The sequence below is a fragment of the Ornithorhynchus anatinus genome, chromosome 4, assembly GCF_004115215.2.
Source record: "Ornithorhynchus anatinus isolate Pmale09 chromosome 4, mOrnAna1.pri.v4, whole genome shotgun sequence".
Lineage (NCBI taxonomy): Eukaryota > Metazoa > Chordata > Mammalia > Monotremata > Ornithorhynchidae > Ornithorhynchus > Ornithorhynchus anatinus.
Genome location: NC_041731.1, coordinates 51,333,884 through 51,394,831, shown reverse-complemented (window position 1 = coordinate 51,394,831; position 60,948 = coordinate 51,333,884). Strand labels below are relative to the sequence as shown.

Genomic DNA, 60,948 nt, shown 5'->3' with positions numbered 1-60,948 from the left:
AATTTTGAAGTACCTCAATCACTGAGACAGGGAAACATGAACTTTTAGGTTCCATTAGCTACAGATAATCTATGATTCACTTTTAAGGTTCTATAATATGAGGTTTTGCTGGAGTGAAATGCAGTGGAATAGTGAAATAGTGAAACAGTGAGATAAATGATGTCAATTCTAGACACTTCCAGGACTATTACTCTAAATGGCGAGTGGCCAAACAGGACATCAGTCCCATCAGGTCCTGGCTGGAAAAGACATTTATTGAAGAGACTCTATTCTCAGGTTCTTGATCAAAATGTTGTTTTTTTTTTTTTAAATTATGATGCTTTACCCAGTAGAATGAAAGCCTCACCACAGGTTGCATCCTTGATTTTCTGTGCTAACGTGTATTCATAGTATCTGGTACCTAGTGTCCTTAACAGATCTGAAATTTCCTCCCTAGAAGCAGGGCACAGGGGAGAGAATTCCTCTAGATTGTAAGCTTGTTGTGGGCATGGAATGTGTCTACCAACTCTATTATATTGTTATATTGTACTCTCCCAAGCTCTTAGTACAGTGAGCACACTCAACACAATTGTTTAATTGATGTGTTATAGATCACAAGAATGTAGGATACTAGTTATAATAACTGTGGAATTTGTTAACCTCTTACTATGCGTCAAGCACTGTTCTAAGCTCTGAGGTAAATTCAAGCTAATCAAGTCTGACACAGTCCCTGCTCACAGTGGGTTCACAGTCTAAGTAAGAGGGAGAACAGGGATTGAGTTTCTATTTTGCAGATGAAGAAACTGAGGCCCAGAGAAGATGTGGCTTACCCAAGATCACACAGCAGACAAGTGGCAGACCCAGGATTAGAACCTGAGACTTCTGTTTCTCAGGTCCTTGCTCTATCTGCTAGGCTGTGCTGCCCCTCCCTCTGTGGGGAATATGAACCAGGTTCCTCCCCTTCCCCTTGATTCTGCCTTTTCCATGCTAACTCCCTGAGTCTTCTCACCTTTTTGCCCTCAAAGGAAGTGTTTAAACTTGGTCTAAGAAGGAACGTGAGCAAGATGAATGGCATTCATTTACCATCACCACTCCATTCCCCTGAGAGGCAAGAAGAAAAATATGCTCAGAGTGAAGTGTGGATAAAGAGTGTGGGCTCAAATGGATGGGACTGCACTTTGTGAATGATTAATGAAATGAAAGACCCTGGGAAGAAAATGTACCATACTTCAAGCTTTCACTGCTGAGCCTACACAGAGTCACAGCGCTCGCCAAGCTGGAACAGGCCCACCATAAATTTATATGCCACCCTCCCCATGGGAAGATAGCATTACTTAAATGCAAACAGGCTTTGTTTTCCATCACCTGTACCCTACAGTCATCTAGCAGGATGAAATTTGATGTTTTTTGAGGTCTGAATTTGCCACCAGCCATTTTGCCTGGCACAAAACCAAAAATGGCCACCCTTTGAGGAAGGCATAAAGCTAGTGAATCAAGTTACAGGAGGAAAAGGTTGTGGTACAAAGATTAACATCAGTACAGAAAGTGACTCTTTATCAAGTCTTTTTATTTTTCAAATGAACAAGTTCAAGCATAACTCCCAACTCACAAAAACTAAAATAACAATTATAATAAAAATAATAATGCCATTTGTTAAGTTATTACTATGTGCCAAGCACTATACTAAGCACTGGGTTAGCTACAACAAAATTATATTGGATACTTCTCTGTCCCCCATCTGGCTCACAGTCTAAGTAGGAAGTACTGAATCCCATTTTACAGATGAGGAGATTGAAATTTTGGGCTAGTCACTTAATTTTTCTGTGACTCAATCTTGGATCTGCTGGAATCCTTCTGTTATGTGATCCAATTAGTTCACCATTCTCTGTAGCTTTTTCTTCCTCCCCTGAAGCCAGAAAAAAAAGCCCCTTGGGGAATGGGGAGGGTAGAGGGACTATCCCAGGAATTAGCTTTCAGATCTTCTATCCTGGTGCCCTGCTCTCAGAGGTGATAGCTTTTTGGTAACACACTACTTCATTCTAGTAAAAGGCTACGCTATTGGGTTAAATGTTGACTTTGCTGTTGACAGTGCAAACAATTTACCCTGAAATGTCTGCTACTAGCAATTTTATGACCCCACATGATTTTCTTATCTTCTTTCTTTCTTCACTATCCCTACTATTCACTATTTGACTATGACAGCTTTTGGGGCAAGTAACTACAGTAAACTAAGGAAGAGATTTGGGACTCCAATCTGTGTACTGGGAGTTTTTCTTTATATAATTGCTCCAGGCTTAGACTAAACTGCCTTCTCAGAAAACTCCTCAACAAATTCTATCTTCAGTTCAAATACTACATTTAATCGGTAGATTTTGGAAAGGTGGAATGACAAAGATGGGCTGTGAATCTCAGGAGCAGACACTGGGCTGGGATCAATCAAATCTTCCTTTTGTCTGATCTTTGGTGCATTTTAAATAAACTTTTGATTTCTATAAATGTCGCCCTGATTTTTAAGCTCACTGTGGGCAGCGAATGTGTTGGTTGTACTCTCTCAAGTGCTTAGTTCAGGGCTCTGCACACAGTAAGTGCTCAATAAATATGATTTATTGATCAATTGATATGATTGATTCATTTGCAATTGCTAGTCAGCTGTTTTCACCTTTAATTCATTATCCTCCACAAGATATATTGGACACAAGGTATAAAGATGTTTCCATTCCACATCCCTATTTCCAATGTCATTTAATTCTCTCTGCACAAGATTTATGTAGCCAAGGTGTGTGGCTTTACCAGAGTGTGATTGCAATGCCTCATGCCTGACATCAAATAAGAAAGAAATGAAAATTTGCTCTTGTGTTTCAGTGTACAGGCTTTCACCAAAAGATGTAGGCTACTCTATTCACTGGGTGATCAACATGGGAATATCAAACACCCAGAGGTTGAAATGAACTCTAACTCATATTGAAAGGAGATGACTGGAGGGGATAAAGGTCTTGATTTCCCACATATGTGCTCTAACAGACAGGTCGAAGTTTAGCTAGAAACGTTTTGTTAAGAACTAGAATGTTTCCAGAGTAGCTAAACTAATCTCAGAGTGGTCAGGATTAATGATTGTGGTTTTTGTTAATGCTTATTATTTGTAAAGCTCTCTGCTAAGCACTGGAGTAGATGCAGGATAATCATTAGACCATGTGCCCCATAGGAGACAGGGATCGTATCCAACCTGGTTAACTTATACCTACCCCAGCATTTAGAATAGTGCTTGACACATAGTAAGCACTTAACAAATGCCATTATTATTATTAGTAGTAGTATTTTTATTGTTCACAATCTCTCACATCCTGTCTGAATTTGCTTTTGACTAGTTCAGTCGGCCAAGCAGAAGTAAAGAAGAAAGTATAGTGAGTAATCAGGAGGGAGTTCTTCAGGAGGGAGTTCTTCAGGAGTGAGAAGAGCAAGAAGAGAGTATAGTGCTTTTCAAACAGTAAGCGCTCAATAAATACAAATAATAATAATAATAACAATAATAATCTATTCCAAATCATGACTGAGTTATATAACCTGGATTCTGGAGACTGTATTAGCCACAGGTGTAAATGGGTATCTGTGGGTAAGGATCAGGGCTGCAGTAACAACTGCATAAATTGGGAGCAGCTACACTGAACCACGGACACTGGAGAGGCCTCCCTCAATCAATCCAGAGTATTTATTGAGTGCCCACTCTATGGAGAGCATTGTACTAGGTGCTTGGGAGAGTACCATATAGTAGATTTTGTAGACACAAGGAGCTTACAGTCTAAAAGCATAGTTATTGGTCAAAGGGTTCCCATGGCTCATCAACAGAATCCCTTCCTTCCTTCCTTCCTTCCTTCCTTCCTTCCTTCCTTCCTTCCTTCCTTCCTTCCTTCCTTCCTTCCTTCCTTCCTTCCTTCCTTCCTTCCTTCCTTCCTTCCTTCCTTCCTTCCTTCCTTCCTTCCTTCCTTCCTTCCTTCCTTCCTTCCTTCCTTCCTTCCTTCCTTCCTTCCTTCCTTCCTTCCTTCCTTCCTTCCTTTCCTTCTTTCTCTTATTCTCTCTCATTCTTAGCTCAGCTGCAGCCATGACTAGGCTAAAAATTGCCCCAACAGTTTGAATAGCTAGGACTGAGGGGGCTGGGGGTAGGACCAGGGGTAGGAGGCATGCATGTGTGGGGACAAAGAAACATGTGCTCCCACAGAGGGGCTATATAAACAGAGGTAGGATATTTAGACATGTGGAGGCCAGGGGTAAGTGTTTGGTCCAAGCGTAATGCCTTTTCCAGGCCTAACTCAGTGCAATACAGCCCAGAAAAATTTGAAATCCAGTCTGCCGCAAACTTGAATTTCTTAAAAATTTTCTGAAACAGCAGGGCTAACCCCTGAACAGAGGCTTGCACTCTCTCCCCCTCTCTCTCTCTCTTTCTTTCTGAATGACTGCAGGCAGCTAATTCCAGGTTGGGTACTTTTATATTACAGTATTCCTGAAGGGAGATAAATGTGAATAAAAAGGAACATTAAAATATTCCTTTACAACCTATCCCTCCCATTAGCCCCCTTCTCCACTTTCCCCTTACTGCTCTGTTGAGCAGGGATAGAGAGCCAGTGGTCGGGGTGGGGAGGAGTTCTCCAAGTTCAGGATGAACTTGAGCTCACTGACCTTGGGCCTGGCAGGGCTAGACCCACAGGCAAGTCCTGACCTGGGCAGAATCCATAAAGCCCACTGGAGCTTTACTGTGGCTCTGGGAAAAATACTGGTTAAATCAACAACAGATCACGAGACTATGCTCAACCGGAATTCTCTCTTTCACCCCACAGAGGATAATCAATCAATCGTAATTATTAAGCAGTGTGTGCAGAACACTGTACTAAGTGCTTGAGGAGTACAATACAACAATATAACTGACACATTCCCTGACCAAAATGAGTTTATGGGGTTTTCATATCTGTTTGCTTTCTTAGCTCCTTTTTCATTCCTGACATCCAGCCTAATTCTCAAGCTAGGAAATGCTAATGATCGGACATCTTAGAAGGAAAATCTTATATTGTAATGGATAACAAGAAACCTTTATAATGACACATTAGGGGGAAAATCACTTAAGCGAGTGAAATGTACATTTTGTTTTGTTTATTTAATTATAGAGATTTACTGCTGCTGAAGTGCACAGCAATAAGGATGAACCTGGGGAAAAGTTTTTCCAACCAAGCATCATTTCCCCACGATCTTGTTAAACTAGCTTGTTGAAGCCTGTCTTGGGAGCAGTCTTCCAAGAAGACTGATTACACACCTACTCAAGCCAACAAGCTAGACTCATTATTAATCTAATGTTAGGTGTGTGGAATACTGAGAATAACTCACTTGTAAATAAAATCTAATGCATCAGCATTTTTTATTGCTCCCTGTTGTAGATTCATCTGGTGGAAGAAGAAAGAATATTCCACTAAAAATTATAAATTCTCTGCATATTTCATTCAGAACAAATCAGTTCTCTATAGTAAAGATTCATGCTGATATTGGAAAGAGTATGAATGCCGTGAAAAGACAAAGTTCAAAATGTGGCCTAGGAATAAGCCTTAGGGAAGCAGCATGGCCTAGTGAAAATAGCATGGGCCTAGGAGTCAGAGGACCTGGGTTCTAATCCTGGCTCTGCCAACTGCTTGCTGTTTGACCTTGGGCAAGCCAATTAACTTCTCTGGGCCTTAGTTCCCTCAACTGTAAAATGAGGATTTAAAATCTGCTCTCCTTCTACTTAGACTGTGAGCCCCATGGACTGTGTCCATCCTAATTAACTTGTACCTACCCCAGAACTTAGAACAGTGTTTGATGCAGTGTTTAATACAATAAAAACTAAAATAAAAGTAAGAACATAAGAAATGCCCAAAGTCAGTACCAGGGTCTGTGCAGCCTGCAGGGCTTTGTGCAATTGAGGAATGGTTAGGGAAGGAAGTTCTTACATCTTTACCTTTTCTCTCTACTAGTGACTTTTTTAAATAGCATGGCTTAGTAGAAAGAACCCAGATCTGGGAGTCAGAGGACCTGGGTTCTAATTCCGACTCTGCCACTTTGTTGTGTGACCATGGGCAAGTCACTTAACTCCTCTATGTCTCAATATCCTCATCTGTAAAAGGGAAGTGTTCTCCCTGTTTTCCTTCCCCCTTAGACTCTGAGTGCCATGTGGGACAGGAACTGTGTCTGACTGGATTATTCTGTATCTAACCAAACAGTGCAGTACCTGGCACAAAATAAGAGTTTAAATTCCACATTTGTTACTATAATTATATCATCTTATTATCTATTTAACATGAACCTGTCTAAACTGTTTTTGAGCCTTCCAATATCTTTAATACATCTTTTATATCCCATGCATTAATTTATCTAAACTTTTCTTGATCCTGTAATTGATCAAGAAATTATATTTATTGAGGTCCTACTGTGTGCAGAGCATTGTTCTAAGTGCTTGGGAAAAAATACTATATATAGAGAGAAATAGATATTATATCTATTGATTTATAATTGTGGTATTTGTTAACCACTTACAATGTGTCAGGGTCTGTACTAAGTGCTGGGGTGGGTAAAATCAAATCGGGTTGGACAGAGTCTCTGTCCCTTATGGGGCTCACAGTTTTAATTATATATATAATGATATACTGTATACAGTATACAGTATATATAATTATATACTGTATACAGTATACAGATCTCTCCTTTGAATATACCAAGAGAAAAATAGATGATCTCTGTCCTCAGAGAGCTACCACTCTAATAAACTATTTAATTTCTTGCAGTAATGAACTCCACATGCTTACCACTCAATGTGGAAATTCCTTTATTTTTTAATAGTATTTGTTAAGTGCTTTCAGTGTGCCAAACACAAGCTCTAAGTGCTAAGCAGACAGGTATGAAAACCCTGTAAACTCACTGTAAGCAGAGAATGTGTCTGTTATATTGTTATTTTGCACTCTCCCAAGCACTTAGTACAGTGTCCTGCACACAGTAAGTGCTTAATAATTACAACTGACTGACTGATTGATTAATTATCTTCTGTGGGGTGAAAGAGAGAACTGTATGTACTAAGCGTAGATACAAGGTAAACAGGTTGGGCACAGTCCTAATAATAATAATAATGATGTCATTTGTTAAGCGCTTACTATGTGCCAAGCACTGATCTAAGCGCTGGGGTAGATACAAGGTAATCAGATTGTCCCACATGTGGCTCACAGTCTCAATCCCCATTAAACAGATGAGGTAACTGAGGCCCAGAGAAGGTAAGTGACTTGTCCAAGGTCAAACAGCAAACAAGTGGCTGAGTTGGGATTAGAACCCAGGTCCTTCTGTGGCCTGTGCTCTATCTGCTAGGCAAAGCTACTTCTCAATACTTCTTCTGTTTGCTCCTTCTGAGAAGGGAACTTGTCTAACAACTCCATTATATTATACTCTCCCCAGAGCTTAGTACAGTACTATGAACACCACAATCACTCAATAAATACAACTGATTGATTTGCTTTGAATCTAACACCTTTGAACTTCAGTAAGTGCTCCCTCATCCTGGGTCTGTGCATGGGATGGGTGAGTGGGTCGATGGGTGGGATTTGTTGATTATCAACTCTGTGTTTGCACTGTTGGCCCACTCCACACCCTTCATAACTTTGTAGACAACAATTATGTTCACTCTCAGCCCTTGTCTTTTCAGAATGGAGAGTACTAATCCTTTAAACCTACCCTCACATTGGAAGCTTCTCCATCCCCTTGAATACCTTGCATGGTAGGAAGGCTCTAATAGAGCCGGCAAAGGGGGTGAGAAGAGGAAGCAAGAGCAGTGACCAGGCCAAGTGAGCGCTCACTCAATGCTATTACTTCTGCTAGGCGGTAGCCAAAACTGCATGCAGGGTTCTAGATATGGGCATACTGTGGTTTCATGGAGTGGCTAAACTATGCCTTTTGCTTTGTTTCCTTGGGCCTCTTTGATAATATCCAGCATTTTGTTGGCTTTTTGTGCTGCCTCCATATATTAGGCCAAGTTGAGAGCACAGATGATTCGATACTGACTCCATGACTTCTTTCCCCAGTCGTGAATGACAATTCAAAACCTATCACTGTATAGTTATACACCTTGTAATGTACAGTTAACACCTTATAAAAACATTTGAAAATAAAACCAATGTTTTACTCTCCTAGCCAGGGGAGGGGAGGGCAGGTTGAGCCAGTAAGGAAGGAGGGAGAGGGAGACAAAATGGGAGAGGGAGAGAGAAAGGGAGAAAGAAAGGAAGAGAGAGAGGGAGAGGGGTAGAGTGGGGATGTGGGACTCCCAGTGCAGGAAGACTGGGACAGTGCTCCCATAATTATGAGAGGTAGAGATGGGAAGCCCTTTTCCTTTTCAGAAAGAGCTTTTGGCTAGCCACTGACACCACAGAAACAACCCAATGTCTGTCAACAGTGCATAGGTACCACAGCTATGGGAAGGGGTGGATATTTCAAGGTTGGAGATTTAAGATTTCTTTGGCCTAATAGCAGCAAGTGACCATGTGAACAACAGCCTGAGAAATGCCCACTTATGAAGACAGTAGCTTTTAAAGAAGGAAGAGTTACTTCCAGAAGCAGCCAGTAAGATTTTTGGGGATCAAATTCCTTTCTTGACAGTTTGAGAAAGGAACTTACTCATAGTGAAGCATCAGAATTTAACCCAATGGACAGATGATAGCATCCCCTAAGGAAAATACACTGCAAATTTTGATATTATCTTGAAATTTTATGAAGAGGTGGAATAGTGCATAATTATAATAATAATAATTATGCACTTGTTAAACACTATGTGCCAAGCACTGTTTTAAGCCCTGGGGTTGATACAAGTTAATCAGGTTGGACACAGACTCTGTCCTATATGGGACTCAAATTTGTAATCCCCATTTTACAGATAAGGGAACTGAGGGGAAGTTAAGTGACTTGTCCAAGGTCATACAGCAGACATGTGGTGGAGCCAGGATCAGAACCCAAGTCCTCTGACTCCCAGGCGCATGCTCTATCCACTAAGCCATGCTGCTTCCCAGGTTGAGCATGCTGAGTCTGTATTATTTGCCCCCAAAAAGGAAGAGAGCAGAGATTTCAAGTCTTTATATTTACAGAGAAAGTTACCCAAGATAATTTATATTGATTTATACTACTAAATTTGATGAATGTTTTATCAGAAATTCAAGTCAAGAAACAACATGTACTTACGAGCATGTTAAAGAGCCAGATCATTTCTGAGGACTGTTAAAGGCAAGTGTGCTGGAGTAGGAAATTCAAAATTCGATAACAAAAAAAGGACAGAAGAGAAAGATTTTCTCCCTAGCCAATGACTGTGTGCTGATTCAGGTGGGCTGGGGCCAGCTCCCTCTTTTTTGCAACATCAGAGTTATTCCACTGAACACCTTCAGGAAACTTTAGAGGATCAACTCCACCATGACATGACAGAGAAACAACTGACTGCTTCCTTCTCTGAAGTCTAAATGCTTATCCAGCATATATTATAAATGGTTGGCTATGGGACTCCTTGAAATCTTCCTTTCTCACTACTTGGAGCTCTGGGTAGATTCTAGGAGAGAGTGTAAGATCTAGAGACGCTTTAGTCACTAGCCCCAAGGGATTTTATAAACCAAAGAAAAGGAATCATAAAAATAATAATGGTATTTGTTAAGCACTTACTATGTGCCAAGTAGTGTACTAAGTGCTGGGGTGCATTAGTACACATGAGCCTCACCGTCTAAAAGGAGGGTGTAGGATCAAATCCCCATTTTACAAATGAGGAAACTGAGGCACAGAGAAGTGAAGTGACTTGCCCAAGGTCACACAGGAGACAAGTGATGGAGCTACAATTAGTGCCCAAATCCTCTGACTCCCAGGCCTGGGCTCTTTCCATTAGGCCTTGCTACTTCCCTACCAAAATCTACCATATAATACATGAATACATATGTGTTGTACTCAAGTGTATACTTGTAGGCTCTTTTCCACAGATGAGTCATTTTTATATGACTGGGGAAGCTTTCATCAAAATGGGTTTTGGGCTGAGTTTTAAATGACAAAAGGATGTGATTTGGCAGAGAAGGAGAAGGAGGCTTTACAGATTTGTTCACCGCAGTTTGCCCAGCTAAGCATAAAAATCCTGCATCTCTACAGAGACTCTCACAGTGCTAAATGTAATATGAATCAAGTCCAATTTCAAATTCTCAGCTCATCCTTTTCAGGAGCATAATTCTGTTAAGGGGAAATACATTTGGATATTTTAGATTGTTGCCCATCAGCCACTTTAGATCCCTCATTCACTTCAAAATGCTTACTATTAGATGGATATATTTTGCTTTGTTTCTGTGGTTATATGATTAGCTCTTCAGAATCCTAATATTTTGCATTGTATACAGTTTCTGAAGGAAAAGTTTACAGGTATAAAAATCTAACAGTTGAAGGCCTAGTTCAATAATATGAAGCTGTGATACTGCCAATACAATCTTAAATGTTTCAAGGCGGAATATCTCTTTCGCTAGAAATAGTTGAGATTTTGAGAGCTTTCGGTCAGAATGAAGCCAAGAAAAAGTCAATCTTCAAGCCTTGAAAAAAACTTGAAAAAGGTAGCTCGGCTTCAGTGATAGAAGAATAGCTATCCACAGTCAGTCTCTACTGAAATTGTATTTTAAATCTTGAAGACTCCCCCACTCATTTTTCCCTTAAAATTCTTAATTATAGCAAATTTTAATCAAGAAAAAAGCTTGCAACCACCTTAAAATGCTGATCATATAACAATTGATGCCCTACAAATTGTCCATCAAACTCTAGTGAAGATAGTGTGGCTCAGTGGAAAGAGCCCGAGCTTGGGAGTCAGAGGCTATGGGTTCAAATCCCGGTTTTGCCATTTGTCAGCTGTGTGACTGTGGGCAAGTCACTTCACTTCTCTGTGCCTAAATTACCTCATCTGTAAAATGGGGATTAACTGTGAGCCTCACGTGGGACAACCTGATTCCCCTGTATCTACCCCAGTGCTTAGAACAGTGCTCTGCACATAGTAAGTGCTTAACAAATACCAACATTATTATTATTATAGTCCCTCTAGGCTATAAGCTGCTTGTGGGCAGAGAACATGTCTAGCAATGCTGATACTTTTCCAAAGGTTTAGTATAGTACTCTGCATACAGTAATTGCTCAATAAACACCATTGATGATGATGATGATGATATAGTCCATTAAATAGGGACCTTGTAGCCCTTCTTGACTTCTGACTTCATGGCTACGGATGGAACTTTCTCTGTAACTTCTCTTTATCAGTCTTTTGTGAGAAGCAGCACGGGCCTGGGCGTCAGAAGGTCATGGGTTCTAATCACAACTCCACCACTTGTCTGCTGTGTGACTTTGGGCAAGTCACTTCACTTCTCTGGCCTTCAGTTACCTCATCTGTAAAATGGGGATTGAGACTGAGAGCCCCACATGTGATAGGGACTGTGTCCAAACCAATTTACTTGTATCCATCCCAGTACTAGTACTTAGTGCTTAATAGTAAGCATTTAACATACTATCGTTATTATTATTGTCCATGAATTTATCCAAATCCCTCTTGACTCTGCTTGATATTTTCAACCTGCACCACCTACTGTGGTGATGAATTCTGTATATTTACACCCTGTGTGTGAAGAAGTATTTGCTAGTTTGGACCCTACCACCTTACCATTCTAGTTTGAACTTTGAAATTACCTGTTCTACACCTTTCATCAATCAATGACATTTACTGAGTGCTTACTGTGTGCAGAGTTGGTTGATGCGATCCCTGCCTGAATGGAGTTTATAGTCTTCAATCATGTCATGCCTCAGCTTTTGTTTTTCTAGATTGGAGTCTTTACCTTTTTAAGCTGAGTTGGGAAGCAGCGTGGCTTAGTGGAAAGAGCCCAGGCTTGGGAGTCAGAGGTCGTGGGTTCTAATCCCGGATCTGCCACTTGTCAGCTGTGTGACCTTGGGCAAGTCACTTAACTTCTCTGGGCCTCAGTTACCTCATCTGTAAAATGGGTTTGAAGACTGTGAGCCCCATGTGGGACAACCTAATTCCCTTGTGCCTAGAACACTGCTTGACACATAGTAAGCGCTTAACAAATAATGCCCCCCCCCTCCAAAAGTCCAATCCTCTGATGAAATCTTCTCCTTTCCTTATTTATCTTGATTTTCCTTCCCCGTACCTTTTTTTACTTTCTAGGTCTTTCCTAAAATGGATCACCTGAACTGAATCTTTAGTTCATCATCATTATGCAGGGACTTTATTGTCCTGCTGAACTTTGAACATTGTACATAGCATTGAACTAACCACAGTAATGAACTTTAAACATTTACTCTAGCTTAAAACAGTGAAGTCTGTGGGATTTTTCTTTCCTCTTCAGCATTTGAATTAAGTATGTTATACACTTATACTATATCTAAGGTTATATGTTATGCTTATACTGAGATAACTAAAAGTGATTTCAGCATATAATAATTGTTGTATTTGTTAAGTGCTTACTCTGTGCCAGGCACTATACTAAGTGCTGGGGTGGGTAAAAGCAAATCAGTTTGGACACAGTCGCTGTTCCTTGTGGGGCTCACAGTCTCGATCCCTGTTTTACAAATGAAGTAACTGAGACACAGAGAAGTGAAGTGACTTGTCCAAGGTCACGCAGCAGACAACTTGTGGAGTTGGAATTAGAACCCATGACCTGACTCCCAGGCCTGTGCTCTATCCAGTAGGTCATGGTGCTTCTCAAATGAAAATGCATGAACTGAAAATGATTTTCATACACTGTATGTCCCTGTATTATTGCATTTATAAATGTTCCCTGCAGGTATAGACGTATATTTTTGATTATCATTCACCTGCTCAAATTTTACCCAAAGCTGTGGTACCATCAATCCTATTAAGTCCCTTGGATTTTTGGTCTTTTTAACCCCAGTTTTGCCATCCATGGGCTTCCAGGAACCTGATCTCAAGGGCTTGACCAGGGTAAACTGTTTTTATTTTCAGGTCGAGGCCATCCATATAAGTGGAAATGTCCCAGAATCAGCAGGAAATATTGAACTAGTAAGCAGGGATTGAGGGAGTCAATAATGGAGATAGAGTGACTCATCAAGGAAGGGAATGAAAGAAGAAAAGAGCAGAGCTTCAGGGTGGCGGGTTAGGAACTCCCTGTTGCCAATGGGCCAAGGAGGAGAAGAGGAGGAGGTCTCTCTGCCAGAGAAAAAGCAGCAGAAGACAGATAATTGCTTTCCCCCACTTCAAAACTTTATTGAGGGCACGTCTCCTATAAGAAGCCTTCCCTGACTAAGCCCTCCTCTCCTCCTCTCCCACTCCCTTCTGTGCCACTACTTGTGCTTTCATTCATACTCCCTCCCATCTGCACAGCACATATGTGTAGATTAGGGAAGCAGCGTGGCTCAGTGGAAAGAGCCGGTCTTGGGAGTCAGAGGTCATGGGTTCAAATCCCGGTTTTGCCACTTGTCAGCTATGTGATTGTGGGCAAGTCACTTAACTTCTCTGTGCCTCAGTTGCCTCATCTGTAAAATGGGGATGAAGACTGGGAGCCTCACGTGGGACAACCAGATTATCCTGTATCTACCCAGCACTTAGAACAGTGCTCTGCACATAGTAAACCCTTAACAAATACCAACATTATTATTATTATCTGTAATTTATTTATTTATCTAATTAGTTCTTTATATTGTCTGTCTCCCCCTCTAGATTGTGAGCTCATTGTGGGCAGGAATGTGTCTGTTTGTTGTTATACTGTACTCTCCCAAGCTCTTAGTACAGTGTTATGCACACAGTAAGTGCTCAGTAAATGTGATTGAATAAATGAATTAAAGTCATGGAAAGAAAGGAGCTACCAGGGCATCCCAGGCCTGGGACTGCTACATTGAGGTGGGGATTAGCTCCAGGCCTGGTTGTTTCATTTTACGTCTCCAAACGACACTCCGTATTGTACAGTGGATAAGTAATTGCAATTCTACCTACCTCATTTTTCAGATCTCAAATGGGGAATCTAAGTGTCATCGCTGAAGTGGCAAGAAGCACTGAGGTGAAAGAAGTTGCAGGTGTTCAAGGTGTTATTACTATGTTTGTCAGAAGAGAATGAACAGAAGTGAGTTATGAAATCCTCTTTTAGAAAATAAAATCTATCATCAAAATGATGCAAGGGAGAGTACTGACTAACCCACTGCTTCTGTATTACTCTGACTTTGATATATAATGCCTTCACCCAACAAAGGTAGTAACAATAGCCATATTCAACAGGGGCATGTAAGCGCACACATGCTCACAAAATCACACGCCCCTCTCCAGGGCAGGAAATTATTAGACTGGCTTTCCCTAATCAGTATTTTACAACATGGCTTAGAAGAGATTTATTTTATGCCTCATTCCACTACAAAATTTTCCTCTTGGGCAAATTGGTATCATTCTAAGAAACAAGCAACCTCTCCAGAAAGATTCCTTAAATATTAACAAAAACAAAAAGAACCAAACAGACAGGGGACTTGGTAAGATCATGGGGAGAAAGAAGGAAAAAGAGTGACTGGTGTAAAGAACGCAGAGGTCAGAGCAGGGCCTGACCAAGAATTCATTATTATTATAATATTTATTAAGCAATTACTATATACCAAGCACCGCAATAAATGCTGGGGAATAAGCAAGATAATCAGTTCAGGCACTCTTTCTCTGAATTGCACAGGGCTCGCCCAAGCATAGCTTGGGGAGGGAATGCTTTGGTTGAAAATTCTGTTTGGGGGTCTAAATCTGCATGGAACCTAAAATGTCTTGTCAAGTGATTTGAGGGACTCCTGAGCTGAGCAGATGAAAGATACCGTCAACCACAACTTCTTGGTCCCTCCCTCAGGTTTACTCTGGGAACCTTGAAGAGATCAAAATTCTCCTTAATTGGCAGATTACATTTTGGGCTTTTCTATCCTTTAGTCTTGTCCCTCCAACTCCTTGTCACCTTGGATGTCCTCAGAAAAAATCAGAGCCCAGACAGAAGAGCCTGGGAGTTGGGGTGGGGACAGAGGCCATTCTAAAACACTTTCCTTAGCAGCTGTGACCCCTCTCAGGGTCACACCTGGAGAGTTTCCAGTAGTCTACCAGTCTTGTCTCTGGGAGGGAGAGTCAAGCAGAAGCCTACCCATTCCATTCCTAGCTTGGACAGTGGCTAGTGAGTTGAAGGAAATCTGCTACAAGTCAAAACTCACCTATGCTGGGCAGCAGTGGCATGGGAGCAAGCCGAGGGTGGAGACTGAAACTTACTGCATGGAAGGAGGCAATGATGAACCATTTCCGTATTTTGACCAAGAAAACAATTTGGATACACTACCAGAAAGATTGCAGATGGAGGTGGGGTGTTCTGGGAGAGATGTGTGTCCATGGCGTCGCTATGCATCAGAGATGATTCAACAGCATAAGACAAGACAAAGTAGGTGTGAACTAGGTGAACTCCAGGGCTAGTCCAGAGGCACACGGGGACTCAATGCAAGGCCCAAGAACATGCAGTCTGCCTAAACTAAGCCTGCTCTTTTGGGTCCCCCTGGCTGAGACATGACAAATAGTTCTGGAAGATAATTATCTTTTCCAGCAAGATTAACACACCAGAGACATTAGCATGGTTCACTGATTCCATGGCTCTTCTTCAACTTGCTATCTGGTTTGTCTACCACCACTGATTCAGAACTGAAGTTATACATTTTTCCCAGACGATATGAATGAGGCAGTGTTAGGGGCATAAATTTGAAATATTCCTTTGTGAGAGAAGACATTATAATCACCAAAGACATAAAATATCCAATGTCACACATAAATCATTCAAATATACGATCTTCACACTGTTTGGCGCGGTGGAAAGAGCCTGGGCTTTGGAGTCAGGGCTCATGAGTTCGAATCCCAGCTCTGCCACTTGTCAGCTGTGTGACTGTGGGCGAGTCACTTTACTTCTCTGTGCCTCAGTTCCCTCATCTGTAAAAAATGGGGATTAAGACTGTGAGCCCCACGTGGGACAACCTGATTCCCCTGTGTCTACCCCAGCGCTTAGAACAGTGCTCTGCACATAGTAAGCGCTTAACAAATACCAACATTATTATTATTATTATAATTAGGTTTATTTAAACAATTATGATTCAGCTTTCTATCCCCAAAGACAAAAGTGAATTCCAGCAGAAGGCACATTGTCATGGGTTAGTTGGAAACAACTACCTTCCAACCCCTCCCTGGACTCACTGGAAACATTTTAATGTTGTATGTAGGTAGGTAGAGAGGAAGAAAAGGACAAGAAGAAGAGGAGAAAGAAAAGGATAGGAAGAAGGAGAGAAGAAGAAAGAGGAGAGAAAGAATGAGAGTGAGTTGGAGGGAATGAGAGAGAAAGGAAAGAGAAAGAGAAAAAGTATGAGGTAGTTTATTTATTCATTTATATTAATGCCTGTCTCCCCCTCTAAACTGTAAGCTCGTTGTGGGCAGGGAATGAGTCTATTTTTATTTTGTACTCTCCCAAGTGCTTAGTGCAGTGCTTTGCCCACAATAGTGCTCAGTAAATATGATGAAATGAATGAATGAAAGTGAGATATCTGTTGACTGAGATTTGATTATATTTGCTAGTGTGGCTAATATCAATCAATGCTTACTGTGTGCAAGCCACTGTACTGTTTGAGAAGGTACAATGCAGTTGGTAGATATGATCCCTGCCCTCAAGGAGCTAACAGCCTAGTGGGGGGAGACAGAAATCAATTACAGGTAATGATAGCAACAATAATAATTACGGCATTATTAAGCACCTAGTATGTGCCAGACACTGTACTAAGCACTGTGGTGGATATATGTAAATCAGGTTGGACACTATCCCTTTCCTTTGTGGAGTTCACAGTCTCGATCCCCCTTTTATAGATGAGGTAACTGAGGCACAGAGAAGTGAAGTGGCTTGCCCAAGATCCCACAGCAGACAAGTGGCCGAGCTGGGATTAGAACCCATGATCCTCTGAGTCCCAGGCCCATGTTCTATCTACTATGCCATACTACTACTCTACAGGTAAGAGAAGCAACTGAGTGTAAAATACTACGGGAGTGGGGTGAGTACCCAAGTGCTTAGGGGGTAGGAGTAAGTGCATGGGAGATGCAGTAGGGAGGGAAAACAGGGTGAGGGATAGGAATGAGAGTTTAGTCAGGCTAGTCTTCCTGAAGGAGATATGATTTCATAAGGGCTTTAAAGACTGGAAGAGTTCTGGTCTCTTGGATAGGTAGGGGGAGGGAATTCCAATCAGGAATGAGGGTGTGAACAGTTGAAAAGTAAAGCAAGATTTCTACCTCTGATTTACAGCCAATGATATTTCCAGCTGAACACTGAATTGAACCTCTTCTTGAGTGCTTACAATGGATACCATCAGAGAGACTTGTTCCGGGGTTTTCTGGTGAACATAAAAACATTTGTTGGATGATATAAGGAGAGTAAACTACTCATGCTGTGCCTTTCAAATCTATTTACATTTCCTTGAAAACCAAGCCCCTGATGTTATTCAGAGTGGCAGAATTCTGTTCCTAGGTGATTCTACATATTGGTAACAAGTCTTATGGCTGCAATTTTAATGGATCCCGAGAATATAAAAACTAATAATTAAGGAAAATGGAATTTACTTTTTTATCCCAAGACAAACTGGCAAAGCCTTAATTAGGAATAGCCATATTTATTCTATTTTTCTGGGATGAGGGCGTGGAGGAGCAGAGAGCTGGAAACCAGCTGAAGGAGGCCCTGGATTTTACAGAGGCGAGACAGTCTCTCCATACGTCCTCCCCTCCTCCCGATCCTGCTGAGAGCCGTGCTATGGTCTTTCCAATCAATCAATAATAATGATTCAATTACTCAATCATATTTTTGAGGGCTTACTGTTTACAGAACACTGTACTAAGCACTTGGGAGAATACAATAGAGCAGAGTTGATAGACACATTCCCTTGCCCAATCAATCAATCAGTCAAATCAATCATATTTTTGAGGGCTTACTGTGTGCAGACCACTGCACTAACTGCTTGGGATAGTATAATATAACAGAGTTGAAAGACATGTTCTCTGCCTACAACAAGCTTTACAGTCTGGAGGGGCAGAGGAGCTCATCGTCCAGAGAAGGAGGCAGACATTAATATAAATGAATTATGGACATATATATATATATATATATATATATATATAAGTGCTGTCGGGCTGGGGATGGGGTGAATATAAAGTGGACGTTCAAATTTTCATTATGGTATCTACAGCAGGTGGCCTAATGGATAGAGCATCCTCCTGGGAGTCAGAAGGACCTGGGTTTTAATCTCTGCTCTGCCACATGTCTGCTGTGTGACCTTGGGCAAGTCACTTCACTTCTCTGGGCCTCAGTTCCCTCATCTGTAAAATGGGGATTAAGACTGAGAGCCCCATGTGGGACAGGGGCTGTATCCAACCTGATTAGCTTGTATCTACTCCAGTGGTTGGAACAGTGTTTGATGCAGAGTAAGTGCTTAAGAAATACCATCTTTAATTAAATAATTAATCAATTCAAATCCAAGTATAACTCCAGCAGCAGCCCACAGCAAGGGGCAGAGTTCAGATATGTTGTAGAGGGGTTAGTATGAGAAGCATCTTTGGGGTCTCAGCAATCACTGCTCCAAGCCCTGGCCAGAGACATCTCAAAACTGATGCTTGTTATGGATGTTCTAATGGTAATAATAGTAATAATAATTATGGCATTTGTTAAGTGCTTACTATGTGCCAAGCACTGTCTAAGCACTGGGATAGACACAGGGTAATTAGGTTGTCCCAGGTGGGGCTCACACTTTTAATCCCCATTTTACAGATGAGGGAACTGAGGCACAGATAAATTAATTGACTTCCTCAAGGTCACACAGCAGACAAGTGGCAGAGCCGGAATTAGAACCCACATCCTCTGACTCCTCAGCCCATGCTCTTTCCACTAAGCCACACTGTTCCTAATGATGCGACAAGGGACTTGTGAGCTGGCGTTAAATGCTATGAGCATAATTAAAAGCCCTTGAGAAATGCATCCAGGATTTGTTGTAAGCCGATGACTGTGTTCTTGAGGCACATATCCAACAGGAAATGCAGACAGTGATGAATTTCCAGTTAGCATGGCTCAGGGGACAGCCAATAAGCTTGAAGGGATGATGCTTTGAACCTATTATGTACTCTGTACACAATCAGAGGTGTTCATTAATGAACAGAGAACATAATTGTCAGGGAATTCTTATTTAGGGAAGACTTATTTCCAGTGGTACATTGATAGACAAAGATGTAGAAAACCAGAAAGCCAGAATAGTTCTTGGGAGAATGACCTAGTTGGGTGACAACATGGCATCAGACTCACAATTGGCCTCACGATGTCTCAGTTTAACTTGAATTTGTGAGTTAGTTGAGTCTAGGAATTAGTATCTTTGAGTTCTAATTTTGATTCTGCTTCTCACTCCCTGGGTAACCCTGGGTAAGACAGGTAATGTCTCAGGACTCTAATGATCCTTACTGTGAAATGGGAATGATAGAACTGATGTGCTTTTCAAGATTATTTTGTAGTAGCAATGAGTAAGGAAGACTAGGGCAGCACATGATGCCAGAGTCATTCAGACATGTGGATTGGGTACTTGTTCTTTTCAGGTTCAACAGTACCACAATGCCAACGAATACAATTAAGGCCTATGGATAGATCACGAAGTAACAAACTTGTTCTCCATCTCTAGTTACCTCCTCCCACTCACCTCTCACAACATTGTATTGAGAAGTAACATGGCTTAGTGGAAAGGGCTCAGGTCTAGAAGTCGGAGGACCTGAGTTCTAATCCCAGCTCCATTATTTGCCTGCTTTTGTGACCTTGGCCAATTTCTCTGTGCTTTTTCTTTTTTTTGACAGTTTCCTCTACTGTAAAGTGGGGACCCCATAGCTGTTCTCTCTCTTACTTAGACAGTGAGCCCCATGTGGGATAGGGACTGTGTCCGACCTGACTGATTTGTATCTATGCCAGTACTTAGAACAGTTCTTGACACATAGTAAACACTTAACAAATACCATTAAAAAGAAAGCAAACGAAAAATCTTCCCCAAATCATATCTTTCCCAAAGGATAAAAGGAGCAGTCACTAGTATGCTTTTTTTTGCTTCGCAGAACTTATAGTCTCATTCATAATTTTTAATATATGTTCAGCGATTCCTGAAAATTACATATAAGAGGCAGGAAATGTACCACTCTTTAATCTGTATTTCCTAAGCACTTGATAGATTCACCACACACTGCCACTAGATTAAGATGTTTTGATCTGTGCACTTATCAATTAATCTACCCTATACAACTAAGGGGAATAGGGAAGACTGAGGTTCACTGGAGATATGACTTCAATCTGTGACCTTTAGACATTTGATATTCATCCCACTGTCCAATCCCACAACACTTAGAGGACATATCTTAAAATTATATATTATAAATTACTTTTTTATATGTATTAATATCTGTCTCTCCCTCTAGACTGTAAGCTCATTATGGGCGGGGAACGTGACTGCTACTTAATTTTGTATCATACTTTCCCAAGCACTTAGGACAGTGCTCTGCACATAGCAAGCACTATATAAATATGAATAATTGATGGATAAGACTATTTTGAGTATTACCAGTGCAAGGATAAAGGTTGGTTATCTGAGCACCACATCAGGAATTTCTAACCAGTCAATATCCAACCCGAAGAGTCGCAGTCCAGGGGAGGTTGAGGGAGAAATGGCAAGGAGCCCTGTGAATCCCTGCCCCAGCTGGGGTGGCCAACATTTCACTGTGGCTTCATTGCCATGGCGTTTGGCTCCCTCCCTCCCCTACTCCCCACACTGAGCTCATTGTGGACAGGGAATGTGTCTCTTATTGTATTGTACTCTCCCAAGCACTTAGTACAGTGCTTTGCACATAGTAGGAATTCAATAGATATGATTGAATGAATGGGGTTATTACACTTGCTGAGTAATAAATGTGCTTAATTCCTAATAAACTGAGTCACAGGACTCTGTGCATCTTTAGACTGTAAGCTCCTTGTGGGCAGGAACTGATCATGCCTATCAATTCTATTGTGTTGTACTCTCTGGGGTGCTTAGCACAGTACTCTGCAGATATAAGCACTCACTAAATAACACTGGTTGATTGATTGACTGCTCTCTAAGAATCCATTTTAGAAAAGTATAAATTAAAATTTGAGCTTCCTTTGCTCAGGAACTGTAGTATTTTTTCATGGTATTTGTTAAGTGCTTACTTTGTGTCAAGAACTGTTCTAAGCACTGAGGTACATACAAGTTAATCAGGGCAGGGACAGTCCCTCTCCCACATAGGGCTCACAGTCTAAGTAGAAGGGAGAACAGGTACTGAATTCCCACTTTGCTGTTGAGGAAATTGAGGCACAGAGAAGTTAAGCGACTTGCTCAAAATCACCCAGCAGGCAAGTGGTGGAGCTGGGATTGGAACTCAGTTCCTCTGGCTCCCAGGCCTATGCTTTATCCATTAGTCCACATTGCTCCCCAAGTAATATTTTAATTTAGTTGGTAATTTAGAAGAGCCACAGTGATTCTGTTGTCCAGTGAAACTCCCTCACATCCTTACTGCATTCTACATCAATAGCTGCTCAGTAACCAGGGTTTACCATGATACACAATGTGAGCCAGAAAGAAATAGTTTCCTGCTCAGAAGTTGGTGGAAACTGACCAAGTTTGTAATAAGCAAATATCCTCTGGAAAGTTTAGCACTATTTCACCTCATTTATAACTCTAAAAACAATTTTTGGACTCTGGACTTATAAACATAAGTCTTGGTATCCATTTTCTTTCTGCCACATTCAAATTTTCTCATTACTAAATATGTACAGTCTTGACAAATATTTGGATCACTAGCAATATAAGCAAGGGAGAAAATGAGGTGAAGTTGCCATATTTATTCCTCATAATTTGATAGTATTGGCAAGTGTCTGTGGAAAATCTCTCCTTAAAAAGGACGATGCATCCCAAGACGCTGACAATACAGGAATAAGGAGAAGCATCAGTTTCCTGGATAGTTTGGGAATCTCTTTCCTGACCATTTACTGCCCAGAGGAGGACCAAACATCCTTAGTTTCAGACAGCAGAAAACTCATACGAGTGGGAGGGGAGCATATTTTTCATGGGATTTTTGTAAGTCAATATCAATCAATCAATCATAATTAATGATCATGATAAACAATATTGATGTTATGGCACTTACTAAATGCCAGAGTAATAAACAATATTAATATTATGACATTTATTAAATGCTTACTGTGTTCTAAACTCTGGGGTAGAAATGAGTACAGAGGTCACAATTTATCTTATTCCCATTTTCAGATGAGGAAACTGAGGCCCAGAGAGGTTAAGTCCTTGCTGAAGGTCACACAGTAGGGCAATAAAGGAATTAGGACTTGACCTTGATTCTCCAGACTTCCAATCCCATGCTGTTTCTGCTAGATCCTGCCACCCTAGAGACAATCTATAGAGAAAATCCCCAAGAAGAATTGTGGAGTGCTGCAATCTTTCCCCGTCACCCTGAGTTCACCAGTATGGAGGCATGATGGAATACAGCCCAGCCTGAGAAGCAACATGGCCTAGTGGATAACGCAAGAGCTTGGGAGTCAGGAGGACCTGGATTATAATCCCAGTTCTGCCACTTGTCTGCTGTGTCACCTTAGGCAAGTCACTTCACTTGTTCCCTAATCTATAAAATGGGGATTAACATTGTGAGCCCCATGTGGGACAAGGACTTTATCCAACGACTAGCTTGCATCTAACTTGTTCCTTTTATTCTGACTTGCTCCCTTTATTCCCCCTCCCAAACCCACAGCACTTCAGTACATATCTGTAATTTATTTATATTGGTATCTGTCTCCTCCTCTAGATTGTGAGCTCTAGAGCACAAAGAGCAGGAAATGTGTCTTATTGTTATATGGTACTCTCCCAAGTGTAAGCAGTGTTTACACGCCCAGTGTTTACAGTGGTTTGCACACAATAACCACTCAATAAATATGACTGAATGAATATCTAACCCCCTGCTTAGTATAGTGGTGGCACATAGCAAGGGCTTAACAAGTACCATAAAAAAAAAATACAGACCTCCATACTCCCTGGAACTAAATGTCTGCTGTTCTTATTGGCTGCTTAATGGAAAACTGGAACAGATATCGTTTGGGACATTGTTGGATTAAGCTTGGCAAATTCTCCTTCCATGCAGTGGGGTCAGTAACACCCCACAAATTGATCACTGTGACATTGCATCTGGGTTCTACAGCCCACTGGGAAGATTATTTTTTCCTGACAAGGCATCTGTGCAAATCTTTCTCTCCTTTCACAAGGTCCTTCTGTCAACCTTTGTCCCTGATGCCTTTGTTAACTACAAAAAAAAAAAACAAAGACCAAAACAAAACATAAAATTCTTCAGGGAATGCCATAAAAAATACCATGTTGGGTGAAAACCAGGGAAGAAAATGTGATACTAAATAAGCAGGAACTTGAGTCTGCAGAAAAGCAAATCACCTTCCACAAAGTATGGAAACAAATTAATTAACCAGCAAATTCAGTTTACACTCTAGGGAAAATGTCTTTTGCTACTAACATGAAGAAATCAGAGCTCCTGGTAACCCAGGTGTGAAAGAGCAGGCAGGAAGGTGATTTGTATTTAACTAGCAATTAATATGATGCATGAACATAACTGATTGTTGTCTATTGATCCTGACAGGGGTGAGAAAACAGTATTTGTTTAAATTGCAGCGAGTTTCCGACGGAAAAATCCCCAACCTGCACAAATACCCACTGCTTCATTTCAGGAATATCCAACTATTGCTTTGAATCCTTGAAGTCACAATCTTCCTATGCCTGAATAAACTACTGAGTCCACCTAGCTAATCTGCAAAATACATTACCTTGACACTATTTCCTGCCTTTTAACAAAGATGCTTCTGTATCCCAAGAAAATCTTTTTTCTGAAGAAAAATGATTTAACTACTCTGGGCCTCAGTTACCTCATATGTAAAATGGGGATTAAGAGTGTGAGCCCCATATAGTACAGGGTCTGTGACCAACCTGATTAACTTGTATCTACTCCAGTGCCTCCTCTCTCAGGGTCGCACCTGTAGAGTTTTCAGTACTCTACCAGTCTCGACAATGGGAGGGAGAGTCAAGCACAGGTCTACCCATTCCATTCCTAGCTTGGGCAGTGGCTAACGAGTGGAAGGCAATCTACTGCAAGTCAAAACTCCCCTATGGTGGGCAGCAGCAGCACGGGAGAGAGTAAAGGGTGGAGACTGAAGTTTACTGCGTGGAAGGAGGCAATGGTAAACTTCTTACATATTTTGACCAAGAAAACTCTATGGATACACTACCAGACTAATTGCAGATAGAGGTGGGGCATTCTGGAAGAGATGTATTCATGGCATCACTATGGGTTAGAGATGACTAGATGGCATACGATAAGACTCCACTGCTGATTAGCTTGTATCTACCCCAGTACTTAGGGCAGTGCTTGACACATAGAAGAGCTAAATAAATACTGTCTCCTCCTCTAGATCATGAGCTCTAGAGCACAAAGAGCAGGAAATGTGTCTTATTGTTGTAGGGTACTTGTTTTTGTTTTCATTGTTTTTATTGTTATATTGTATTTTATTATATTTTGTTATATTGTATTTTATTGCATTATTGTTATATCATATTGTTTTTATTATTAGAACCAACTGAGGCACTTGTTCCAGGTGGCCCTGGGCCTAGATGCCCCATGCCTCCCAGCAAGTGAGTTTCCAGTCACATGTCATTTCTGTTGGCTTTTCCCTCTGCCCCTTTTGGAATCACTCCCTGAGCAGAAGGAGAGCCCCTAGAGGAAGCAGGGAGGGCTCTCTGAGTTCTGCTGGAAAGGTGAGGAATCAGACAGGAGCTGTGGGTCTGCCAGCATCACAGGGAAAGGCAGGATTCCATGTGGTGGGCTGCAGGAACATCAAGATCTGTTCCCAACTCTTCAAGGGGTTTCCAGATTGGCTTTAGCATTAGCCAAGGACATCCCAGAAGTAGTTTATGCCAAAGCCATAGAGCCAGCCCATTTTTCTCAACCTGTTGTCAGGATCACCCAGAGCAAACATGTGAAGATATAAATTGAAGTTGATAGTGAATACATCTGGAAGAGAAAAGACAACCCATTTTGTTCCAAGAATCCCAAGCCCTGGAGGAAAGCAGCTGCTGTATTTTGTCCCAGATGAAGCTTCTTGGAAAGGTTTTCAGAAAGTGCCAGTTAAATCTGTTTCTTGATTGTTACCAGGATACAGGAGGACACAGACTCTAAGGTACTGTTCATAGAAGAGGAAAGAGGTTAGAAATTCCATAATAAGTGTCTCAGCCTGATTCTGGCTCCCCTCCATAAAGATTACCAAATGTCTCATGTCAGGCAAGACAGTGTTGCTTTTTGAAGTCCTGCCCAGACCTCTGACAGGCCTGAGGTGGTGGGTCCCAGAATCCCTCAATCATGATGATGACAGCGTGGCAGCGGCTGTCATCGATACCATGGAGATCAGGCAGAAGAGTCCTTGACCGCTGTTACTGCTGCTGTTGTTGCTGTGCTTGAATCAGCCTTTCCAGGACAGCGATGGGAGTTTCTGGCTGGGCTGGACACACACCATCCTGCTGTGCCACAAACTCCCATCACCAGCGCAGAGATGAGGATGAAGACACTAGGGGACTACAGAGAAGCAGCATGATCTAGTGGATAAAGCACCGACCTGGGAGTCAGAAGGACTTGAGTGCTAATCCCAACTTCGCCACTTGTCTTTGAGGTGAACTTGAGCAAGTCACTTCATTTCTCTGTGCTTCAGTTACCTCATTTTAAAAATGAGGAATAAGACTGTGAGCCCTTTGTGGGACAGGGACTGTGCCCAAACCAATTAGCTAGTATCTACCCCCGCCCTAAATACAGTGCCTGGTACATAGTAAGTGCCGAACCGATTCCATAATAATTATTATTATCAGTTAAGAGGCTGTCTTCACCACTGTCTGCTGCTGTCTCTGTCTGCAGTCACGACTGCTTACTATCACCATCCACTACTGTTGCCACTTCCCCACAGCCAGCAGTGCTGGACTTGGAGGGCAGCAGCTCTGGGGGAAGGCAATGACCCAAACTCCTGGACCATTGGTTGGGATGAGAAGGCAGATGGAGATTGGCAATGGAAGAAGAGAAGGAGAAGTGGATAGAGTCTCGGCCTGGGAATCAGGAGGACCTCGGTTCTAATCCTAGCTCTACTACTTGTCTGCCGCCTGACCTTCCGCAAGTCACAGCTTCTCTGTGCCTCAATTGCCTCAACTGTAAAATGGGGATTCAGACTGTGAATCCCCATGTGACTATGGACTGAGTCCAACTTGGTTAGTTTGTATCTATTCCAATGCTTAGTATAGTGTCTGGTAAATAATAAGTGCTTAAATACCATAAAAAGAGGTAAGTGTCCCCCACATATTTATGCCCTATAGCAGAATACCCAAGCCCCAGATCATTTTAGATAGTTTGTGTGACATATTTAATCAGTGGAACCAGTGCTCAGTCCTGGCACATCTGGAATTGGCAATTACTAGCCCTGGCACGTCTGAGCTTGACAATTTGCTTATAAAAGTAAAAATCTAAATTTTACGATATGTAAACATGTTGGGTATTGAAAACATCAAAAAATATTTAAAAAATACTGTCCCAGTAGATAGTTCCTTCAAATAAGCATATCATGAGAGAATATGAGGTGGTTTTAGTGTCCCTGTTCACAATCATTACAGAATCAAAAAATAAAATGATGCCATTCTTTGAACCCCTGCACCTCTTTCGTGGCTTAGTGGAAAGAGCACAGGTTTGGGAGTCAGAGGTCGTGAATTCTAATCCCAGCTCTGCCACTTATCAGCTGTGTGACTTTGGGCAAGTCACTTTTCTGTGCCTCAGTTACCTTATCTGTGAAATGGGGATTATGACTGTGAACCCCACATGGGACACCCTTATTACCTTGTATCTACCCCAGTGCTTACAAAAGTGCTAGGCACATAGTAAGCACTTAACAAATACCATCATTATTATTATTATAAGGTCAGTTCTGGATGGAACAAATGATGTCCTTGTCATTGACCAAGGTAGTCAAAGGTTCTCCTTGAGGCACCTCCAGTGAGCTTGATACAATTTCTGTAGTAGCCCAAGACCCAATATTGTCATTCAAAAGTGAAGTGAAGTCAAGTTTTTTTCAGTCATCAGCTAGGTTTCAGCTGACCCCCAACCTGCAATAAGCTGTCCTTCAGTTAGCATATAGCTGAGCCTGGCAGATGCAGAGCAATCTGAAATGCACTTCTGTAGCAAGTTAATAAAAAAAGAGCCACCCTGATGACTGGAAGCATCCTTTGTATATGACTGACATGCTGTTTCTTTCTTTAAAAAATCTTAGAATCATCAGAGACAACATTTACCTTTCAGTGAGATTCTAGAGGAGGCTGATTTATTAGAAGTATGACTTCATAGAATCAGGGGCTGTGGAAAAATGAAGGGTCAAGCAATAGTATTATTGGGTGACTACTGCTTGCAAAGACCCACAAGAAGCACTTAAAAAAAAAATAAATGTTGGCATTTGTTAAGCGCTTACTATGTGCAGAGCACTGTTCTAAGTGCTGGGGTAGACACAGGGGAATCAGGTTGTCCCACGTGGGGCTCACAGTCTTAATCCCCATTTTACAGATGAGGTAACTGAGGCACAGAGAAGTTAAGTGACTTGCCCACAGTCACACAGCTGACAAGTGGCAGAGCTGGGATTCGAACTCATGAGCCCTGACTCCAAAGCCTGTGCTCGTTCCACTGTGCCACGCTGCTGCTTCTCCACTTCTGACAATATCTTTGAAAACAGACACAGTACCTGTCCTGGCGAACTTACAATCTAGCAGGTGTTCAGGTCAGAAAGAGTCCTGAACTGTTTTTATTCAGAGAGAATTTTCGTTCTGAATGCTATTGAATTTCCATCTGAACACGAAGTTCAATGAAAGAAAAATACTGACTGGAAAACCTCACCTAAAGCCAGTGTCTTACTTAGACGTAGCAGTCACCCTTTCATATGCGTTGAGAATTAGAAGGAAAAATGATTATGTTCTTCCATAAAAATGATAGATTGCTGCCTAAATCATTTTCATCATAGTAGTGATTTTTCACTTTTTCCCCCCATTGTCACATCTTGTCACATTCTACTACTGGGTTTCAGATTTCCCTAAAACTATGCTGACTTTCTGAAAAGTGTTCTCCAAATATCACTATAGGGCTATGGAAAGTAGCTCTGGTTCCTGGTTTAATATTACAAGCAGGTGGAGAAATAAAGGAAGTTCTGAATCAGAATCAAACCTATAATTCTATTTTTGCTGGATATGCAAATCTGACCTCCCTGCCTGTTTAGAATGCTGCTTCAAGTCTGCAGGGAAAGTAACTACACAACACGCCCAGCTCAGCGCTCTGACTTCCCAGTGAAACAATCAATTAACTGCATTTGTTGAGAGCTAAATTTGTGCAAAACACTGTCCTAAGCACTTGGCAGAGTACAATATAACAGTAAACAGACACATTCCTTGTCCCATGAGCTTACAGTCTAGAGACGGAGAAAGACATTGATATAAATAAATAAATTGTAGATATGCATGTAAGTGTGATGGGGCTAATTCTTCTGTCTCAGAGGGGAATTACCAAAATCTGTGTCAGGGCTTGCCTGCTTTATTTCACACAAATGCCAATTTTCAGAGGTATCCCAACAGTAAGCGCTCAATAAATCCGATTGAATGAATGAATGAATGAAGTAATAACTACAAGATTGCTCTCCTAGTCCTGAGTAGAGAAAGATTCTGTTAGTCAGATTTATGTCAGCTAGTGTGGGATTAGTTTTTAGTTTGTCAGGAATTGACTGACTGAGTGTGTTTTAAAAGATGGTGTTTTAGGGAATTGTGATGTAGATGATCTCATATATCTTGATTCTTTTAATTTAGAATAATATTTTTATATGTCTTTCTTATAAACATAAATGCTCTAAAGGCCACACCAGGGGCCAGTGGGATGATGGAATAATACTGAAGATGGGAGGAGAAGTCATAAGGGAGCAGGCATGGGAAAGTCTGTTCTTGTTTTTTCATGAGACAAGCCTGTTAACAAATTGGAAAAATGGCCTTGAGACTGTTGACCACCTTTCCAGAGGAAGATTTGCAACTAATTATTTTTTAATCACAATTTAGCTAAGGAGAGTTAGAAAATGTCAGATTATGCACACGATGTTGTTTAACAAGGAATTATGCCCTCGGGGATGCCACCTGCTTAGACTGGAAGTTCACTAGATTCAACACGCATGTCTGGGTGTCCATTATCTTCTCACCCTCTTCCTCCTCATCCCACAGGTTTGGGCAACTACCCCCAACCCCACATCCCACCCTGCCCTGCCCCTTCCCATCCAGTTACCTCCTGGCCTGCTCTGCCCCACCCCTCCCATCTCTTGCAGGTGTCCCTCCACCCACTCCACCGGCTGTTCTCCAGAGTCCTCACCTCCTTGTCATCAGCTTGTGTTGCCCAGGCAAGCAGGGATGGTAATAGATATTATATAGTATGTGAAATCACTTTGATTTTTTTAGAGGAAAGGAAAACTTTTTAGCCCAAGCAAGTGGACTTAAACCAAATCCAACAGCCTCTACTCCATCTTAATTCTCCTTGACTTCTCAGGTGCTTTTGACACTGTCTGTAATCCCCTTCTCCTGGAAACATTATCTAACTTAGCTTCACTGACACTGTCCTCTCCTGGTTCTCCTCCTACCCCTTTGGCAACTACTTCTCAGATTCCGTCAAAGGCTCCTTCCTTTGCCTCCCAACCACTAACTGTGTGAGTCTCTCATGACTCAGTTCTGGGTCCTCTTCTATTCTCCATCTACATTTACTCCCTTGGAGAACTCATTCTGCTCCCATGGCTTCAACTACCATCTCTATGTGGATGGTTCCCAAATCTACATCTCCAGCCCTGACCTCTCTCCTTCTCTGCAGTCTTATAATTCTTCCTGCCTTCAAGACATCACTACTTGGATGTGATGCTGACACCGCAAACTTTACATGTCCAGAACAGAACTCCTTATCTTCCCACTCAAACCCTCTTTCCCACATAACTTTCCCATCATTGTAGACAACACCAATCTTCCCTGTCTCACAAGCCCATAACTTTGGCATTACCCTCCACTCATCTCTCTTATTCAACCCACATATTCAATCCATCACTAAATCTTGTCAATTTGACCTTCATGATCTTCACGACATTTCTGCATCAGCCTCTTGTCTTTCCCCACTTCAGTTTATACTTCACTCTACTGCCCAGTTCCTTTTTCTACAGAACCATTCAGTTCACATTTCCCCACTTCTCAAGAAGCTGTGGTGGTTGTCCACTCACCTCCATATCAAACAAACTTCTTAACATGGGATTTAAAGCACTCAATTACCTTGATTTCTTCTACCTTACCTCTCTGATTTCCCACTACAGCCCAGCATATGCACTCTGCTTCTCTAATGCCAACCTGTACCTCGATCTCATCTATTTCCCCTCTGACCTCTCGCCCACATCCTGCCTCTGCCCTGGAATTCTCTTCCTTTTAATATCCGACAGATATTCATGCTCCCCACCTTCAAAACTTTATTAAAAGCACATCCCCTTCAGGAAGGCTTCCCCCCAAAAGCCCTTATTTCTTCCTCTCCCACTCCCTTCTGTGCCTCTCTTGCACTAGATTTTGCATCCTTATGTACATATTCGTAATTTATTTCTTTATTTAATGTGTGCTCTCCCAACCCCAGACTGTAAGCTCATTGAGCAGGGAACATATCTACTAACTCTGTTTTATTGTACTTTCCCAAGTGCTTAGTACATACAGTTCTCTGCACACTGTAAGTGATCAATAAATATAATTGATAAATTGATTGATTAGAGAACTCATTCACACCCACTTCTTCAACTATCCTCTCTACATGGTTGTTTCCTAAATCTACCACTCCAGCCCTGACCTCTCTCTTTCTCTGCTGCCTCACATTTCCTCCTGCCTTCTGGGCATCTCTAATTGGATGTCCCACTGATATTTCAAACCTACCATGTCCAATACAGAACTCATCTTCCCACTGAGACATTGTCCTCCCTAATGTCTTTCCCATCCCTGTAGTCAACATCATTAGCCTACCTCTTTCAAGCCTGTAACCTAGACATTATCCTCTACTCATCTCTCATTCAACCTGCACATTCAATCTGTCACCAAATCCTATTGTTTTTAACTTTCACAATATCACTAAAATCCACCCTTTTCACTCCATCCAAACTGCTACTAGGCTGATCAAAACAATTATATCCTGCCTTGACTACTGTGTCAGCCTCCTCACTGACCTTCTTGCTTCCTGTCTCTCCCCATTCCAGTCCACACTTCACTCTGCTGTCCAGATCATTTTTCTAAAAGCATTCAGTTTTTTGAAACTCTCAACTTCTCAAGAACCTCCACTCGTTAGCCACATCAAACTGAAATGCCTTACTATCATTTTAAGCACTCCATCAGTTCTTTCCCTCCTACCTCACCTTGCTGATTTCCTACTATAGCCACAAACATGGCAGCACAAAAAATGGAGAATGGTGCAGTTGGAGCTGTGCTGTCCTGCACTGGCCTACTTAGACTCACATGCACTCATTAGTAAATATCACTGTCAGTGATATCAACTTGAATAATGATGGTATTTCTAAAGTGCTTACTCTGCAACAAGTGCTGTTTTTAGTGCTGAGGTAGACACATGTAAATCAGTTTGAAAACACAGTCTAAGTAGGAGGGAGATTAGGTATTGAATTATTATTTTATAGATGAAGAAACAGAGAAGTTAAGCGATTGCCCAAGGTTACACAGCAGACAAGTGGCAAAGTCCCAGGATTAGAATATATCACTCAGGCCCATGTGCTTTCCAGTAAACCATGCTTCTTCAACACAAAGGCCAACACTCTCTCTATGTGGCTAACATATATTATAGATATCTATAGTTGTAGATATCTGTGGGTATAGATAGATATAGTTACAGATATATACACATTTCACAAGAAATGTATTTTAAAAATCACTGGCCATGAATTAATTTTCCTCTTTTGGGATTTTAAGAATAGCTATTTAAAAAAAAAAACTTCTTAAATAATTCTTCTTTTCACTTAAGCCACTTATCAAACAAAGCAACATCTGCCTTAGCTCAATACACTGAGATGTTACAGATGCTAAAGACATTTGGTATCTCACTTTTCACTTTGCAGCTGAGGCCAAAAGCATAACAGGACTCCCCACAGTCCATGCTGTTTAAGGACGTCTGTGTTTATTTTATAGGCAACTGGAAGCATATAGGCTCGCTACAGGATATTGCAAGTTTGATAGGCCATGCACTGTTCAGCAACTTCTTTTATCACTGCAGAGCACATTATCTCCCAGATGGAACCTCCTCAGCAGTTCCAGTTCCAATATTACAAAGTAAAATACAAAATCATGGCATGCAAAGAGCAAATGACCAGTGAAAATTCTTCCTCTCCACACTATGTGAATGGAAATGAGCTCTAAGGACAATTTGGTATTTGGTATTAGGGAAGCAGCATGACCTAGTGGATAGTGTATGGACCAGGGAGTCAGAAGAACCTGAGTTATAATTCTGGCTCTGCCTCTTGTCTGCTGTGTGACCTTGGGCAAGTCACTTAACTACTCTTTGCCTCAGTTCCCTCATCTGTAAAATGGGAATTAATACCATGTGCCCCATGTGGGATGTGGACTGTGTCCAACCTGACTTACTTGTATCTACCCCAGTACAGTGCCTGGTACATAGTAAGCACTAACAAATGCCATTAAAAATGGTATTGAGCTGAGTAAGGATTCATGTTTGGCTGTAATCTTCCACATGTAATATGTCTGACAAACCCATATCTATTTCAAATTGTGAAATACCACATTCTACCAGCATCGCTTTATGTGCCATGTTGAATTTGAAAATTGCATGTCAGGATCACAATCCAAGAGATCTCCACATTCAGACCTCAGAATTGACAGAAGTTCATAACATCACATCTTTGCTAGGTGGGAGAAGGGAGAAGATTAGATGGCAGTAGGATGTCAAAACTTCTGTCCTTTAGTGAGACGAAATGGGGAAACAATTAATGAAGAAAAAAGGAAAAGTGTTAGAGCCCATTTAAAGGAATTTCTCAGTTGATGTGGCATAGCAGGGGGGCACTGTTGGATTGTAGCAGACAGGTCAGCCTGGTGAACACAAACCAGAAATGGGGGGATTTTCAGAGTAGCAGTTTTAAGATTGGGATACAAAGAGCAAGAAATGAAAGTGGCACCAGGCATCTTGATGGACTCTCCTGATAGGGTCTCCAGGGCCTCTTGTTGGAGGATCTGGGTTCTAATTCCAGCTCCACCACTTGTCTGCTGCATAACCTTGGTGGGCAAGTCACTAAATTTCTCTGTGCCTCAGTTACCTCATCTGTAAAATGGGGATTAAAACTGTGAGCCCAACGTGGGATAACATGGCACATAGTAAGTGCTTAATGAATACCATCATTATCTGTAAAATGGGGAGTAAGATGGTGAGCCTTATGTGAGACAACAATTGTGTCTGTGATTAACTTGCATCTACCCAGTGCTTAGTATAGCACCTGACACATAGTAAGCACTTAACCAATACCATAAAAAAAAGAATAATACATTAGCCCTGGTCCTAAGACTTCAATCAATCAATCAGTGATATTTATTGAGCACTTACTATGTTCAGAGAATTGTACTAAGTGCTGGGGTAGATGCAAGCTAATAAGGTTGGACACAGTCCCTGCCCCATATGGGACTCACAGTCTTAATCCCCATTTTACAGATGAGGTAACTGAGGCACAGAGATGTTAAGCAGCTTGTCCAAGGTCACAAAGCAAACGTGGTGGATCAGGATTAGAATCCACATCCTCTGACTTGATAATAATAATAACAACAATGGTATTTGTTAAGCGCTTAATATGTGCCAAGCACTGTTCTAAGTGCTGAAGTAGATGCAAGATTATCAGGTAGAATGCAGTACCTGTCCCACTTAGGGCTCACTGACTTTCAGACCTTGGAATTGTAGGTTCCACTTCAAACAGACCATCATAGGTGACAAACATAGATTTAAACCTTTTTTTAAAAAAGAAAATCTCATCTCAATTGCAAGGTAAAAAAAAAAAACTCTTATAAAGTAGGACCTGGCTAAGGACTACCTCTAGGGAACATGTGCTTCTGAAGTTTTTATTAGATGAGTGGGGAAGAAAAAGTAGCTTTAATGTTTTTGAACCAGACCCAACAGCTGAAATGTCTTGTTTGAAGAAGATCTGGTTAAAATACCATGTCATAATCCATAAATTACCCCTCCAACCAAGGTTTATTAAAAAAGTCCTGTATTGTATCCACGTGTATTGTTACTGGCAGGCTTTAATCTCCAGATTACTGATAATGCACAGCATTACAGCTCCCTGAGGGTTGCAACAAGGAGAAGGTTCCACTGGGTGAGTGATTATCATGAATTTAAAACATTTATTTGTTTTTCTAATAATCAGTGATCCCATGTAATTTCCCCGTTCAGTGGCAAAATTTTACTTTCTCTCTTTTTACTTACCTACTGCTAAAGTCTCACAGGAACCCTCTAGACTGTAAACTCCTTGTAGGCAGGGAATGTGTCTATCAACTCTGCTGCACTGAAGTCTCCCAAATGCTTAGGATAGTGCTCTGCACACAGTAAGAGCTCAATAATATCAGTGATTGATTGATTGTTAGCTGGAAGTCTTGTTTAGTCAGCTAGTGGAGCAGTACTTCACAATGTGACTGGTGCTCAAAGCCCTGCATGTGTCTTTGGCTACATCTCAAAACAGCAGTAGATTAAGCATAATTGATCAATATTCCAAGATGTTTATTTGCTTAGTACTGCTGAAAATATTAATAATAATAGTTATATGTGTTAAATGCTCTTTATGTGTTAAGCACTACTCTAAGCACTGGTGTAGAGACTAGATAATCAGATATGGCACAGTCCCTGTCCCATATGGGGCCCCCAATCTAAGGGTGAGGGAGAATGGGTTTTGGATCTCTATTATACTGATGAGGAAACTGAGGCACAGAGAAGTTAAGTGACTTGCCCAAGGTTACATAGCAGTCAAGTGGCAGAGTCAGGTATAGAACCCAGTTCCTTTGACTTCCAGGCCTGTGCTCTTTCCATCAAGCCATGCTGCTTCCCCAAAATGTCACTATTATCTTTAGCATGATTCTGTTCCCCAATGGCCAGCACATGCCCATGACACAAGAAACACGACTTCTTGTGACCATGACTCTCGCTACATGGCCTTAGGTGCAGACATTCTCCTAGTCAGCCTGAGGCATTCCTACCCCTTTCTCCTTTGGTTCCTTGAGCCTACTTTGAGCTGTCTAAGAACACAAAGAAGTTTCCATGAAAGATGCCTGAGAACTCCTTGTGGGCAGGGAACTTGGCTCTCAGCTCTACAGTATTGTTCTCCCCCAGGTATCTAGTACAGTACTTGGCCCACAACAAATGCTGTGAGTAAAATACCATTTATTGAGATGCCAAGGCCCACAGAGACATCAGGAGGAGGAAGAGAGAAGTCTTTCTCTAGCAGCCGAGTGGCCGCATGCCCAAATGGTTTTGGAGGCTCTCAGGGCCACTTTGTTCAAATACTGAGTTTCCTCATTCCTGTTTATGTTCTCTCATTTTGCCTGGTGTCACAATTCTGTGGATGGAATTCTCCTCGTAGGAACTAAATGAGCTCACCATAGGGAGCATCAGAGAGATGCCAAATTGAATAAGGTAACCATCTTCTTGGGAACTCAGGACAGGGTGAGGACAGGAAAAATAGAGAAATAGTCAGAGACAAAGAAAATTTAAAAATACTGGGAAAGCAAGGGAGGAAGGAGGAGACAAATTAGTAGGAATGAAGGATAAAGCAAAAAATGAGGGCAGGGGGCAATGAGACTAAATAAAGGAGAACAGAAGGGGACAGGGTAGGGGACAAAGATAGGGAGTAATCCCTGTCATACCCACATACATAGACACAGATTTATGTAGTAATTACCTTGTGTCCTGAAACAAGAAACCTCGCCCAGCCCAGACCAAATTTCTACAGTCTGTGAGACTAAACTCCACTAGATTGTTAGCGTCTTGAGTGCAAGGATCATGTCTACTTACACTATTTTACCATCCCACCACCCACCCCACCAAGCTCTCAGTACAGTGTTCTATACACAGTAAGCTCTCCCTCTCTCTACCTATATACGTATATATATATGCATATATATATATATAATGGTACTTGTTAAGCACTTATTATGTGCCAGGCATTTTACTATGTGTTGGGTAAATATCAGCTAATCAGCTGGACACACTCCATGTTCAATATGGGATGCTCAGAGTCTTAATCCTCATTTTATAGATGAGGTAACTGAGGCATGGAGAAGTGAAGTGACTTGCCCAAGAACACATAGCAGACAAGTGGTGGAGCTAGAATGAGAACCCAGCTCCTCTTTTTCCCAGGCCCATGTTCTTTCCACTAGGCCTGGCTGCTTCTCACAAGGCCACACTGTTTTTCAGTAACTCCTGATTGATTATATTGTTTCTGTGGAGTGGGCTGGGTCAGTGGACCACCTGCTACTAGCTAGAGTCAGAAGATTGCAGCATGGAATATGCCATAATGGCCTCACCAAAAGCCTCCAGGAATTTGATGAGGAGTGACCTCTTTCCCCACTGCTCCCCTTCCCTGCTTCTGCTAGAGTCAGGTCTCCCGAGGCCAACCATGCTGAAGGCCAGGGTAGGTCTTGCTGGAGGCTTTTCAGGTGACAGGACAGACTCCATAATTCCTGATCTTCCTACCTAAAGCAGGAAATCAGACCACATTCACTTTGTAACAATCAATGCAATTTATTGTGTCCTTACTAAGTCCTCCTTGTTTGGGAAAGTACAGTAAAACACAGTTGGTAGACACGTTCACTGGACACAATGAGCTTACAGTCTGGGAGGGGGGACAAAAGTTAATATGAATACACAAATTATGCATATATGATAGGGTTTTCCAGAAAGAGGAGATTGTTTAAGCTTTAGGCCTGTCCAGCCTGAGACAAGTTTACAGCTGAAGCTTCCCACACTGGAAACTTTGTTTTGTCTGGAATTAAGTCCAGTGAACTTTGGACTGAAATTTGGGGAAACTTCAGCACTAAAATTACCAGAAAGAACAGGTTTGGATCCATTTTCCACTTCTTAAGACCCTTTTTCTTCTGCCCAGGTTCAGTTGAGTGATTCCAGATTACCCACAGCCCCATAATGAGTTGTGGGAATAGGTTCCCAGCAGCCACGATGCCAGGAGGAGAAGCCACCCTTTGGGCTGTGAAGTAGCTGCTACTAGCTCTATCGTATTTACTGCATACGCCCTGTGTGCAGAGCACTGTATTAAGAGCTTGGGAGAATACAACAAAATTGGTAGACACATTCCCTGCCCACAGTGAGCCTTGCAGGATGTCCACAGTTTAAGAGCGAGGGGAGAGGGGTAATGTCAATGCAAAGAATCAATCAGCTCCACCACAAGTCTGTTCCAAGCACTGTTATGAGCACTGAGAAGCAGCATGGCCTAGTGGAAAGAGCACAGGTCAAGGGGTCAGAGGAGTACGGTGCAGTGGATCAGTAATAATAATAATCATTATCATTGTGTTGTTTGTTAAGTACTTCCTATGTGCCAGGCACTATACGAAGCACTAGGGTAGTTACAAGATAACTGGGTTGGACACAGTCCCTGTTTCACATGGGTCTTAATCCCCTTTTAACAGATGAGGAAACTGAGGCACAGAGAAGTAAGGATTCAAACAGCAGAGAGTGGCAGATCCATGGATAAAAACCCATAACCTTCTGACTCCCAAGCCTGTGCTTTGTCCACTATTATGATGCTGCTTCTCCAATAAGAACAGTGATTGTACAATTGATTATGCAGACATATCCAAGTGCTGAGAGAAGGTATACATAGATACATCCTAATCCTCTCCCCCTCCCTTCAGGCTCGTATCTCCTCCTGCCTCCAAGACGTCTCTACCTGGATGTCTGCCCACCACCTAAAACTCAACATGTCCAAAACTAAGCTCCTCATCTTCCCTCCCAAGCCCTGTCCTCTTTCTGACTTCCCTATCACAGTGGATAGCACGTCCATCCTTCCCGTCTCTCAAGCCTGCAACCTCGGTGTCATCTTTGACTCGGCTTTCTCATTCACCCCACACATCCAGTCCATCACCAAAACCTGCCAGTCTCACCTTTATAATATCGCCAAGATCTGCCCTTTCCTCTCCACCCAAATGGCTATCTTACTGTTAGGCTCTCATAATATCCCCACTGGATGATTGTGTCAGCCTTCTCTCTGATCTCCCTTCTTCCTGTCTCTCTCTACCTCAGTCTATTCTTCACTCCGCTGCCCGGCTCATCTTCCTGCAGAAATGCTCTGGGCATGTCACTCCCCTTCTTAAAAACCTCCAGTGGTTGCCTATAAACCTCCGCACGAAACAAAAACTTCTCACTCTAGGCTTCAAGGCTCTCCATCATCACCTTGCGCCTCCTACCTCTCCTCCCTTCTCTCTTTGTACTGCCCACCCCGCACTCTCCGCTCCTCTGCCGCCCACCTCCTCACCGTGCCCCATTCTCGCCTATCCCGGCGTCGACCCCTGGGCCACGTCCTCCCACTGTCCTGGAATGCCCTACCTCCTCACCTCCGCCAAACTAATTCTCTTCCCCTCTTCAAAACCTTACTTAAAGCTCACCTCCTCCAAGAGGCCTTCCCAGACTGAGCTTCCTCTTTTCCCTCTGCTCCCTCTGCTCCCCCTCTACCCCCTTCATCTCCCCACAGCTAAACCCCCTTCTCCCCCGCTTCCCTTTGCTCCTCCCCCTCTCCCTTCTCCTCCCCTCAGCACTGTGCTTGTTCGCTCAATTGTATATATTTTCATTACCCTATTTATTTTGTTAATGAGATGCTCATCCCCTTGATTTTATTTATTGCTACTGTTTCTGTCAGTCTGTCTCCCCCGATTAGACTGTAAGCCCGTCAATGGGCAGGGACTGTCTCTATCTGTTGCCAATTTGAACATTCCAAGCGCTTAGTACAGTGCTCTGCACATAGTAAACGCTCAATAAATAGTATTGAATGAATGAATGAATACATTTGTAAGTGCCTAAGGTGGCTGATGTGACTTGAATTTGGGAAGTTAATTGGGGAAGACTCGTGGGAGAAGAGATTTTAGGAGGGCTTTGAAGTTGGAGAGAACTGTGGCCTCTAAGGTAGGGCAGGAAAGGAATTCCAGGTGAGAGAGGAGATAAGGAGGGAAAGTAGGGGGCAAAGTACAGCTAGAAGACTGGCTTGAAAGGAATGAAGAAAGTGAGCTGGACAGTGACAAATGAAGACTCCTGATATGTAAGATGGGGAAACTTGGTGGAGAGCCTTGAAGCCCACTGGGGGAGTTTTTCTTTATGAGGAAGGAAATGATAACTATTGAAGGGATTTGAGCAGAGGAGAATGTGAGATAAGTGACTCTCCGAGAAGACGATCTGTACAGCAATTGCATAATGTTCAATGGGAGGGTGAGGACAGGCTGCAGCCTGGAAGGCCAGCCTGAAGAAGCAGCGTGGTCTTGTGAAAAGAGCCCCGGCCTGGGAGCCAGAGGACCTGGGTTCTAATCCTGACTCTGCCACTTGTTGCTATGTGACCTTAGGAGAGTCACTTAACTTCTCTGGGCCTCTGTTATCTCATTTGTAAAATGGGATTTAAGAATGTCAGATCAGCAATTGCTGTACAGATCATCTTCTCGGAGAGTCACTTATCTCACATTCCCCTCTGCTCAAATCCCTTCAATAGTTTCCATTTCCTTCCTCATCAAGAAAAACTTCCCCAATAGGCTTCAAGGCTCTCCACCAAGTTTCCCCATTTTACATAACAGGACTTTTCATGTGGCACAAGGACTGTGTCTGACCTGCTGAAAAGGAGGGGGCGGGTGGGGAATCAGGAGTCTAGCAGAGTTTAAGATGGACAGGTAGGGCAGGGCAGGATGGGAGAGTTTAAAGGTGAGGATATATCATTCATTCATTCATTCAATCATATGTATTGAGCACTTATTGTGTGCAAAGCACTGTACTAACTGCTTGGGAGAGTACAACAGACATTCCTGCCCACACTGAACTCACAGTCTAGAGAGGGAGACAGACATTGATATAAATACATAAATAATAAATAAGTATACCATTCCTCTACATGTCTCCAAGAAAGCCCTAGTGAAGGTAGAAGAAATAGGCTATCAACAGCAATGAAAAGAAAACTGCTGCCCCAGTCAATCTATGATGTGGTAGAGTGTAATGTTCACATGTCTGATGTCGGGAATGTCATTCTCATCAGCCTCCCTCAGAGGCATAGATGGAGTCTTATCTTCAGTGTTGCTGTGACCCCCCCACCCCCAACCCCACCCCAACACACACACACACACACACACACACACACATCATTGCCTTTGTGTGTATGTGTCTGTGCATATACACAGAGTGTAAACTTCTTGAGGGCAGTGATTTTTGTCTATTCTACTGTTCTTTCCCATGTGCATAGTACAGTAGTTGGCACAAAATAAGTGCTCATTAAATATCATCGATTGATAGCTGAATTTATACAATTATAAAATTTACTAAGTACTTACTACATGTTGTACCTCAGACCAAATGGGGAATAACAGTTACATATATATATACATATATATACACACACACACACATATACACATATATATATACATATATATATGACCCATGCAAAATGTTAGCTATTTGGTCCTCGCCAAAGGAAAAAAACATTAAATAGCCATTAAAAAGTGAAATCCAGCATTACTTAGTGGTTAGAGCATGGGCCTGGGAGTCAAAAGCACTTGGGTATTAATACCAGCTCTGCCACCCATCTGCTGTGTGACCCTGGACAAGTCACTTAACTTTACTGTGCCTCAGATCCCTCATCTGTAAAATGGGGATTAAGACTGTGAACCCCATGTGGGACATGGACTATGTCCAACTTTTATCTAACCCAGCACTTAGTACAGTGTCTGGCACATAATAAGCATTTAAATACCATAAAAAAATCCCTATCTCCAAAAAATGTTATTTCCCTGGTCAAGGTAAGCGTATTTTGTGTAGCACCACTAGATGGTGCATGGGTTATGCATTTGTGGATTTAATGACTCCTAAATCTCCAATACAGGAATGCAACTTTTCAAAAAGGAAGAAATGTCACTGTTCACATTAAAGACTTCCACAGTTCATAAAAATTAGTCTCCTAGCTTTTCCTTTACCTTCCAAGTGAAACTGAATTTAATGTATTCTGATCATTTAGAAACTGCTGGACGGGCCCCTAACTAATAGTCAAAAACTGTACATCTGTATGTCTGTTCTGCTTGGAAGCACTATCACTTCATTGACAACTACAGTCATCAACAAACAAATGTATTCAGAATGAGCTCCAAATAAGTAATTCTTCTATGTTGTTCCTTTATGGAGTCTGTCAGGCACTCTGAACCTAAAGTTAATTCTTACTCATTTTGTTCTATTTGTATGTGATAAAAATACCCATGGGTAATCAGCCATGTATACATTTTGCAATCATTCATCTGATCAGCTACTAATACATCATAACCCTCTGAAATTCAAGATCAGGCAGTGATTGTTAGAGTCCTGCAGGCCCAGGAGAATTTTCAGTATCCGGGAGAACTCGGAGAAAATGGAATCCAGTCAATAAACGATTCTGACGGATGAAAATCCTTCAGCCCCCTGTTTCCTGGGAAGAGGAAGTCTGACTTCTGTGTGTTTGCAGAAGAAGGAAAGAAGCCCCATGACTCTTGTTTGATGTTGGCACAGAGTGCGTAGGTGGGTGTAAGTGGGTGTGTGACTAAGTACTGTGAAATAGAAATCATCTTGGCACATTTTTTTTTGAGGAAATTATCTCTCTCCTGGTTTGGACTCAACACAGGAAAAACTGGTGACATTGATAGGACTGGTTCATGTAGGACTCAGCTAAAGCTCTACAGGTTAAAGGTGCTGTTACCACCTAGAGGGAGAACCCCTCCTTGCTGTTTAATGTAATTGAGCTCAGTTGGAGGCAGATGGGTTAGCTATACCTGTCTCTGGCCTGCTGCGTGACTTTAGGCAAGTCACATCACTTTTCTGTGCCTCAGTTACCTCATCTATAAAATGGGGATTAAGGCTGGGAGCCCCATGTGGGACAGGGATTGTGTCAAACCTGAATTGCTTGGATCACCCCCAGCATTTAGTAGAGTGCCTGGCACATAGTAAGCACTTAACCATCACCACAATCATCATCATCATTAGCACCTCCCCCACTAGTATACTTGTGGTAAATTATACTTGGACTGTTTATAATGGAGAGAGGGGAATCTAGTTAGAGAGTTTGTTCCAAAGTTAAGTTTATGATCCAGAAAAAAACACATGAAAAAGCAATCATGAATTAACTCACCAAACTGTTTCTAATAATAATGATAATTGTGGTATTTGTTAAGCACTTATTAGGCACCAAGGGCTGGGGTAAATATAATATATTTAGATCATATACAGTCCTCATCCCACATGGGGCTCACAGTTGGAGGGGGAGGGAGAATAGGCATTTAATCCCCATTTTACAGGTGAGGAAACTGAGGCACAGAGAATGAATTGGCTTCCTGAGATCACACAGCAGGCATATGGTGTAGCCAGGATTAAGACTCAGTACTCCAGACTCCCAGTCCTATGCTCTTTCTGCCAGACCATGCTGTCTCTATCTAAAAAATAAATAAATTGGGGTCTCATCCCTTTGGTAATGCCCCAGGGACCTTTTGCAGGTAATACTAATTAATAATAATTGTGGCATTTGTTAAGAGCTTACTATTCATTCAATTGTATTTATTGAGCACTTAACTGTGTGCAGAGCACTGTACTAAGCGCTTGATGTGCCAAGCACTTTACTAAGCACTGGAGGCACTTTACTAAGCACTGGAGTAAGTAAAAGCTACTTGGGTTGGACCCAGTCCCTGTCCCACAAAGGGCTCATACTCTTAATCCCCATTTTACAGATGAAGTAACTGAGGCTCCAAGAAGTGAAGTGAATTGCTCCAGGTCACACAACAGACAAGTGGCAGAGCCAGGGTTAGAACCCAGTCCTACTGACTTCCAGGCCCTTGCTCTATCCACTAGCCCACAGTGCATCCCTAGGACCATCTCAAGATGAAAAGGGCCACAAAAGCAGCATTCTGCCCATGGCAACTCCACTCCCTGGGGAAGATGGCCTGGTTGTTTGGTTGACTCCTCTTTTCCTCTCATCCTTTCTTCCCTCCTGTGTAGGCATCCTGAGGACAGGAAACACACATCTTACTTTAACTATACTTTCCCAAGAGCTTAGTTCAGTGTTTTGCTCTCAGTACACACTTGATAAATTCATCAGGCAAAGGCAACCAGCGATCTTGCTTTATCACATTTCCAATGTTCATTCCAGCCACACCAGTGGCCTAGGACAGACCCACTGCAGCCAGGAGAGGAATTGGGGCCAAATGGCTGGGCAGTGATGGCAGCCGGGAGGTAGCAGCAATAGCATGGCTCAGTGGAAAGAGACCAGGTTTGGGAGTCAGAGGTCATGGGTTCGAATCCCCAGATCTGCCACATGTCAGCTGTGTGACTGTGGGCAAGTCACTTCACTTCTCTGGGCCTCAGTTACCTCATCTGGAAAATGGGGATGAAGACTGTGAGCCTCACATGGGACAACCTGATTACCCTGTATCTACCCCAGCGCTTAGAACAGTACTCTGCACATAGTAAGTGCTTAACAAATACCAACATTATTATTATTGTTGTTAGCAACAAGGATGAAAGGGAGTGGAGGAAGGGCTGCCATTGGCTAATTCTTCTTTTCTTTTTTAATGGCAGTGACATTGGCACCCTCCATTGCTCCTGCTGTTGACCTGATCCATCCTGGGCTGTTTCTGAGTGGTTCTATATGGCAATGGTGACATATTTCTGGAAGGTCAGTGTAATTGGGGCAGTCACCTCAACTCTGCACACAGTAAGCGATCAATAAATACGATTGATTGACTGACTGACTCTCTGACTCTACTGCCACTTGTTACTCCTGCTTCTACCATCACCTGCATTGGCAGCAGTGGATCGATGATGGTGACAGTGGTTGGGTAGTTTGGTCCCTTTTTGCCTTTTCCCATATATCTATACATTTTTCTTTTTCTTTCTTTCTTTCTATCTTTCTCTGTCTCTCTCTCTCTCTCCCCTTACCCTCTCCGATTTTCTGTCAAACACAGTCTTTTTCTGTCTCCCTTTGTTGCTCCTCTCCTCTTTTTCGATCATGCTCCTTGGAGGCCTCAGCCCTTTCCTGCCTAGGATGACTAAAAGCAGTTCCCCTAAACTCAGTTCTGTCTCTCCCATCATTGCCATCCAACAGGCCTGTTCCTAGGAGAGGGAAAACCTAACCGACTCCTCTCTCTCTGGCCTCTTCCTACCATTGGTGGCACACACCCCTCTCCTTGGGATAGATCACCTCCTCTCTCCCACTTAGCCATGGCTTTTCCTGATGTGGCTCTGGATATGGGCTCTAAGTGATGGTTTATGGGATGGGTTAAAAATGGGCGAATCCGAATGATTGGGAATGGGGGCTACCACATAACACTGGGAAAAGCCGGTCAATTCTGATATAATGTTTAATTCTAAATCCCTCCATGTAGCACTGGCGTAGCACTGTACCCATCTGCCAGATGTATAAAACAAGCAGGTCTAAACTGGAGCCAGAATATTTTTATTCATCCCCTTACCCAAGCTGTTATGTTCCTATTCGTGACTCAAAATCCCTCATATCTCTTATGTCTCTTCTCTTTACCCCCACCCTACTCTGTTCAGAGTCAGTTTCATCAGTTTCTTCCAAGACAGCAATATGGCTCTGAGGAAAAGCAGCAGTGAGATCTCTGGAGAGTTGCATTCCTCCCCTCCCCCCAGGATACTGAAGCTATCTCTGCATCAATACCAACTCTTTCTGCCTCTCAATCCAAACTCTTTTCTTCAGAATGCATGGTGACATGGCAACCTAGCAGAATACAAACTCTTTTCTCTTCTTCTACTTCTTTTTATGGTATTTGTTAGGCACTTACTACGTCCCAGGCACTGAACTAAGTGCTGGGGTAGATACAGGCTAATCAGCTTGGATCCAATCCATGCCCCACATGGATCTCATGGTATTAATCCCCACTTTTATAGAGGAGGGAACTGAGGCACAGACAAGGTAGGCGATTTGACTATGATCACACGGCTGACAAGTGGTAGAGCTGGGACTAGAACCTAGGGCTTAGTACGGTGCCTGGCACTTGACAAATACCAATAAAAAAAAGACTGGCACACTTTTCTGGCTGCAGGAGCTGTGTCGGAGTATGGAGAGGGAATGTGGGCTGAGGTATAACACATCAGTGGTTGTGCAGGGCTTGTTATATTGTTGAGACATTGAGTCACCTCATCATTTAGCTTACTCAAAAAGCTGATCCATGAGCCTGCCATTCTTTATAGGGGGCTGTACAATGGGTGTTAATTTAGGGAAAGTATTTACTCAATGGGCGTTTACCATCAGAGAGTTTGCTAAGGGTGTTTGCTAACAGGATATTTGTTTTTTGAAAATTCTACTCATAAAGTGTACTGCTACCAAGAAAGGTTGTAGATCTCTGTGAACAAAAACTACATAACAGACCAATGGATTTATTGAACGCTTACTGTGTGCAGAGCACTGCACTATTTGTAAGGTTATAATACACAAGAAGCTTACAGTCTAGAGGGATGTGAGACAAGGTGGAAAAAGAGAAAGTACCAGGTGCTACAAACACTGAACATACCAACACAACAAGGTGTATGGCCTAGTGGAAAGAGCACATACCTGGGAGCCAGGGGATCTGCATTGTAATCCCAGCTCTACCAATTGTTTACTGTGTGACCTTGAACAAGTCACTTAACTTCTCTGTGTCTCAGTTACCTGTCTGTAGAAGCAGCTTGGTGTAATGGATAGAGCACAGGCCTAGGAGTCAGAAGGTCATGGGTCCTAATCCCAGCTCCTACACTTGTTTGCTGTATGATGTTGGGCAAGTCACTTCACTTCTCTGTGCCTCAGTTCCCTCATCTGTAAAATGAGGATTGAGACTGAAAGTCCCACATTGGACAGGAACACCCGATTTGCTTGTATCCACTTCAGTGCTTAGTACAGTGCCTGGCATATAGTAAGCACTTAACAAATACCATCATTATTATTATTAATAAAATAGGCATTAATCCTATTCCTTCCTACTTAGACTGTGAGCCTCATGTGGAACCGGAACTGCATTCAGCCGATTATGCTTACAACAGTGCTTGGCACATATAAAGCACTTAATAAATACCATAATTATTAACAAGGATGTCATTTTTGTGTGTACAGTGTGGCTGTAATAGGCCACATTGGTCTTTTCAGCCATGTATGCGTTCATGGGTAAATTTGAGAAGTGTGAGAAGCAATGTGCTTATTAGATATAGCACGGGCCTAGGGGTCAGAAGGACCTGGGTTCTAATCCCAGCTCTACCGCTGTCTGCAGTGTGACTTTGGGCAAGTCACTTCACTCCTCTGTGCCTCAGTTCTCTCATCTGAAAAACAGGGATTAAGGCTGTGAGTCTCATGTGGGACTTGGACAGTGTCCAACCTGATTAGATTGTATCAACCCTACCACTTAGTTTAGTTAGTACCTGGTATAGAATAAGAGCTTAAAAATACCATAAAAAAATTTACCAACAGTGGTGTCATCTTTGAACATGAAGGACAAGTATATATTTGGGTCCTGGCACATCTGATAGGAACAGATGATAAATGAGAAGCTCTATGGCATAGTGGCAAAAGCATGGGCCTGGGAGTCCGAAGGTCTTGGGTTCTAATCCCGGCTTTAACACATGCTTGCTGTGTGATCTTGGGCAAGTCACTTCACTTCTCTGTTCCTCAGTTACCTCATCTGCAAAATGGGGGTGGAGACTGTGACACCCCCATTGGGCAGGTACTGTATGCAACCTGATATGCTTGTATCCACTCCAGAACTTAGTACAGTGCCTGGTACATAGTAAGTGCTTAGCAAATTCCACAATTATTATTATAATAATAAATCTAGACCCCTGCCACTCAAGGAGATGTTTCCTGTGTAGGGGCCTGTGACAGCCCCCCTGGGGGACTCCTACTTTGGAGTAAAGAATAGTCCTTCAGGAAGGAGGTGTATTTCCCACATGTTCTATCCACAGCCCGTTTTCCTATTTGGCATTCTGGAATTGGATGGACACTTCACTTTGGGGTGGAAAGTGTGGGAAGGGAGGGACAATGTATGCAATGTAATAATAATAATGTTGGTATTTGTTAAGCGCTTACTATATGCAAAGCACTGTTCTAAGCGCTGGGATAGACACAGGGGAATCAGACTGTCCCACGTGGGGCTCACAGTCTTCATCCCCATTTTACAGATGAGGGAACTGAGGCACAGAGAAGTCAAGTGACTTGCCCACAGTCACAGAGGTGACAAGAGGCAGAGCTGGGATTCAAACCCACGACTTCTGACTCTCAAGCCCGGGCTCCTTCCGCTGAGCTACGCTGCTTCTCAATGTGAGTAGGGCTCACCATCTAAGTAGGAGGGAGAATAGGTATTAATTCTCATTTTACTGATGAGGAAACTGAGGCACAGGGAAGTTAAGTGACTTGCCCAAAATCACACAGCAAGCAATTGGTAAAGCCGAGATTAGCAAACAGGAAGCCTGACTCTCAAGCCTGTGATCTTTCCATTAGGCCACGTTGCTTCTCACAGTCTACCTCCTACTTGAACTCTGCCCACAAGGAGCTTACCTTCTACAGAGGGAGCTCACAGTCTACTGCATCCCCAGTAAAGCTTCCTAATCTCCACATCCTGTCACCCTCACAAAAGTTGGTGACCCTTTTTAATAGAGCTCTGATCTTTCAGAAAGGTTTTACAACCCAATTTATCTGCTGAAATGAAAAATGTGTCTTTTCGATGCTTGGAGCATTCAAGAGCATTCAGGAGCACTGCTGCTCCTCAGTTGTTACAGAAATACTTTAAAATGCTTTTATAGGCCTCAAAAGGAAATCTAATTATGTTTCAGAGTAGGGGATTCACTTCGCATTTACCCCCCGTCTTTCCCCTTCTCTGACACATCCCTCCCTTATACAATTTTCTGCCGTAATTAATGCAGAGCTCGTTCTTAGAGGGACACAGAGGTTGGAAATCTGCAGGCAATCCTGACCCAATATTTCCTGCTCTCAGTCTGTTCCTGACCACAGGTCGCAAGGTCTCAATATGACAACTTCCAGAGGACACTGCCTCACATGTACTTTTGCTCCGTGGGCTTCCCGGAATTATAGTTACATTGGTGCGGGTAGCAACTGCACATTGAGAAGGAGTGTTGCCTAGTGGATAGAGCACAAGTGTGGGAGTCAGAAGGAGCTGGGTTCTAATTCCTGCTCTGTCACTCTTCTATGTGACTTCATTTCTCTGTGCCTCAGATACCTCATCTGTATCTTGTATCTCATCTTGGGGATTAAAACTGTGAGCCCCAGATAAGACAAAGTCTGTGTCCAACCCAATTAGCCTTCATTCAGCACAGTCCCTGGAACCTACTAAGCACGTAACAAATACCATTAAAAAAAAATCAGAGGCCCTGTCCTGTGTATGACTCACAGTCTAAGTGGGAGGGTGAACAGGTATATAATCTGCATTTTGCATATTAGCCAACTGAGACACAGAGAAGCTACTTGCACAAGGTCACGTAGTCGGCAAATGGTGGAGTCAGAATTATAACCCAGATCTCCAGTATTGTGCTTTTTCCACCAAGTCACTGTCTCCAACACTATTCCTGAGTTTACATTTATACTCCTCCCAAATGAACCTTCTCACTCACAGTCCATCTCTTACCTCTTGCTTTTTCCCTGCTACCAGCCTATTCCTCGAACCACTTTCCTCTTAAAATTCACTCTCCTCAAAGTCCTTCTGAAGCCCTTCTCATCCAACAGGCATTTCCAATGAATTTCCTTGTCCTCAGATCATGTCCACCAAACTTTTGCCTCAGTGTTTACTGTATACATTGTCACCAGCACTAAGGGGAATGGTGAGAGGATCTGATCTATCCCACCTGGATTACTGCAACAGCCTCCTTACTGACCACCCAGCCTCCTGTCTCTCCCCACTCTAGTCCATACTTCACTTTGCTGCCTGGATCATTTTTCTACAAAAACTTTCAGGACATGTCACCCTCCACTTCAAAAAACTCCAGTGTTTGCCCATCCATCAAACAAAAACTCCTCACCATTGGCTTTAAAGCACTCCATCACCTTAGGGAAGCAGTGGGGCTCAATGGAAAGAGCCTGGGTTTGGGAGTCAGAGGTCATGGGTTCGAATCCTGGATCTGCCACTTGTCAGCTGTGTGACTGTAGGCAAATCACTTCACTTCTCTGTGCCTCAGTTACCTCATCTGTAAAATGGGTATGAAGACTGTGAGCCTCATGTGGGACAACCTGATTATCCTGTATCTACCCCAGTGCTTAGAACAGTGCTCTGCACATTGTAAGCGCTAAATAAATACCAACATTATTATTATTATTACCCCCTCTGACTCACCTCACTTCTCCCCTTCTAAAATCCAGGCCATACATTTTGCTCCTCTAGTGCTAACCTTCTCACTGTGTCTCAATCTCACCTCTCACTGCCAACCCCTAGCCCACAACCTGCCTCTGGCCTGGAATGCCCTCCTTCCTCAAATCTGACAGACAATTAATCTCCTCCCTTTCAAAGCTTTATTGAAGGCACATTTCCTCCAAGAGGCCTTCCCAAACTAAGCCTCATTTTCTCTCAACTCCCATTCTCTTCTGCATCATTCTGACTTGCTCCCTTTGCTCTTTCTCCTTACCAGCCCCAGAGCACTCACGTACATATTTGTAATTTTATTTATTTGTACTGATGTCTATCTACCCCACCTCTAGACTGTTAGCTCAATGTGGGCAGGGAATGTCACTGTTTATTGTTGCGCTGTACTTTCTCAAGCGCTTAGTATAGTGCTCTGCACACACTGTAAGTGCTCAATAAATACAATTACACGAATGAATGGGAGAAGAATATTACTTGCGATATCCCTTCCTGACCATGAGGATGTCAAGGATGGCAACCATCACATTGTTTTTTTCAAGGATCCCATTTCACTTGTCAAAGATGACCTGGGGCTAGATGGACCACTGGTTTGTCCTGTTAGGGAATTTTCCTTAGTAATACATTCTAATAACGCTTATTAAAAACTCATTTGAACAAGGTCCTATTTTCAGTGGTAAAGACCTTGCTTTTCAGCCTTGGCACTATCAGTTTATTTTTCTCCATGCTGATGAATCAATAGCTAGCTCCCCCATAGGCACTTTGAAACAAGGCTTATAACAGATACAGATGACAGGTTAATGTGCTTGCTAAAACATCTCCAATTACAATAAAACACAACTGAGAGTGGAACAGGATCGAAAGCTATCATATGTACCTCCAAAAGTTGTTAAATGTTCAGGTCTTTCCCTTTCAGTGCACTACCAGAATGTTCTGGGCCTTACTTCTCCTTCTCTGTACCTACTCTCTTGGAAATTGTGCCTGCCAAATACCAGTTATTCTGTTCTGTTCTTCCTTCTACATAGACTGGGCCTAATGTGGGAAAGGGATTATGTCTGATTATCTTGTATCTACCCCAGTGTTTGGTATAGCACTTGGCATACAGTAAGCGCTTAACAAATACAATTATCCTTATGGAAGTGTAGTCTTCCCCAAGCACTCTGACCACAGTAAGGGTCATTAAATATCACTGATTGATACCACTGACTGAAATCAAGGCCAGGCGACCTGTGCACATTTGGAATTGAGAATAAAAACAGAGCTATGTCTATACATGAAAGGACCAAAGCTAAAGCGGTACTTTTTATTTGGAACATTACATGAAAAGTGAAGCGGTGAGGGGCAGGTTGGGTCTGGAAAGTCTGGTGGATTTATTCAGGAAAACAAGCCCTCTTGGAATCAGTGCCATGAGTTGAACTATCAACTCTGTTATATTGTACTTTCTCCCAAGTTTTCAGTATAATGCACACAGTACGTGCTCAATAAATACAATTGATTAATTGACTGCTGTCCCTTCCTGGAGGACCTAGGAAAAGATTCTTTGCCTTAGACAAGGACATAGGCCAGCAATGCTGTGCAAAAATTTCTCAAACAGGAGATCTGAGAAGAGGGAATGGGCCTCTCTGTTACTCCTGAGCCAAAAGACCTATGTGTTGCTCACACACAGGGGTGAAATCAGCAAAAACAGGCATATACAGGCTTTCGGTCTAGTCATGCCTAGAATCAGCTACTTAATATGTAAACAGGAATCTCCTCCCCAGTGTTCTAGGAAACTAAGCAAATTAAAATAATATTCAATTAAGAAAATTCAATTACTTATCCTGATCTAGCAAACTACTTTCTGTTAGAACTTTGTTCTTCCTTCCTCTCACAACAAACTGTAAATAATTTTTGACTGCATCCCCCATTAAACTCTAAGCTTCTTAAAGGCCATAATTCATTCAATCGTATTTATTGAGCATTTACTGTGTGCAGAGCACTGCACTATCTTGTTTCTGCTGTATTTTCCACCAATCTTAGTACACTGCTTTTCATGCAGCTTGCCCTCAACACTCAATCGATAGTATTTACTGAGCCTCTGATGAGCTGTTCATTAAGAAAATAACACCTAATTATTCATTCATTTATTCAATAGCATTTTTTGAGCACTTAACTATGTGCAGAACTCTGTACTAAGTGCTTAGAATGTACAATTCGGCAACAGATAGAGACAATCCCTGCCCATTGACGGGCTTACAGTCTAATTGGGGGAGACAGACGGACAAAAAAAAAGACAACCTAATTGCAATAAATAGAGTCGAGGGGATGTATACCTCATTAACAAAATAAATAGGGCAATAAAAATATATACAAATGAGCACAGTGCTGAGGGGAGGGAAAGGGAGAGGAGGAGGAGCAGAGGGAAAGGAGGGAAAGGGGGCTTAGCTGAGGGGAGGTGAAGCGGGGGCAGCAGCATGGTGTAGTGAAGCAGCAGCTGCAGCAGCAGCAGAAGCAACGTGGATCAGTGGAAGGAGCCCGGGCTTGGGAGTCAGAGGTCATGAGTTCAAATCCCAGCTCTGCCACTTGTCAGGTGTGACTGTGGGCAAGTCGCTTAACTTCTCTGTGCCTCAGTTACCTCATCTGTTAAATGGGGATTAACTGTGAGCCCCACGGGGGACAATCTGATCACCCTGTATCTACCCCACTGCTTAAAACAGTGCTCTGCATATAGTGAGCACTTAACAAATGCCAACATTATTATTATTATTTAGTGGATAGAGCCTGGGCGTCAGAAGGTCATGGGTTCTAATCCTGGCTCTGCCAAGTGTCTGCTGTATGACCTTAGGCAAGTCACTTTACTTCTCTGGGCCTCAGTGCCCTCATCTGTAAAATGGGGATTGAGACCATGAGCTTTCATGGGACAGGGACTGTGTCCAACCTGATTTGCTTTATCCACTCCAGCTCTTAGTACTATGCCTGGCACATAGTAAGCACTTAACAAATATCATGATTATTATTAAGCACTTAGTACAGTGCTATGCACACAGTAGCCCTCAATAAATACGAATGAATGAATGATATAGCAAGTAGTATCAGCATGGCTCAGTGGAAAGAGCATGGGCTTAGGAGTCAGAGGTCATGGGTTCGAATCCCAGCTCTGCCACTTGTCAGCTGTGTGACTGTGGGCAAATCACTTAACTTCTCTGTGCCTCAGTTACCTCATCTGTAAAATGGGGATTAAGACTGTGAGCCTCACGTGGGACAACCTGATGACCCTGTTTCTACCCCAGCACTTAGAACAGTGCTCTGCATATAGTAAGTGCTTAACAAATACCAACAAAAGAATAAGTATGACAGTGGCTTTCATTTTCAGTTGGCTCAGATTAAAACCACAATAATGTTAAATTGCTTAGGTGAAATAATGTGTTTATCGATTGAACTGATTTAATCCAAATTCTTAATGGCTCTTTCACAGGCCTAAAGCAATCTGAGCGATTAACTTGATGGACTGGTACACGGTATAATTTAGATGTCTCTGTATGGGAAAATGTTGTGAGTTTGGGCCCAAATCATGAAATCTTATCTAATATTATTTAATACAATTATACATTAGGGTCAAGGGTTTAGGGGAACTGCACTGGACTTTGTGGAACATGGAACATATCAAGTCTTGCTACCAGTAGGAAGGACTTTTATATGGTCAGAATAACACTGAGAAAGCCAAAATGAGGACAAATGTTTTAATTTAGGAATGAAAGGCTCATCAGCTATTCATTCACACAATTGAATCCTATCCAGATTTTGTGTGTCACACTGACCAGTATTAGATATTCAATATCATCTTAATTGGAAATTTATCTTTTCTTTCCTTTATCCCCAAGACAAGTTGTTCTGTGCAAGGCATGAAATAAAGTACAGACTATCCTATCAGCTACAAGAGGGACATGGAGCAGTCTTCTGGAGTTGTATTGATTTAAATTTTTGTCCCAAATGACCTTCAGGCTGGGTTGGCAGTGAAACAAAAAGCCGGAGGTTAATATTAGGATGCGCCAGTGAAATAGAACACCAACAAGGCCCAGTGTAAGTGATCTGTTAATGTTTTCTTAAAATCTTATTAAGTAAGAGTTAAAGCCATTGCTAATGAGAGCAATATGAGTTAGGTGCTGTAATTAGCAGCGCAAATGTAGGTCTTTCAGAGGGTTAGCTTCATGATTTTCATTAAAGCAGCTATATCTTTTAGTTAATCGCAGCTAAATGTGGAAATTGGCAAATAAAAGCCCCAGTGTTCAGGTCAGCAATAAGGAAGAATGAAAGCAACTCGAGCATTCTAGAGGGTTTCCAACTTGATTCATTCAGTGTATTTATTGAGCACTTATCTTGTGCAGAGTACTGTACTAAGTGCTTAGGAGAGTACAGTGCAACAGAACTGATAGGCATGTTCCCTGGCCACAAGGATCTTAGAATCTAGAGGGGGAGACAGACATTAATATAAATTACCCAATCCCCCCATCCCACTTGGGGCTCACAGTCCCAATCTCTATTTTGCAGATGAGGTAACAGGAGCCCAGAGAAGTGAAGTGACTTGCCCATGGTTACACAGCAGACAAGTGGCAGAGCCAGGATTAGAACCTATGACCTTTTGATTCCAGGGCCCGTGCTCTTTCGCTACACTGTGGTGAAATCCCATTGTGGCACGATGTAGAAGGATACATTTAAAAATACATATTTCATTTAAGTGACGGGGTCGGGGGTAGGAGTTCTAGGCCAGACACTCTAGATGGGAAAGTGGTAGGTAATGAGATAGATGAGATGGAGGCACAGGAGGCAAGCTGGTATTAAAGGAGTGATGAAGTGTGCAAGCACTTGCCTGTAGTAGGAGATTAGTGAAGTAAGGTAGAAGCGGGTGAGATGATTAAATGTTTTAAAGCTGATGATAAGAAGTTTCTGGTGGGCAACCACTTGAGATGTGGCAACACTTGGACTGATTTTTTTTAGAAAAACAATCAAGTCATCAGAGTGATATATGAACTGGATTGGGGGGAAGCGGGAAGGAGGGAGGTCATTTAAGAGGAAGATGCATTAGTAAAGGTGAGTTAAGATAAAACTGCTTGGATCAGTGTAGTAGCAGTTTGAGAGGAAAGGGGATATTTTAGTAATGTTGTGAAATTGGAACTGACAGGATTTGGTGATATTAAATATGTGAGTTTAATGAGAGAGATGAGTCGAGGATAATGCTAAGGTTATGGGCTTGTGAGATAAGGAGGATAGTGGTATTGTCTATAGTGATGGGGAGGACAGAGTTTGGTTGAGAAACCAAGGAGTTCCGTTTGGACATTTTTATGTTGAGTTGTGTGGGACATCTAGGTGTAGAGGGCCTGGAGGCAGGAGGAAATGTAAGGCTGCAGAGAAGGAGAGAGGTCAGGGCGGACTTGACAGACCTTTCAGTTGATTTTTCACAAGTGTAATGAAAGGGTTCCACTCTAAGTAGCAGAAACTTCTTTAAATTAAACAGAAGCTAAAGCAGGTGAGTGTCTATTATGTCTCTTGGTTCAGTGTTGATCTTTTCAATTGACCTTGTTTACACGTTACTCTTATCTAACAAGGGATAACAAATTTGCCTTTGTTCAGAAGATGAAAGGGATGGGCAGAGGGCGTGGTGAAGATGGAGAAGGGTCAAACAACATCCTCCTCTTGCTGTAGGTGCTTTCATCTAAGGAAACATTTCACATAGTATTTTTCCCCACATATCTTGTTAAAAAAAACCCAACAAAAAACCTTTTCCATAATATCTTCCCCAGGAAACCTTCTGCTTCCAATTCTTTAGACCTGAAATGGTTCTGCCTCAATATACACTAAAGTTTTATAATTATAGAGGACTTTTTAAGGGTCTGTTTCCTACCCATCCAAAACTCAATTCCCTCTGCAGATGTGACAAACCATTGAAAAATAAACAATTAATGTTTAATGGTCAAGCACTGACTTGACTGGATCAAAAACCAAAGTTCAATTTTCAACAAATAACACCAGAAATCCTCATTAGAGTTAAGGTTAGGGCTAAGATTTTGGCTTGGGGGAGAATCAAGATTAGGATTAGAGTTTGAGGGACAGGTTATAGCTGAGGTTACTGTTTAGAAGTGGTGCAATTAAAGGTTTGTGTGACACCTGGCATATGGATTCTTTAATATTTGTTGATTGGATAAGTGAATGCTTAAGCAGTAAATCATTGCTTGTTGACAATTTAGCATAGTACCCTCCTCCATAATACAGGGCAGGCAGCCAACTAGAAGAAGAATTTCCGTGCCAGGAATTAAATTGCATGGGAACTCACAAGATTTCATATCTGGCACATTTGTTTGGGAGTTAGAATGGAGAAGAGCAAAAATGCTTCCTGAGCTAGCGTGGCAGAAGACAATCCGGTACCCTTAATTTTTAACCATGAAAGTCCTGAACTGCCAAAGAGTTAGGTGAAGGACAGAAAGACATCATCCTTAAGAGTCACCTTACAAAAGCACCGTGGCTCAGTGGCAAGAGCCTGGGCTTGGGAGTCAGAGGTCATGGGTTCGAATCCCAGCTCTGCCACTTGGCAGCTGTGTGACCTTGGGCAAGTCACTTAACTTCTCTGTGCCTCAGTTACCTCATCTGTAAAATGGGGATGAAGATTGTAAGCCTCATGTGGGGCAACCCGATTACCCTGTATCTACCCCAGCGCTTAGAACAGTGCTCTGCACATAGTAAGCGCTTAACAAATACCAACATTATTAAGAATGTCCACAATGGAGAAGAAGATGGGACTCCTCAAGAAATGTATCCTACTGAACTTTCTTTTTTATCTGAAATATCAGCTATACTTTAGCATTCAAGTTTGCTTCCTTTCCCAAAATAAGTGAAATCCCATTGTAGCATGATGTAGAAGGATCCATTTATAAATATATATTTCATTTAAATATTTTTAAACATGTAAATAAATGTAGAGGCCCTCTACTTTAGTGGGTTTTACAAATGCATTGATTTTGGAAGTTAAAATATGAAAAAAAAATCACTCCCCCAACCTCTCCGGTGCTCTTTGGAACAAAAACAAGTCTTCTGATGCCATGATTTAATGCCAACTGCCCATACAGTGCCATATGGATTTTGTGGCCTTATGCTGTGATGATGAGTGATCTGTTCTTGTCACGGAAGTTATGCATCTTATCCCACTGTGAGGACAGATTTCAGGACTGATTCATAGGTAAACAAACAAACAAATAAAAAGTATCCTCCCCTTTGGCAAAACTGGAAGAGACCACTTTTTCAAAATCCTTAGTAACACCAGAGCCATCTGTGGTCTTGGCTTACAACACTCCGGCTCATTGCCGTATGTTAAAGAAAGAGCTCCTTAAGTATTGCTCTTCATGAAAACGTAGTTCACCTATACAAGCTGCAATCTTCTGTATCATTACTTCAGAATACTGAAATACTTTTACTGGGGTAAGCTTTGTGCTTATGATATATGGAAATTGGAGATCTCCCCAGAAAGTCATGGCAGTGAAGTTCCTGGGTAGGAAGGGATTTACCCACCACAAATCAATCCCGGTTTGAACTCCTAAGGCATTGCTGAAGTTGAGGTCTACCATTTTTTTGGAAGGAGGGTGCTTCTACAACAGAACCATTTCTAATCTTGTGTCTAGCCTGTGAACATGTCATTTGACTCATTTCTGAGTCATTTCTGAGTCAAATGACATGTTCTCATGAGTCAAATTTGCTTATATCCGCCCCAGCGTTTAGGTCAGTGCTTGGCATATAGTAAGTGCTAATTTCTATTCATCCCCAGTAGCCTTGAGATCAGTTTCTAAGCAATTTGCAATACTTTAATTGCCCAGAATACTTATGTAAGCTCAAATAAGTCAGATGCATGATAGCAATGAGAAGCAGTGTGGCCTAATGGAGATAGGATAGGCCTGGGAGTCAGAAAGACCTGCAGGATTCTAATCCCAGCTCTGCCTCTTGTCTGCTGTGTGACCTTGGGCAAGTCACTTAACTTTTCTGTGCTTCACTTACTTCATCTGTAAAATGGCGATGAAGACCATGAGCCCTATGTGGAAAATGGACAGTGTCCAAACTGCTAGCTTGCATCTTCCCAACATCTACAGTGCCCAACACATAGTAAACACTTAACAAATACTATAAAAAAATATGCAGTTGGCCTACTAAGAGTCTAACGTAACATTAATGACTCCAGGAAGAGAACTCATCTATAAACTAGCTCAAAATTAAAATAACTGTTAAGATTTTCCCAGCCCCTCCCTAGGAAAAGGTGCTTGTAGAAAACAGAAGGATCATCAGCCAACACTGACACATTCCTCAATTCCCACAACCCCAACCCCCAAATGATTTTCCATAAAGGTTTTTCTACTTTCCTCATAGAGAGGAAGATGTGTCCTTCCCACTGGGATTAGTCCTCTCCTGAGGAATAGTTTCACAATAAAATTGCTTAGCTGTTAAAAAGTGAGATTGTTAAAAAAAATTTAATGAAATCAATGATCTCACCAGCTGGTAACCTATTTTCCAAAAAGAATTGGGATGATCTGTGACCATAGCGTCACCTGTCAGGTGACAACAACAAGCTGGATAACTGAAAATTCCAAGTTCCCTTTCTCACTAAGGGACTAGAAGTCCACAGTCTAATTTACCTGAAACATTTCCTTCCTAAAATATGAGATTAAGTGGTGTTGATCCTAGTGACAGGGGTATTTTCTGGACTATTAGTTACATTCCTCTCTCCTCTCCCCTGGACCACAAATAGCAAAGTTCTCAAAACTCTAAATCTTTTATAAACTGCTTTCCTGCCTCTCCAGTCTAGGGGAGAGTTAGGAGTGGGGGTGGAATCCACAACAGGGCATGAGGTCACAAGACCCCAAATGGCGGTGATGTTACAGGCTTTGAAACATACTCTGTACTCCATCCTTCCACAATCTTGCACTGTGGTGGGTCTTGGCAATCAGTCAATTAGTGGTGTTTATTGAGAGCTTGATGGTGTGCAGAGCACTGTTCTAAGCGTTTGAGAAAGCATAACCGAATTAGTAGACATAATCCTTGCCCGTTAGCAGCAGTCCTTTGTCTTTCCCCCAAAAGACTGTGTTTTTTAAAATCCTTACCCATCTTCAACTTGCACCAATTTGCCAAATATAGAAAGTGATTTACCAGTCTATAATCCCAGATCACTTCTGGAAACCATTTTATCAGTGGGAATTACACTAGCAATCCACCAAACTTCCAGCACAAGGGGCTGTTTGTAATGATAGGATGCTTACTCTTAGTAGTTCTTTAGTTTCCCCTCCATGATCCTTCATAACTCTTGGTGGATGTTATCTGGCTCTGGAGAATTATTTACTTTTAGTTTACCAGTTTGTTCTAAATCACCTTGTGTGGTCACCAGCTCCATTAGGCTTTCTGCTACGAAAACAATTGGGATGTGGAAATCTTTCTAGTATCTTCCTCAATAAATACCAAGCTAAAAAACTTCCCTGAGCCTGTCAACTCTCTTTTTTTCATTCCTGAGTGTGCCCCTCCCCCTGTGATCATCAAAAGACCCCCAGTTGGGTTCACCAGTTAGGTTCCAACTTCTGAACTATTTGAAGAAACTTTGATTATTAACTTCACTCCCTGCAAAATATTCAACTCCCTTCTGGGGTAAGGTGATTAGATATACCATTTCAGCTACAAAGTCCCCAAATTTTAGAGTCTGATCTGCTAAGTGCTTTGGGTTATTTGCAAGCATAATGTCCCAAAAACCCTAAAGAAAGAAAAATCAATTATGCACCTCAACCAATAGGAGGGTTACCTGGAAGGAAGATAAATGCCCATGTCAGCCCAACTCACCCTCCCTCTCTCCATGGTAGTGAGGAGGGATAAAGGGGAATAATAATAATAATAATGGTATTTGTTAAGTGCTCACTATGTGCCAGGTACTGTACTAAGCACTGGGGTGGATAACAAGCATATCAGGTTGGAAACAGTCCCTGTCCCTCATAGGGCTCACAGTCTTCACCCTCATTTTCCAGATGAGGTAATTTAGGTACAGAGAAGTGAAGTGGCTTACCCAGGGACACACAAGCAAATAGGTGGAGCTGGAATTAGAACCCATGACCTTCTGACTCCCAGGCCCATGCTCTATCCACTATTAGAGAAGCAGCTTGACTCAGTGGAAAGAGCCCGGGCTTGGGAGTCAGAAGTTGTGGGTTCTAATCCCTGATCTTCTACTTGTCAGCTGTGTGACTTTGGGCAAGTCACTTCACTTCTCTGGGCCTCAGTTCCCTCATCTGTAAAATGGGGATTAAGTCTGTGAGCCTCATGTGGGACAACCTAACTTCCTTGTTTCAGCACTTAGAACAGTGCTTGGCACATAGTAAGCGCTTAACAAATACCATCATTATGAGAAGCAGCATGGCTTAGTGGAAAGAGCATGGGCTTGGGAGTCAGAGGTCATGGGTTCTAATCCCAGCTCTGCTTGTCAGCTGTGACCTTGGGCAAGTCACTTAACTTCTCTGTGCCTCAGTTACCTCATCTGTAAAATGGGGATGAAAACTGTTAGCCCTAAGTAGGACAACCTGATTACCTTGTATCTACCCCAGCGCTTAGAACAGTGCTTGGAACATAGTAAGTGCTTAACAAATACCAACATTATTATTATTATTATTGTTATTATTATGCCATGCTGCAGAGGGGCTGCAGCTCCCAAAGCCACCCTGAGCACTGGATCAATGGATTGGAGGCTCAAGTGACTGCCAATACATCTCTGCACTAAACAGGAACTCCTCACCATCAGCTTTAAGACACTCAATCACTTTTCCCCCTCTTACCTTACCTTACTGATTTCCTACCTCAACCCAGCCCACACACATCATTCTAATGTCAACCTACTCTTTGTACCTCAATCTCATCTCTCTCGCCATCGACACCCTTGCCCATGTTCTTCCTCTGGTCTGGCACTCCTTTTCCCCCTTCATATCTGACAGCCTACCACTCTCCCCACTTTCAAAGCCTTCCTAAAATCACATCTCCTCTTTGAGGCCTTCCCTGATTAAGTCCTCACTTCCCCTATTCTCCCTCCCTTCAGTATCACTTAGGCACTTGAGTCTGTACCCCTTTAGCACTTTGATT

The 60,948-nt window shown here is 42.2% G+C and overlaps 1 non-coding gene across 1 annotated transcript; it reads left to right on the top strand.

Annotated features, from left to right (window-relative positions):
• Positions 1 to 15,065: 15,065 nt before the first annotated feature.
• On the top strand, positions 15,066 to 15,203 carry LOC114811748. The gene has a single exon (XR_003759444.1). It is a non-coding gene; the product is annotated as a small nucleolar RNA SNORA7 (small nucleolar RNA).
• Positions 15,204 to 60,948: the final 45,745 nt, after the last annotated feature.